The following is a 72,089-nucleotide window of genomic DNA, read 5'->3' on the forward strand; positions in this document are numbered from 1 at the left end:
TCCCATGGAAGCCACTTTAGCCAGTAGGGCTTTGGAGAATGGCAGCTTGCCTGTGTCTGCTTATCTTCCATGATCAGAAATAGATACCTGAAATCAGAACCCAGAACCCTGATATTTGGCGGAAATGGTCTTTATAGTCCACGTGGGCTCCAGCAAGCTGAACCAGAAATATGGATTCTGCCCCCACAGCTGCCTGCCATGGGGCCAGTGGGTGGAAGATGGGTAGCCACTACTTTGCTGAAGGCTGAAATCCACCAATATTAACTTCAGTTTACCAGTCAAGATCTCCCTGGAAGCTGTGAGTGTTCACATAAACTCATGTATCCCAAAATCATCACTTTAGAAACTTTCTGCCAATAATTGTTGTCTAGGTGGAGAACTGCATTCCTTGCCATGTCTTTGATTTTTATCCTACTTTCTGGAAGATTCCTTCAACTTTATCTCCTATTATTAAATGGTTTGAATGTTTTATTACTTTCCAAATGCATTTTCTGATTCTCTGATTGTTCCTTCTTTGTAATCTTTTTGTTTGTTTGTTTAGTGGAGAAATAGTTTTTTCCTCCGAGGATGCTTATTAATAATGTCTTTCAGTGTTATTCTGTTTCCTGCATTATCTCTGTTTCCTTTGAGTTGTTTTTACCTATTTTCTCTCTCTTTCACATTGGATGATTTCCTCTGGTGATCTTGGGCTATTTATTCATATTTAAGAGCAGAGCTCTAAAAAGCTTATTGGAAGGTGTTTTAGCTACTGCAGCACCATCCAATAGGAATATAATGTGAACCACATATGTGATTTCAAATTTTCTGTTAGCCACTTTTAGAAAATAAAAGAAAACAGGTAAAATTAAAAATTATTTTACCCAGTGTACCCATAATATTATTTAATCATGTAATCAATGTAAAAAATTATTGATGAGACATTTGATATTATTTTTTGCACTGTCTTCAAAACTGTAATTTAGAGTTGCAGCATATCTTAATCTACACACTAAATTTTCATTTGTAGTACTTGATTCATACTTAGATTTGTAAAACTTAGCGTTGACAAAGAGATTCACATAGCTCCTCCAAACATACTTTGTTCTTCCAAATATACTTAGTTTTCCAATAACAATCAAGTATCAAAAATTTTCTTTTGATATTTACATCACATTGACAGAGCTGTTCATCTTTTTAATAGAAGAATTGATTAAATCTTGAAGCAAAAGTATATCATTTTCAAAACTATGTCTGTTTAAGTAAATTCAGTAACTCATGTCAGCTTAGTATGATTGCCATTAAATTTAATGAGATATTGAATAAATGGAAACAAAACTAAATCTATCAATATCAACAAACCATTCTTTGTTTTTTTTTTTGTTTTTTGCAGCCAGTTTACACAGTGTTATTGATTACATTTAAAATCTTCTGCATATTGGCCGGGCGCGGTGGCTCACGCCTGTAATCCTAGCACTCTGGGAGGCTGAGGCCGGAGGATTGCTTGACTCAGGAGTTCCAGACCAGCCTGAGCAAGAGCGAGACCCTGTCTCTACAAAAATAACAAAGAAAAGAAATTTTTCAATTGTAAATAAATTATTTCACCTGCCTAGCTAGGTCCCAAGTTTTTTTCCATTTTAGGAGCTTCAAATTTAGCTTGTTCACATGCAGTGTGCAAATAGGGAGAACACATGAATCACAGTACCACTTTTTGTCTTTGATTATTGAATACTTGGCAAGCATTCCTTTTGGTTCAAGGAACTGGATTTTCTAATACAGGAAATCTTTACAAAACTCTTTTGTAAGTCATCCAAGTAACATTGTCAAGAACACAACATCATTAGATCTATTATCTTTTTCATTGGTTCTCTAGATTGACAATGACTATTCTGTAGCATTTGTACATATGTACTGAAGAATTTTAACATCTGTATTCATGACTCTTGGAATCTGCTTCAGAAAACTGAACACAAATATTAATATTTTCAATATGTATCATACAAAGGAATAAAGCAATGAGGAAAAAGTTATTGCTTTAAAATTCCAATACATCTGATCTTTCAGTCTAACATAGCTGGAGTCCCATCCTCTTGATAGACTCTAATTTTTCTATCTGTAGTTGAAAATCTTTGACAAATGGAAAAATTGTCAAAAATGTCTGTCTCATATTTGAGCTTTCAGGCAATGAATTGACATTTCTTTGTAAATTTGGATGTTCTTTGAGACAGAATATACCCAGAGTTTTCCCTGGGTGTCTTTTATCACATGATTCATCTAAAGCTAAAGAAAAATACTTGAAAAAAATACTTTTTTTTTTGAGACAGGGTCTCACTCTGTCACCCAGGCTAAAGTGCAGTGGTGTTATCATAGCTCACTACAATCTCAAACTCCTGGGCTCAAGTGATCCTTTTGCCTCAGCCTCCCAAGTAACTGGGACTACAGGCACACGCCACCATGCCCAGCTAATTTTTCTATTTTCTGTAGAGACAGGGTCTCACTCTTGCTTAGGCTGGTCTTAAACTACTGGCCTCAAGCAATCCTGCCACCTCAGCCTCCCACCATGTTAGGATTATAGGCGTGAGCCATTATACCCAGCCTAATACTTGAAATTTTTCAAATTTTGAATTGATCTTTGATATTATTAGAAATACATATATTCTATGAGCAAAATATATTTTGTTCATGTATATTCTATGAGCAAAATTGTTTAATGGTTTAATTGAAAATTTGAATTTGGGGGAATGTCTTTTAATTTTTTTTTTTTTTTTTGAGACAGAGTCTCTCTCTGTTGCCCAGGCTAGAGTGAGTGCCATGGCGTCAGCCTAGCTCACAGCAACCTCAAACTCCTGAGCTCAAGGGATCCTCCTGTCTCAGCCTCCCGAGTAGCTGGGACTACAGGCATGCACCACCATGCCCGGCTAATTTTTTTTTATATATATTTTTAGCTGTCCATATAATTTCTTTCTTTTTTTTTTTTTTTTTTGTTGAGACAGAGTCTCACTTTGTTGCCCAGGCTAGAGTGAGTGCCGTGGCGTCAGCTTAGCTCACAGCAACCTCAGACTCCTCGGCTTAAGCGATCCTACTGCCTCAGCCTCCCGAGTAGCTGGGACTACAGGCATGCGCCACTATGCCCGGCTAATTTTTTCTATATAGATTTTTAGTTGTCCATATAATGTCTTTCTATTTTTAGTAGAGACGGGGTCTCGCTCAGGCTGGTCTCGAACTCCTGACCTTGAGCAATCCACCCGCCTCGGCCTCCCAGAGTGCTAGGATCATATAATTTCTTTCTATTTTTAGTAGAGATGGGGTCTCGCTCTTGCTCAGGCTGGTCTTGAACTCCTGAGCTCAAACGATCCGCCCACCTCGGCCTCCCAGAGTGCTAGGATTATAGGCATGAGCCACCGCGCCCGGCCGGGAATGTCTTTTAAAGTCTTTTCCTTGTAAATTTCTAAACAATGATAACTAAAATGATCACTTCTTTTTATCATCTCTCCATTTAAGATTCTTTTTGTGTGTGTGCATGTACAAGAATCAAGCTATTTTATAGCTTGCCAAGTTTACAAACTCAGACCCTGTTAGAAGTGTTTAAATTGCTTTTGTTAGAGATTTAATTCTCATTTCATGTGAGATTTGTGGATTCTTTTTTGACTTAAACTGAGTTATTGCTGAAAAGTTACATAAGTCTTAAATATTGTGTTAAGTATTGTCTACTGTATATCTTTAACACTTTTGAATACAGCAAACAGCGTTTTAATTTGTTCTGCTGCAGTAAATTGCAGTTGCCTTTCGTCATTGATTGTGCACTATACTCTCTTCTGGTCTCTTTATTTCTTTACCAGTTGTAGTACTAGCTTCTGTGTCTACGCTGAATTCTGCCTCAGTAATATGTCTTTCTTTAAAATTTAAATATTTTTCCATATTTTTTAATGTAGGAACTAATTATTAAAATAGTGAGTATCTCAGTTTATGCTTCTGATTTACATAGTTACCTAATCACTTAGGTAACACGCTAACTTGTGCTATCTGCATAAAATATCCAAGTAAACACATTGTGATATTACATCCGTGCATAGAAAACAATCATCTGAACTGAATCAGTCTTTTGATTGTGATTAGATTGGTGATGTGTTTATGTGTAACACGTTCCTGTCCAAGTGTTAACAATACAGCAATGTCCTATGTGATGCAGTGGTTAAAGTGAATTGTAGTTCTATCAAAACAATAAAGTTGTATTTAATGGAAAAATATTTCAATCTGCTTCAGTTTTTAAAATTTCAAAATATGGCATTTTCTACATTTCCATTTCTCAGTAGCCTCAAGTGGCTATCATATTGGACAGTACAGAATTAGAGTAAGCAATGCTAGCCACAGAGAACCCAATAAATAAAAGTTGCTTAACTCAATGGAAGTTTATTTCCCAGGCAGCTTTGCAACTTTTTTTTTCTTTTTTTTTTTTTTTCAAAATATTACCAGGGTACAAATGTTTTTGGTTACATGTATCAATTTTGTTATGCTTGAGTCAGAATTATTTGTGCCCATCACCCAGATGGTGTTCATTGGACTACTTAGATAGGTTTTCACCCACTCCTTCCTCCTCAGTCCCTTCTCCCTCATCCTGCCTGATTGATTTCTGCTGAATTGTTCTTCCCTCTGTGCATGTATGCTCATTGGTTACTTCCAATGATTAGCTTCTGTGTCTGCACTGAGTTTAATAGTGAGTATGTGTGGTGTTCATTTTTCCATTCTTTAGATACTTCACTTAGGATAATGGTCTCCAGCTCCATCCAAATTATTGCAAAAGGCCTTAATTCATCCTTCTTAGTGGCTGAATAGTATTCCATAGAATACATACAACACATTTTGTTAATCCACTCATGGATTGATAGGCACTTGGGTTGATTCCACATCTTTGCAATTGTAAATTGGACTGCGATAAACATTCATGTGTAGCTTCACAACATTTTGAAGCCATGCCATTTGTAGCACATGACCAACAACATCCCAGAGGCAGGGAATGGGAGAACTGGAGCATTGTACAATGTTTTTAAGCACTAGCCTGGAAACAGCTATAGAACCATGGGTCCCAAACTTAGTGGCCAAGGTGTCCCAGGGCACTATCCCAGGATACTTTAAAGTTGTGAGGGTAACACAGCTATAACTATTGGACACACCACAAGCTACTATTATGTTGTTTGGAACTGACCATTTACCAAATGGAACTGGTAGGTATTTCTTTTGGCCTAGGGAAACTATGGAAAATGATCATGGTGCTAAGGACACTAGAACCAAGAAAGTTCAGGAATCTCTGAGAATCACTTTATTCTCTTCCATTGCCCAGAAATCAGTCACGTGGCCCTAGCCTAATTGCAGAGGAGGCTGGAAAATACAGTCTTCTCTTCATTGTGGTGAGCACATGGATTGTTTCTACTATAGTCTGTTGTTTTGATCACATCCTTTCATTCTTCCCACATGTAATAATACATACAGGAGTCCCCTCTTATCCACAGGGATATGGTCCAAGACCCCCAGTGGATGCCTGCCGCTTCAGATAGTATTGAACCCTATATGTACTATGTTTTTTCAGTCTGATAACCAAGATAGCTACTAAGTGACCAACAGGTGGGTAGCATAGATGCTGGACAAAGGGATGATCCAAGTTGTGGGTGGGACAGAGCAGGATGACAAGAAATTTCATCATGCTACTTGAGACAACTCACAATTTAAAATTTGGGCATTGTTTATTTCAGGAATTTTCCATTTAATATTTTTGGACCAAGGTTAACCGCAAGTAATTGAAGCCACAGAAAGTGAAACCATAGATATCGGGGGACCACTGTACTTTCTCTCCCCAAGGGAGACAATCCAAAGTTTGATCTGGTCAGTGTTTCCAACTAAAATCCAGGGTCTCTGAGTTAGAAGCTTACTGTGTTGCCTAGTTTTTGCCTTTGGGACCCTAAATGTCAGCGCCTGTTAATCTTTCCTGGAATATTATAATTTCTTCAGACGGATCTGTGGTTTCTCAAGAGGAGGCTCTCCTAATCAGCAGGGGGCACATAAGCCTGGTTACCATTACTCAGGAGTGTCACTGGCCAAGTCCAAGTCCATGCTGCCCGTGTGCAGTAAATCGATCACTGTGACACAGGTTTGGCAAAAGAGAAAAGATTTAATCGAAAGGCCATTGAGCAAGGAGGTAGGAGAACAGCTCTCAAATCTGCTTCTTGGAATATAAGGCTTAAGGATATTTATGGGTTAGGGAAGTGGAGTGGTCTAAAGCATGGGGGAAAGGCAATTGGCAATGGGAGAAAAATGAAGCAACAGGTTTATTCTGCGCAAACGTTCTTGGCCTTTCATAGGACGTGTGTACAGAAAATGGCACTAGCATGATCTGAGGGTGGAGTTTTTGGCCCTCTGATGTCAAGGGCCATCTCTGGGACACTTATGCAGGCCCAGTTGAAGGGTCAGTGGACTCAACTGGTTTGAACTGGACAGGAGCTGGCCCAAGTTCCTGAAAAACAGCTGAAGCAACCATTACTGTGGTGACTTAGGAACATTATCTGTAAAGTAGCCAGTGAAAATTAAGTTTCAGCATTTAGCAGGAGTTGGCCTTCAACTTCACTGGAAAAAGGGGAAAAAAAAACAAGCAACCAAAAGCAAGCAGTGCAGGAAGACCTGATGAAATTAACCCCTTGGTTTCAGGAGTAGGCAGAAGGCCGCTGCATGCAGGGACAGGAGTCGGAGTTCATCCCTTTTATTCAAACTTCCACTTAATCTCGGGTTGTGAGTCTCACATCTCATTTCTAGCTTCCTCCAGGCCCATATACGCAAGTTAACAGCCTTTCAAGTTCTATTTGGTAAAAGATAATACCTCTCATTTCCTATGGGGGTTGTGGAGGGATTGATAATCCCCTGACCAAACAACCACTAATCTACTCTCCGTCTCTACAGAGTTGCCTCTTCTGGACATTTCATGTAAATGGGATCATACAATATGTGACCCTGGGTGTCTGGCTTCTTTCACTTAGCATATTTTCAGGGTCTATTCATGTTGTACCAAGTACCAGTACTTCATTCCTGTTTTGGCTTAATAATATTCCATTGTAGGGATAGACCACATTTTGTATGCTCATTCATCTTTTTTTTTTTTTTTTTTTTTTTTTAAGAGACACAGTCTCTTTCTGTTGCCTAGGCTGGAGTGCAATGGCAATGATCACTGCTCCCTGCAGCCTCAAACTCCTGGGCTCAAGCAATCCTGCCTTGGCCTCCCAATTAGATGGGACTATAGGTGTATACCACCAGACTCAGCTATTTTTTCTTATTTTTTTTGTAGAGACAGGGTCTCTCTATGTTGCCCAGGCTGTCTTGAACTCCTGGGCTCAAGCAATCCTCCTGCCTCAGCCTCCAAAGTCCTGGAATTACAGGCATGAGCTACCACACCCAGCAACAAACTCTTTTTAGATCCAGCAGAGAACTGAGGTCACAAGGCAAACTACTGTCCCCAAAACTGGGGAGACAGACGGGTGGATACAGAGAATCACAGCTTACTGGAGTGGAAGCCCAAGAGCAAAATCTCATGGGCATTGTACCAGGGAATAAAACTTAAAACTATAACGTGGAATTGCTGGCAGCTCAGTGTAGACAAGTTTGAGAGTTAAAAACAGAGGAGTGGCTCACTTTTAGGGGGTGCCCGCACACTTTCCTGAATATTGGTGGAGATTGTAGAAAGATACCTTTATGCTTTTTGCAGGGGGGAAGGGAAAAGTAGGCATTTTGAAATATTCCTAGAGCATTCTGTTCTTTTTAATAAAGTTTGTCCTCAAGAGAAACTATTTTACCAGAGCCTAATCAACCTAGGAGAAGGGAACTACCCAACTGCAGCCTTATTTAGCCTTCCTGTCCTACATAAAGGGGCGAGGGGGAGGACTGAGAAGCCCTTGTGAGACTCACAGCCCAGGGACACAGGGCCACTAAGATTGAGACCTAATCTTAGAGAGCTTCCTCTAAGAAGCTCCTCTAGTGTGCTTGGTTTTGTCTCCCCTGCTGTACAGGAGCCCTGTGACATCATAGGGCTATTCCCCATAACGCCAAGCACACTAGAGGAAATTTTAGCCCTGCTGACTACAGCTACAGCAAACAGTGATCATTGTGTTCCATTAGGTGCCACACAAGTTTGGTTGGTCTCATTACTGATGATGTTAAATTAACCTTGGCCACTTGATTAAGGTGGTGGTATCTTCTAAGCTTCTTCACTTTAAACTTCTTCTATACCGTTGGTAATTAAGAAGTATGCTGTGGTTAGGTACTTTGAAGCTACGTAAATATTCCATTCCTTATCAAGCTTTCAACTTATCCAGTTATTTATTTATCTCAGTATAGACTCATGGTTTCTTTTTTATTCAGTGGGTTACAGTCCATTATTACTATTACCTATTGGGAGCTCAAATTTTCCATGATTTGTCTGATGGGAGCCCCCTCAAGCTGGCTTCTGTATTCTTTTGACCTGACCTCTTCATTCTTTCAGTGTGTCCTGGCTGCTTGGTACAAGATGTTCCAGGCCAGATGTCTATAGTCTCAGCTCCAACAGCCTGTGCCGGCCCGCACGACCACTCAGCAGCTCTGCTCTGGCTCTGACCTCTGGGCTGGGGTACCCCATGCACAAGCATCTCTTCAACACGGTTGGGACCCAGTCACGTGAACCGGGTTGCTCACTCCCACACAGTCTCTTCACCCTGCTTGGGATGTCACACCCATGCCAGGCCACCTCTTCATGTGGACACCCATCTTTCTCTGCTTGGGATCTTCCACTCCTTGCTGGGCTGCTCCTGTGCGTGATGCCCTCCTTACTCTGCTTGGAATTTGACTCCTTGTACCAGCCAGCCTTCCCATTCAAATGCCTTCCTCACCCTGCTGGGACTCTGACACCCTTAATCAGGCCATGCTCTTCTGCCCCCACCCACCTTGGACTTCACTCTTCCTGAGCTTGAGGACAATGACTCAGAAGCTGTATTCATTTTGCTTGGGCTCCAACTTCTCACATCGGGCCACAACACACCACCCAAGTCCTCCTCCCTCCTGTGCATGAGTGTATGCACACGCACACGCACGTGTGCACATACACACACACACACACACACACACACCCCCATGCATGACTTCCTCTGCTGTGGGTCACTGAGGCTCCCCAACTCCAAGCCCCAGCAGTCCCCTTGCTCTGCCCCATCTAATGTCTTTAGGATTGAATAGTTTGGTAAGAAAAGAGGACACAAAAGGGCAGGGGCTATTTGTCTCTTATCCCTATCCTTCAGGCACCCCTCAGTTTTCTTCCTTAAAGACAAACCATATTACTCGTTTATTACATCTTCCCAGAGTTTTTATGCAGACACTCTTCCCCTCTCCCCATTGGTTCATTGTACAATTAATTGAACTCTCTGTGGTGGCAAAATTGATCGATAGAATTAACATCTTTCTGATTGATACTGAATCTTCCTCTCTAAGACCTTGGTACCTTTCCATATATTTTAAGTCTTTTGTGTTCCTCAATAATGCTTTAAAGCTTTCTTCATATAAATCTTGCACATTTTTTGTAGGTTATAAATTTTCCCATGTGTTATCTTTTTTGTAACTGTTGGAATGATAGATTCCTTCTTTGGTCTGTTACATTATTAGACTCACCTACAAAGGACCAGTGTGGGCTGGCCCTGAGACTCCTCTACACCAGAAATGATTCTTTCCTCTGGTATAACTGCAAGCAATAGGGGTGGTAATCTTATGACTTCAAATTCACTGGCATCAGCAGGGGGCTAACTAACACTTAGTAAGTACCTAAAAATACCAGGCATCATGCTGGTGTTTTAAATAAATGTATAACATGTATATGAAACAGATGTTATTATCCTCACTTTAAAGATGAAAAATGAGAAGTCCAAAGTCACAGAAGCAGTAAACTGTCAGACTCCAAAGCCTTTTTTTTCTACCGTAATCCAGAAGGAGCTATAGTGGGCAGTGAGGTGCCTGGTTGTTGTTCACTATGAAATTTTCATTCCCTGTCACCAATTACATACCACTTAAATGCATTTTATTAGGTAAGTCAAACTCATTACAGTTACTCCTTCTTAGATAATTAAGGCAGTATACATTTGTGCTAAATGTTGAAAAACAAATTAAGTAATCATCCAGATGATCTCCTGATTCCATGTGTCTTTTTTTTTTTTCATGCTTTCACTATTGTTTTCCCCAAATTATCTCCTTTCAGCATTCCCATAAATGCAGCTGGCATGTTTTCAAATCCTTCAGTGATGTGTTCATGGTACTGGATTTTGCCCTGTATCAAAACAACAAATTTAATAAGTTAATGTCATATTGTCAAAGGTCACTCTTCTCATCCTAGCAACAAATTTATCAGGTACACCATGGGAGCCTTGATAATAGGTAATGGAGGCCCTGCCCTCTGTGAACTTGAAGTCGATTTGAGGGCAAGATCCACACACGCGGTATATGTAACAGATTACAAAGTACACATAAGAAGAATTTAAGAATAGGTGTCAGATCACAGTAAGAAATGTCACAAGGCAGTAATCAAGCAATTTCTAAGTAAGTGGTATCATAAAGTTTAATAATGTAATGATGTCAGAAGAGAAGGAAGGAGGTGGAGAAAGGAGCTGCCTTCATCACCTCTATCTGGCCCCTGGAGAGGTGGGTCCTATTCAGGAAATATAAATACCATGACAGTCTAATAATTTGTCTCCCCTTCAAGCCAAGGCTCTTTCAGTATGTGTTTAACATTTATTTGGGAGTGTGGGAGGGAAGGGTTCATGTTAGTGAGAAAGGTTTTTCATTTCTCTCTCTAATACAAGGCATAGTTTACTAGGTAGGACTAATTTACATTTTCAAATTTTTAGGAGGTCTTACGTAGACACCTGAGTTACCTAACACCAGTTTCCCCCAATGTATTCCAGTGATGGTTTAGCACCCTGTATTGATTTACGGACGAGATTATTTGCTTGAAGTGACTCAGTTAGAAAGTAGAGAAACTGAGCTGTGAATTCTTGACTTGAAGCCCCAACTCATTCCTGCTCTTGAAGAAGCAAAGAATCTGGGTAGGGTGGAAAGCTAAAATCCAGTTTAGGGGTTAAAAATAGAGAATGAATACTGTTATGGACTGAACTGTGGTCCCCCCAAATTCCTATGTTTAAGTCCTAATCCTCAGTACCTCAGAATGCGACTGCATTTGGAGACAGGGTCTTTAAAGACATAACTAAGGTAAAATGGGGCCACATCGGTGGGCCCTAATTCAACGCCTGATGTGCTTACAAGGAGGTTAGGACACAGACACACAGAGAGACCACGTGAAGATGCAGGACGAGGGAAGCCATCTACAAGTCAGAAAGAGGCCTCGAAAGAGACAACCCTGCTGACACCTTGATCTTGGACTTCTGGCCTCTAGAACTGTGAGAAAAGATCATCTGTTTTTTAAGCCACCTAGGCTATTGCACTTTATTTTGGCAGCCCTAGTAAACTGATACAAATACTAATGTAAAGTGTTAATACTAGGGGAAATTAGGGTGTAGGTTGCAGGATATGTGTAAGTTCTCTGTGCTATCCTCCCAGTTTTCCTATAAATCTAAAATTGTTCTAAAATAAAAAGTGTATTCAAAAAACTAGGGAATGAGATAAAAACCAGAGAATGAGAAAGAAATTAGGCCAACTCACTAGTTACTTAAAACTATCATCAGCTTCACTTTGTTAGAGGGAAGCATTAGGGACACCAGCTCAGTGGTTTCTTGTCAGCTGTAATCATGGATGGGCTACATTAGATTTTACTCACAAGGCAAGAAGGCTACACACCGGGAGCTTAAAAATAATTCAGCTCCTCCCAGCTCCCTGGGGAGAGACCAGCCCAGCACTCCAAGTATTAGACTGGGAAAAGGGCCAAGCTCCAGTGGCTCCTGCAGGAGTAATCTATTTCTTTAAACTGGGAAACGACCATTGGCCAGGAATTAGAAAGCATGATATTTTCCCCATCTGAAACTAAAATAATGCACCTGGATTATTCAGATTTCTATTGGCTACAACTCTACATGGTGTAAGATGGGAAAATGATCACAGCACAGAACCATGGGGTTGGCTTCTTCTGGTATATGAAAGAAGGCTCTTTCTGATCTGGGACCTGAAAGAGTTATGGCACATGTACACGCCCCTCTAACATTCATTCATTCAACAATATTTATCTAGTGCCTGCATTGATTCTGACACTGTTCTGGGGGCTGGAGATCCACCAGAACACAAAATGCATGAACACGGCTGTCCTCATGGCGGTTATATTCTCCTGGGAGGGAGATGGGCAATAAATATAAATGAATAAGTGAATTACAGAATATGTTATTTTAAAATATAATTAATTGCTATGGATAAAAGTAGGGTAAGAAAGATCAGGAATTAAGGGGGATTACAACTTAATATAGTGTCATCTTAAAAGTTGCCTCATCCAGAAGGCACTTTTTAGCAAAGACTCGAAGGAGGTGAGAGAGTGAAGCGAGAAGTTGCAGAGGGGTAGAGTGGCAAAAGGAGGATGGGCCGTGTAAATGGGGTGACACTGAGAAATGAAGTCAGAGAGGTGTCAGGGACCAGGTTGTGCACAAACTTGCTGATTCTGAGCACTTTGGTTTACTGTAAGTGAAATGGGGAGCTTTATAGTGTTTGGAGCATGAAGATGACACGGTTTGATTCATGCTTTAAAAGATCGCTCCGACCACTGCATTGGGAATTGTCTGGGAAGTGCGAAGGTGGGAGCCCGACAGGGTCTACTGCAAACATCCAGGCCAGACAGGATGATGGCCTGGACCAGAGTGGCAGCACAGGAGGTGGGATAAGTGATCAGATTCTGTATATATTTTGAAGGTTGAACCACTGGGATCTCTTGACAGATTAGACATGGATCTAAAAGAAAGAAAGAAATCCAAGATGACTCCAGGGTTTTTGGACTGAGAAACTAGAAGGGTAAGTTGCCATAACTGAGATGGTGAGGTCTGATTATGGAGCAGATTTGGCACGAAAAATCAAAATACATTTAGTTTCCAACATGTTAAGCCAGAGATGTGCTAAGCCTCCAGATGCAGCTGTTGAGCAGCTGGTTATACGAGGCTAGAGTTCAGAGGAGAGATCCAGGCTGGAGATAGAATCGGGAGCTGTCAGCGTATTGATGGTATTTGAAGCTATGAGCCTAGATGAGCTAACTAAGGGATAGAGTGTGGATGGAGAAGGAGAGGTCCAATGACCATGTCCTGGGGCACTCCATTATTAATGTGGCGAAAAGAAAAGAAGTTAGCAGAAGAGTCTGAGGAGGACCAATCAGTGAGGAAAACCAAGGAGAGAGTGAGCACTCTGTCGAACATTTCCCATAGTCAAGTGAGGCTAAGACTCAACCACTGGATTTCACAATGTGAGGGACATCTGTAACCTTGACAAAAGCGATTTGGTGGAATGGCAGCGGTGCAAGAGCCTGCTATGTAGGTTCAAGGAAGAATGGAAAGAGAGGAACTGGAGGCAGTGAATGTAGGCAACACCTCCAGGTAGTTTGTCATAAAGGGGGGAGAAATGACAGGGACTTGTATTTGCGTGGAAATGAGGTCTAGAGAGGGTTGTTTTGTATTGTTTTCCTTTTCAAGATAGGAAAAGTAAGAATGCTTATATTCTAAATACAAGGACCCAGTAGGCAGGGGGAAACCGACGACGCAGCAGAGAGAGGTAAGAATTGGTAGAATGACAGTCTTGAGAGGCAAAAGGGACCGGGACCTAATGTATAATGGGAGGGGCGGCTCTGGAGCCCCTTACCTCCAAGACCCATTTCAGCAAGTCCTTCAGAGCTTTTTGGCGGGCATCTCCTTGCCAGCGGGTGACGAGGAACCCTTCCATGCGGAGTTGCTGATAGATGACATTCTCCGGGGCTGGTCCTGTGAAGAAAAGGTGTCGCATGTTTGGGTGACAGGATCCAGGCAGGTGGCCGTGGTGAAAACACAAGCAGTGCAGGTCCCTGTCACCGTTCTCCTGCTGCTTCCCCTCTCCACCTCCTCCACGGCTGTCCGGGCCGTGGGGCTGCTGTCTAACCCACATGCACTGTGAGGAAGGCAGAATAACGCCCCCAAAGATGTCCACATCCAAATCCCCAGCACCTGTAACTATGTTTCCTTACGTGGCAAAAAGGACTTTGCAAATGTGATTAAGTTAAGACCCTTGTGATGGGGAGATTATTCTGTGTTGTAAAGATAGACCCAATATAATTGCAAGAGTCCTTGTAAGGGATCCTACTTTTTCTCCATATCAAAATCTAATTTTGTGCTGATTTAGCACAAAATACATGAAATTATATATTTTCATTTTAATTAATTTTTAGACACAGGGTCTCACTCTGTCACCTAGGCTGGGGTGCAGTGACACAATTATTGTCCACTGCAGCCTCAAATTCCTGGACTCAAGTGGTCCTCCCATGTCAGCCTCTGGAGTAGCTGGGACTACTATGTGCCACCATATCTGGCTAATTTTTTAATTTTTTTTTGTCTCACTATGTTGCCCAGGCCTGGTCTTGGACTCCTAGCCTCAAGTGATCCTCCTGCCTCAGCCTCCCTAAGTGCTGAGATTATAGGCATTAGCCACGGTGCCTTGCCTTACATATTTTTATCTTAATGAATACTATGTTGTTATATTTCATCGAGAATGTAAGAAAATATTTTTAATTTTTCTTTTAGTTTCCACACACAACATTGCTCTATTAATAATATTTTGACAGTCACTGGCCTACCATATTTGTGAATCTTCTCCATGTGTAGCCTTTCTACAACTGTGACCACGTGCTTGTGCTCATTACCTGGTGGCAGTACGCCAGTCCTATTATATGTAGAGATGGCCCCACATATGGCAATTCTTCCAAATGTCTTCATCTGGGGGATAACGATGTTTGAAAACTCTCCACCTACCTAAATAGACAGGAAAACAAAAATAAAACCTCAAATAATTTAAACACTAGAAGATTCAGGAGAATCATTAAGTCACAATCATTATTTCATAATACTTGTTTTAGTAGCAACAAAACTGATTGAATTAGAACAACAATGCAGAAAACTGCAGTTAGAGAAAGACATTAGAAATAGCCGTTTCCATTTGACTCGAAGAATATACCTTATATAACATAAATTTTACTTTATTATATATTGGGGTCCTCTGATCAGCCCAATAATCCCATTGTCTTATAATTTAAAAGTATGGAAAAATACTCAAAAGGTGTATGAAGAACAAAGTTGGAGGACTCATACTTTCTGATTTCAAAACTTACTACAAAGCTAAGTTAATCAAGTCAGTGGGAGAATAGAAATATAGGCCAACGGAGCTGAACTGAGAGTCCAAAAATGAACTCTTACATTTATGATCAATTGATTTTCTACACAAATACTAAAATAATTCAATAGGGGGAAAACAGTCTTTTCAACAAATGGTGCAGAACAACTGGATATTCACATGGAAAAGAATGGAATTGGACCTCTTCCATAATTTTTCCATATACAAAAATTAACTTAAAATGTATCATAGCCCTGAATAGAAGAACTAAAACTATAAAACTTTTAGAAGAAAACATAGGAGTAAATCTTCATGACGCTGAGTAAGGCAAAGCCTTCTTAGACATGACTCCAAAAGCTCAAGCAACAAAAGAAAAAAGTAAATTGGGCTTCATCAAAATTTAAAACTTGTGTGCTTCAAAGAATACCATCAAGAAAGTGAAGGACACTCTCAGAATAGGAGAAAATATTTGCAAGCCATATACAGTCGATTCTTATGTTGGTGGGTTTCACATTTGCAATTTGGATTACACTTGCTAAAATTTATTTATAACCTCAAAACCATTAATCTCAGAGCTTTTCCTGGTCACTTGCAGACATGCACAGAGCAGTGAAAAAGATGCAGGCATTCCTTGCTGAGGCTGAACAAGGCTTCCTGTTTCAACTCTCATACAGAGATGACAAGAGGATGGAGACAGTAGTGGGCAGTGCAGTGGAGTTCAAGAAGCTCTGGCTCTGGGGAGAGTTGGACGGGGTATGAATCCCAACACTGGGGGTATTAGCTAGTGGGGAAGCCACAGGCGAGTTACTTAACACTTCTGAACCCCCTTTTCTCTTTCATAAAATAAAATAGAATCTACTAGGATGAGCTGTTTTTAGAATTTAAGATTATAATCCATGTAAGATATGTATATATATACATATTTTCCCTAGGAGCAATGGTTCAGCATTGGTGGTGACTCTATAGAACATAACTACTGCAAATAATGAAAATCGACTGAATCTAACAAGGGACTTGTATCCACAATATATAAAGAACTCTTACAACCCCACAAATAACCCAACTGAAAAATGGGCAAAGGATTTGAAAAGGCATTTCTCCAAAGAAGATATATAAATGGCCAAAAGGTACATAAAAGATCCTCAGTATCATTAGCTACAGGGAAATGAGAGTCAAAATCACAATGAAATATCCCTTGAAACCCACTAGGATGGATATAATCAAAAAGACGAATAATAGCAAGTGTTGGTGAGAATGTGGGGAAATTGGAACCCTCATACTTTGCTGATGGGAATGTAAGATATTGCAATCACTTTGCAAAGCAGTTTGGCAGTTCCTTAAAATGTTAAACATGAAGTTATCATATGACCCAGCAATTCTACTCCTAGGTGCATACCCAAGAGAAATGAAAACACGTCCCCATAAAAACTTGCACATGAATGTTCATAGCAACATTATACATAATACCCCAAAAGTAAACAACTCAAATGCCCACCAACTGATAAATGGATAAATAAAATATGTTATATTCATACAATGGAATGTTATCCAGCTATTAAAAAAGGAAGTACTGATAAATGCCACAACATCGATGAACCTTGAAAACATTTTGCTAAGTGAAAGAATCCAGTCACAAAAGACCACTTTTGGGGGGGTAATGGAGGGTGACTGCTAATGAATAGTGTGTCTTTTGGGGGGGATAAAAATATTCTAAAACCAATTATGATAATGGTTGTACGATTTTGTAAATATACTAAAAACCACTGAATTCTATACTTTAAATTTCAGAGTAAATTATATGGCATGTGAATTATAGCTCAAAGTTTTTTTCTTTAAAGGCATAAATACATATATTCTAGATGGAAATGCTAAAAATATATTCCCTTATATAATACTTTATAAATAAATCACATATTAAGTCAAGTTTATACTTACATTATCAAAATAACAATCATAACCATCAGGAGAGGCTTTTTTCAAAGTTTCTTTCAAAGACTCTACTGTCTTATAGTTAAAGACAACGTCGAATCCAAGCTTTTTAAGGTAGGCAACCTTTTCATCAGACCCTGCTGCTCCAACAACTTTGCAGCCCTAAATGAGGAGAAAAGGAAACCATTAATAAGCCACAAACATGGACCAACACCACTTTCGTAGTCTGGTTTGATCAGGTTCCCCAAACCCACCCTCTAAGTGCTGAGCCACATGTTTGAGAAATAGCATAATGGAACAGACCCCAAAGGTGAAATTAGTCCCTGAACCGGCCTACAACTCAACCTCAGCTTGCTTCTGACCACCCAAGAGATCCCTTCTACATTTATTTGGTTTGCAGTTCATTTCAACCTGCTGGTTTTGTTAAACACTTTCTTCATTTGACTTCCTTGGTTCTTTATTTTGGGGCTTCTCTTCCTTCCAGTGAGGTGTATTCTATCTCTTGGTACAGTGGTTCTTTAGACTATTATCCTGGCTCAGCAGAGTGACTCCCATCTCAAGGACAGCTCTCATGGTAACTGCCCCGTCACTGTCCCCTTATCCTTTGATTTGCCCACAAGCACGGGACTGGCTGCTGCCTAACCACAGAGGAACTGGAGAGCATTATGAAAAGCACTTTCAGGATAAGATAAGAGATTATATTGGTACATAGAAAGTAGCTCTTCAGAAAGCTCTCTTATATTCTATAAATGTTTCATGAAGACAAGAATATGAGCCACTGTGCATTTTCAAGTGGGAAAGACCCCAAATGGGTTCATACATTTATCTTCGTACCAACAGTGACAGTCATATACTTTTTCCATTCCTTCATGATTCAAGAAAACACTATTTCGCAAGAGCTCCATCCTTGATCCGTTTCCCTTCTAACCCTATATGCTCTCATAGGATAATGTCATTTACTCTTAGGACCCCACTTCCTCCTTCGTGCAGAGGACTAACTCCCGTTTCTGTTAATTCTAGCCCATGCCCCTCTCTTGAGTTCCAAATCAGTATTTCCAACAACCTATCAGAATGTCTTAGGCTGGGTGCAGTGGCTCAGGCCTATAATCCTAGCACTCTGGGAGGCGGAGGCGGGACGATCGCTCGAGGTCAGGAGTTCGAGACCAGCCTGAGCACAAGTGAGACCCTGTCTCTACTAAAAATAAAAAAAAAAAAATTAGCCGGGCATGGTGGCACATGCCTGTAGTCCCAGCTACTCCAGAGGCTGAGGCAGGAGGATGGCTTGAGCCCAGGAGTTTGAGGCTGCTGTGAGCAATGATCATGCTACTGTACTTCAGCCTGGGTGACAGAGCGAGAACCTATCTCTTAAAAAAAAAAAAAGATTCTAAGTAATTAGAGGGAAAACAACAGAGAAAATAACACAGAAAAGTAGTAATAAACAGAGAACAAAATAAGATAATATAAATATGACCAAACATTCTAGTTATGACAATTAATATGAATGGCTTAAATTTATTAATACCTATTAAAACACTGAGACTTTCAGATGGGATGAAAAATAAAATGCAAATATTTGCTTTTTATATGAAATACACATAAAATGAATAGAAAATTTAAATACAAAAGAAGAGGTTTAAGTTGGCCATGGCAATATGTGTCTGTAGTCCTAGTTACTCAGGAGGCTGAAGTAAGAGGATCAGTTGAGCCTAGGAGTTTGGGGCCAGCCTGGGCAACATAGCAAAACCTCATCTCTAAAAAAATAAATAAATAATAAAAGAATAGGTTTAAGGGCAAATCCTATCAAACTTTTGGGGAAAAAAAAATCCCTTAGAATTTTAATAAAACATTTGAAATTAGAATATTGTAAATATCCCTAATTTATTTTGTAAGTTTAGCATAACCCAACTCTAGCTAAATTTCAGAACAAGAAGAAAACTTTAAACCAAACTCACCTATGAATATACACACAAAAATTCTATTTAAAATGTTATGAAATCAATTACAAAGGTATAAATCGATAATATACCAGATGTAAGTAAACCTTACTCTAGAAATGTTAGAATGGCTTGATGTTGGAAAGTTAATTCATTAACTGAAAAGTTAACCTGATAAATGCTACAACGGTGTTTGATAAAATTCAACATCAATTCCTATTTACTTATTTAAATAAATTATTTCTGCAAGCTCTATGGTAGCCTCCATATGTATATATTCTAAGCTCCCATTAGCACTGGAGACCAGCTTGAGCCCTTGGCTGTTGGTTATACTATATTCTTCCATCTAACTTGTCCCCTTAGGAACTAGGTTCTGAATCATGCATCCCAGCCTCTAGCAAAGGATTAGACAAGCCAGACCAACTTGCAACATTCCCACTATGTAACATTAATAACAAATCCTGACTATGTCTGAGTTGCCTGCTGCCTTGTATATATACCCACCATCAGATTGGATCCCTTGAGCCATCTGCCCAAACAGGAACCAACATTTCTGTGCTCTGACTACTTCCCAGGAGTTAGTTCCCAAGCTATTGCTTCATTGCTTTGGGATGAATGCCCATTTCTTTTTAGTCCAATAGCCTTTGCAATGGGGCCATGTGGGCAATGACTCTTAGTTGGCTGATCTCTAGTCCCTCCTTCTATTGCTGGGGATGATCATGAAGGAGATTAAGCTGTAGCAAGAGAATGTTCAGTCAAAAATATGAAACTAGTTAATGCTTACAAACTCACTACTCTAGATGGAGGCCATTCCTGACTTGATACTTGCAATGTTATCAAATAAGAATGTTTAGCTGATCTTTGCTGTTTTTCCCATTCTTCTCTTTCTTAATCTCCAATTTCTGAACAACATCCACTAGATTATATACTCCCTGAGGCCAAAGAAGCTCTGCTGGGGTCACTGTTGCATTCCCAATGCACACTGTGGGTCTTGAATAAACGGTTGTTACTAGAGGAAGACGCTTACCTTGAGCTTCGCTATCTGCCCCACAACAGAGCCCACGGCTCCTGCTGCTGCATTAACCATCACTGTTTCTCCACCCTTCACACCGCAGATGTCAAGTAGGCCAAAGTAGGCAGTTAGGCTAAGGGAAGAAAATTAAGGATATGTGAATAGATTTGTTTCTTTCCCCTATAACTCATTTATGTATACCTTGAAGGCCTTCTCGGCAGCCCAGTGCCATGGGTCCAGGTAAAAGACAAAAAAAAAAAAAGAAATGAGTATTACCCATTACCAGCCACTATTGGTTTACTTCCTGCCTTTCTGCTCCCAGAGAGGAATCAAGATGATGTGCACTAGGGAGGGGATGGAGAGTTGGCTAGAAAAGGGCTGCATCCTGTCCATGCCTAGGCCAAATCTCAGGACTGAAAGAAGATATATCCCCCTTAAACTTTGGGGCTCCGCAAATAGAGAGCTTTTGCCTCATTCCCACATAATTCCTTGGGAGATGATGAACTTCATGGGGAAAACCCCCATGTTATCATGTTGCCATAGCCACAAAGTGGATACAATGTTCTGATATGTCTAGACATGACAGGGTCAGAGAGAGCATCTGGAACTTTCCATGGTTCCCAAGTGCTGCCTATGTACTTTGTATGGAAGAACTTCTGGAATTTTCCCATATCACCCCAAGTGAGATGTCAAAATGAGCCTGCAGGAAAAGAACTACTGGGCCTACTAAGATATAGCAGAGATAGTACTAATGAGGATTGGGTGAAGACACCCCCACATCTCAGTAGACAGCCAGCTTGGAAAGTGATGGGGTTGAAGACTCAATGGAAAAAGTTACCCTTGAGCAGGAGACCAGCATAAGGCCAGTACAGATCAAGACCAAGAAGTTGCTGTCCCCTCTCTACTGACACTAAACTTGTATTAGCCCTTGGGGCTTTGCATCAACCCTAGGGAAAAGAAAAAGGAAATCCCGAGTTTTAAACCTGAAATGATGTGAGAAATCACTGAATTTAACTGAGGGTTTTTTTTTTTTTTTTTAACTACATCTGCCAAAATGAGGGCTTAAGATAGAAATAGGGTTCAGTAGCAGAAAATTTTAAGCGATATTTTTGTATTCCTGAGTCTGAACCAATAAAATCCATACCTATTATGGTGGTTGTTAAACCATTTGCAAAATTGCAGACAAATTCATGTAAAGTTATTTCTGTAAAAAACAGAAACTATGTGTTGGCATAACTTTAGCTTATTTAGCCTCTGACTATATTTGGGGCCCATGAGAAGTGGGCATTGAAGGGAAGGCAGGAACAGGCATAGGCAGCACTTTTCCTAAGGATTCAAATATCTAACATTCCCTCAACACAGTGTTTTTCAAAAGATGGACGCAGCACTACCTGCATCAGAATCACCTGAATATTTGTTAAAAATTTAGATTCTGGCTGGGCACGGGAGCTCACACCTGTTATTCCAGCACTTTGTAAGGCCGAGGCAGGAGGATCGAGTGAAGCCAGGAGTTCAACACGAGCCTGGGCAATATACCGACACCCCATCTCTACAGAAAATTTAAAAATTAGCCAGGCATGGTGGCGCACGCCTGTAGTTCCAGCTACTTGAGGGGCTGAGGCAGGAAGATCACTTGAGCCCAGCAGTCTGAGGCTGCAGTAGGCTATGATCATGCCACTGTGCTCTAGCCTGGGCAACAGAGTGAGACCCAGTCTCAAAAATATAAAAATTAAAAAAATTTAGATTCTCAGGCCCACTGATTCAGAAATATTGGGATATGGCTATGGTAATGCTAATTTTAATAAGACTGTAGGTGATTCTTATGAATGCTGGCACCTGGGAACCACTACCTTAATGAATGCTGATACCAGAGTTTTCTGGGCAAGCTAGCCTAACCCCAAAAGAGAAGCAGAGGGTACATTTTCTGATTATGTTATTCCACCCATGACAACCAGCATCCCCTCCCCCAATCCACCTTCTAGGTATTTCCAGAGTCAGCTTTCAATTAGACATATCAATCCAAGATACACAAGGCCTTTCTCGAACATCACCTCCTTTTAAAATAAAATGGAGATAAGACAAAGAAGCCAACAGTAAAGAAATTCTAGAGAGAAAATCAAAGGTGCACTTTGGACTAAGAGGGATTTAATAGAATCAACAGCTTGGAGAGCGAAACACAGGAGCTCTTCCAACTTAATTGAAGGAAATGATGCAAGACTTTGAGGGAATGTCAAATCGGTGGAGTCTGGACAAATGAAAGACACCCTAGATTTCAAAGTTCTTTTATAGTCTATAGCAGAAGTCTGAGCATTCTCGAAAGTTGACCCATCCCATTGGTCAGTCACTCATAATGGCAGGAAGTCTCAAAGAATAGGTGATTTGTTGCTTAGAAACAGGCATGCATAACTGCTCCCCCTGAGTCACTGAGAACCACTGGTATTAGGTGGTTTGGAGTAAAAGTATATTCCTTAGGGGCTTGGAACAGATGAATAAGAAATATACACTAATGAATAAATTATCTTCTCTTTCAAGAGTCAAGATCACCTCATATTTTACAAGTTACTTTCTCCCTAAGTCACAGGAGACTTGCTCCAAGGTTTCCACATGTCTACCTCCTCCTCTATTCTCCCACACCTTGCTCACAGTCCATGGGGAAGGATGGGTGGGATAACAAAGCGAGTGGAAGAGCTCTCACCAGTAGCCGGTACAGGGCTTGCAGGAAAGACCAGGAAGTGCTGCAATTCGGGTTAGTGTGCACTCATTGAATGGAAGAAGGTATTAAGCGTCCTCTAATTTTGCAACGATATCCTTGGCAATGGCAATTCTGAGGAGTGCAAATTCTGAATGGAATATGAACTTGGGATGTATGGGAGTTGTTTTTGTAAGAGGCTGATCATCTGGGGGTATATATATTTCCATGTCATTCTTTAGAAGTCCTTCAAAGTGTAAAAAGGAAAAGGGAGGGAGGATTGGAAGAAAGAAGGGAGAGAAGAAAACCACAACTTAGAGAAAAGAAATAAATTAATTCCAGGCTAGGAAAGTTTTAAGGACCCCAAAGGCAATGACCTTGCTTCTCCAGGGCATAAAAAGAAACTTGGGATCTAAAATTCAGTTGGGATCTGGAGAGTGGAACACACAGGATTAACTGATCGGGAGTCAGAATGATAAGCCCACAAGAAGCTTGAGCATTCTATATCTGTACCAAGTTGAGTGACTGTACAACCATACCTGTGGTTCATCTCAATTATTTAAATTTCAGATGCCCTTACACTTTAGGAAACTCAGATGAATACAGGGAAAGGTGAGGAAGAAGAGAGTGCAGAAAGGCCCAGGCAGATTGAACTCTCTTTCCCTTTTTAAACTCTGGAGTGAAGGTGCTGAGTGGAGCCAGGAGCCTCCCAGGACAGGAGGAGCTGGTTCCCGTGAGTCACCATGTGCCAGCTGCTTGGGAGGGATCATGCCCATGTTGCTTCTCTGTACCTGAGGGTCTCTGACCTGATTTTCCTCCTCTTTCCTTCAGTCCCAAAGCTAACTGTTGCCCACCTTTCTTCCCTTCTTTTTACTTATTTACTTATTTGTTTTTAATTGACAAAAATTATATGTGTATATATATTTATTGTGTATAACATGTTGTGAAATATGTCTACATTGTGCAATGGCTAATCGAGCTAATTAATATATGCATTATCTCACATAGTTATCATTTTTGTGGTGAGAACATTTAAAATCTACCCTCTTGGCAATTTTCAAGTATACAATATGTTGTTATTAAGCATAGTTACCATGTTGTACAATAGATCTCTTGAACTTATTCCTCTTGCCTAACGAAGTTTTGTATCCTTTGACCAACATCTCCCCAACCCCTGAGCCCCGCCAGCCACAGAACCGTCGTTCTACTCTCTATTTCTACAAGTTTAACTTTTTTAGATTCCACATAAGTAAAATCATGTGGTATTTGTTTCACTTAACATAATGTCCTCCAAGTTCATCCATGTTGTTGCAAATGACAGGATTTCCTTATTTTTAAAGGCTGAATGGTATTCCATTGTGTATAAATACCACATTTTGTTTATCCAGTCATCCACTGGTGGACACTTAGGTTGATCTTCTTCCCTTCTTATTCCTACCATCTCCCCTAATCAGCCCCTGAGCCTACAATGCCTCAAATATCTTTTTGTTGACCAAATTCTGGACAAACCATTTTGGAAAACCAGAGTGCCAAGGTATTCAAACAAATGAAATATACCCATGAAACTCACCCTGTCATGCCAACTGTCCCCACAGCCAAAGACAGTGGTATTGTATCCGGCCACTCCGTTGGCAGCTTTTCCAGATCTTTCCCATCAGAAATGGAGTGTGTTCTCCAGCCTGAAAAAGCCACTACGATAGTTCCTTTTGGGAAGGCTGAGTTTTTACTTTCCACAACTCTGAAAGATAAAGCACATTAGGGCATGTGACACCTTTTCCCTTTCAAGGGAGTGGGGACACTGTGTGACTAGTGTTGACAAAAGGGCACTGAGGCTGGTATTCCATGATGGATACCCTACCACACCTCTCCATCTTAATTCTTAGCCCTTGGCACAGGGGCCATCAGAGACGGACTCTCCCACCTGGCCCAGCATCTGTCCCTGTCCTCACCCATTTCTCTTCATTTTAAGCAAGAGGCCTCTATCCTCTGGCTCAAAGCGCCCTGGACACCAGTCTCCTCTCATCTTTAGGGCCTCCCTCTATCCATGCCCTAGCCCTCCTGCTCCTGAGTCTTTAACATTGCCCTCTCTACCATCCCTTCCACTCCGCATATAAGCAAGCTCAACTCTGCCATCTCAGAGTCCCATCCTCTCCCTCCCACTTCCCTCTTTTCTCTTCCTTTTAAAGCCAAACTTCACTTGATACCTGCTGCAACCTGCCTTCCACCCCCTCTAAGGTCACAACAACCTCCGATTGCAAAATCCCGTGGATATTCTTTCATTGCTATCTGACTGCGCCTTTCTACTCTACTCAACACAAAATTCCCCCCCATTGGTTTCCAGGTACTGATCCCCCCGGGCTTTGCGCCTCCCTCTCTAAGCTGCCCCCTTTCAGTCTTGATTACGATTCCCTTTCTGTTCATCCCCTCCCACTCTTACATTCTTCACTGTCTTCCCCATCATAAATATATATAACACGTGTTGACTCTAGAAGATTTAAACCATATAAAATATCAGCTTTAATCCCACAATACAAAGACAACTGCTAACATTTTGGTGCATTTTATGGCAATCAATGATACATTTAAAAATGTACGTTATAGGTATTTACATAATTGAAGTAAGTGGATATATTTTGTAACCTAATTTTTCTCCCTACATTATACTAGTCTATATAATTTATACTTTTTTCCATGTTAGTAAGAATCCTTCAAAAACTGTAATGAATTTAATTATTCCTCCATTATTAGATTATTTCCAGTGTTTTTCCTAATGCAAATGATATTTTTGATATTCATAAATATGAATTTATTTCCTTCGATCATATTTCTACAAAAGGAATTACTAGGTCAGAGATTATTAAAACATATGTAACTCTTGCTGCATATTGCTAACTTCTTTTCTAGAAGGCTGTGCCAACTTCTGCTTCCACTGCCAATGTTCGAGTGTATCATTGCATCATCTCCAACACGGGGTATTATATTTTTAAAAATATAACTTACCAATTAAGCAAACACAAATATGTGTATGTTTCTTTGACTATTAGTAAGAAATATATAAGACCTATATGAAGAAAACTGTTAATGGGAGATAAGACAAAATGGATAAATGGAAAGCCATACTTTGTGCTTGGAGAGAAAGGTTGTAAAGATACAAGTTTATTCTTTTTTTCTTTTTCTGAGACAGTCTCACTCTGTCGCCCAGGTAGAGTGCAGTGGTGTCAGCCTAGCTCATAGCAACCTCAAACTCCTGGGCTTAGGCAATCCTTGTGCCTCAGCCTCCGGAGTAGCTGGGACTACAGGCATGTGCCACCATGCCCGTCTAATCTTTTCTACATATTTTTAGTTGTCCGGCTAATTTCTTTCTATTTTTAGTAGAGACGGGGTCTCGCTCTTGCTCACGCTGGTCTCCAACTCCTGGGCTCAAATGATCCTCCCACCTTTGCCTCCCAGAGTACTAGGATTACAGGCATGAGGCACCGCACCCAGCCATATATCTCTGGGAATTTAATGTAAAGCAATACTCACCCAGTGGGCAAAGAATGCACAGACACCCACATATAGATACATACAGTCCCTTGAAGAATTATTTGTAGTACAAAAAACTGGAAATAGTTATCAGTAGTAGTAGTTAAATGGCAGAATACAATGAAGTAATTTGCAGCTATTAAAAGGTAGGTGGTATATTTATGTACTATCAACAAAAGATATCCATAACATATTAAGTGAGAAAAAGCAATTTGTAAAGGGCATATAAGCCTATTTGAAAACATATTAAGAAGTATGTGTATTGAACAATTTTTGAAATAGTACATTAACAACAATCGTTTTTAAGGTTCAGGTGTTGGGGGAACTTTCAGTTTCCAAGATAAAAATTTTTTTTCCTTCAATTTTTATGATAATCATGCACCAGATGTATAATTTTTTTTTTTTTTTTTTAGTAATTAAAAGTAAGGATGGCAAAGTGAGGCTGAAATGATGACAAGTTCACACCCTTCCCTCCCCCCGAATTAGTCAGGAACAGGGCAGGATTTCCCAAGTTGCTTCCGAGATCAAACACTGAGTGAAAACCACACAAGCTGAAGAAATTGTAGGAGCAATGGACAGAGAGAGGGCCTGGCACGAGGTGAACAGGAAACATTTTCCAAGCATTGGGACAAATGGAAATAATTACCTGGCCACTTGCTGCCCCATCATTGTGTCACCTTCATTCAATTTTTTGGATGCTAGCCTGAAAAAAAAAAAAAGCCATTCTTAATACACAAGAGCATCTGGGAAAAACTTGCTTGAGCTTCCAGCCAAGTGGAAAACTGCCGGGTAAGCATGTGCAGCAATGAAAGCCAGATAGACGAGGGCAGGGCCACTGGGTGAGATGGCGGAGGAAAGCTGTAAGAGGGAGTTCTGCTCTGTGACCCCAGAGAATCAGTCTGATGGGATTTTTTACGAATCAACATGAGAGTCTTACCCTCACATTCAATGAACTATGAGTTGCTCCCAATGACTTTTAAAATATAACCTAGGCACCACTGGGTACTTGTTACCCAAAACATTAGCTAACATAAAAAGGGATGCTAATTAACATTTTTTTTTTTTTTTTTTTGAGACAGAGTCTCACTCTGTTGCCCAGGCTAGAGTGAGTGCCGTGGCGTCAGCCTAGCTCACAGCAACCTCAAACTCCTGAGCTCAAGAGATCCTCCTGTCTCAGCCTCCCGAGTAGCTGGGACTACAGGCATGCGCCACCATGCCCGGCTAATTTTTTCTATATATATTTTTAGCTGTCCATATAATTTCTTTCTATTTTTAGTAGAGGTGGGGTCTCGCTCTTGCTCAGACTGGTCTCGAACTCCTGAGCTCAAACGATCCGCCCACCTCGGCCTCCCAGAGTGCTAGGATTACAGGCGTGAGCCACCGCGCCCGGCCTAATTAACATTTTTAAACTAAATTTTTCACTTGAGATTTAAATCTTTATCAATCAGCTATGAAAAAAATATTTAAAAGGATGATGGCTATATTATTTACATCAGCAAAAAATTACTGAGGACTTAGTGGCCCAAGAAGGCTTTTTATTCCCTCTCCTCCCTGAGTTGTTTGCTGAGTATGCAAGTTTTAGTCAACTACAGATTACCTACATTAAAAGAATTTAGGTCAATGGAAGGCAAGAAAAGCTGATTTTAGCCTTAGCATCTGCCTCTATCCAAATTATTTTCTAGTAGGGAAATGGAAAAATTGGGGTTGGGCTTCTTTATTCTTTTCATATTTTTTCTGGAAGCAATTCTGGTGAGCAACAAAAGGCAACAGAACAGATAGGAGATGGTTGTAAAATAAAGGGACCAAGGTGATCCCTCCCCAAGCTTCTTAGACCTTTGGCTGTAAAAGGTCTAAGAGTATCCATGAATCCCATGACTGATACTATGCAGGGAGAGACAGAGGGAAAGTGATAGTGTTTTGAATCAGCTGGACATTTTAAAAGGGGAATTACTTCCAAATAGCACCCAATACACAACATAAGCATTTTTAGGAGAAAAATAATACCTCATGTAAGGATCCACAGTGAGGAACAAAGCTTCAAGCAGGACCTCTACAAAATAAAGCATTCCATAGGCAATTAGAAATTCAAGGGCTGATGCTTTTGTTGTTTTTGGCATTCTAAATAGTCATAGATATTGTTTCTGCTTCAGAGTTGTTTTTTTCATCTGTGCTTTCCATTGAAGTGACAAGAAGGATTCTCACATTTGGCCCAGCCCAGTTAATAATAATAATGATGACGTTATTTATCCAGCACTCATTCCATGCTACACATGTCATTTGATGTTCTCAACAAATATTGTTGGCCAGGCATGGTGGTTCACGCCTGTAATCCTAGCACTCTGGGAGGCTGAGGCGGGTGGATCGCTCGAGGTCAGGAGTTCGAGACCAGCTTGAGCAAGAGTGAGACCTTATCTCTACTAAAAATAGAAAGAAATGATCTGGCCAACTAAAAATATATATAGAAAAAATTAGCGGGGCATGGTGGCGCATGCCTGTAGTCCCAGCTACTCGGGAGGCTGAGGCAGGAGGATCGCTTAAGCCCAGGAGTTTGAGGTTGCTGTGAGCTAGGCTGATGCCACAGCACTCACTCTAGCCCGGGCAACAGAGCAAGACTCTGTCTCAAAAATATATATATATATATGTATATATATATATATATTGTTTTAATTTTATTTAAGTTTAGGTTAAGTAATTTGCCTAAGGCCATATTTGTAACCATTATGTTACTCTGCTCACATAGAATTTCCTTACCAGCCCCAGGCAGTATTAAAAAAATATACATTTTTTCTAGAGTTACCCTCATGTGCACATTCTCTGGAACTTTGAATCCGAGTTGTGGCTATTACAACTTACATGGGACTGATAACTTTGCCAAGCTACTTGATTGCATCCGCTTGTCTCAAAAGCTTACCTACCCTTATAAACACCCTTGCAGTCTGTGCCGCGCACACAGCTACTCAACACTGCTTACCCCACTGTCACCATTGGGCTCACCCTGGGGAATCTGGGCTTGGCTATGTGACTTGCTTTGATCATGGGATATTAGCAAACATGATACAAGTAAAGGCTTGAAAAGGAGCTTGCCAGCTTCTGCAGTTGTAGATCTTTGGGACTGCTCTGAGAACAGAGCTCAAACTAGCCTGCTAGAAAGGCTGCATAGAGGAGAAGTGAGGCATGCACCCCAGCAGAAAGCACGCTAACCACCCATGTGAGTGAGACCCATCCTAAATTAACCATTTAGCCTAGATGAGACCTAAGAAGAACCACCCAAGCTTAACGCAGCCCAAATTGCCAATCCAAAGAATTGTGAACTAATAAATGATTGTTGTTTGTAGTCACTAAACCTTGGGGTAGTTTGTTTTGCAGCAAAGGCTAACTGACACAGTCCCTTCAACTCTGAAATCGTTTGAGTGTGACTTACCTCCATCTTTTAAGGGTGGGAGCTCAGCTGTCTTTAACTCAAAGTCACTCTTAGTAGGGTTGCCTACAAAGTGCTTCTTCAGGGTCCATCTTTTAGCAAGAACCATCCTGAAGCTCCTAGAACACAGCGAACATGTAGTCAACTGCAGTGAAGTGACTGGATTCCTACAGTTCCCTAGCCATTGCACTGAGCCCAGACAGCACAACCGTAATAATAATTCTCATTATCATATAACATCAACCACATTCATTTAGTATTTACTGTTTCTGGTACCATCCTAAGTGCTTCATTCTTATTACCTCATTTTATCCTCATAACTTCCCTATAAGATAGGCATTATTATCATTGCCATTTTACAGATGAGGAAACTGAGGTCTGAAGACACCTCCAAGGCAAGGAAAAAAATGGAAATTGACACAGAAATTCTTCCCAACCACCACCCGGCTAGAGTTTCCTCTAGAGCACTGAACAGCTACCAGGCATGCAAACATTCCCAGTTTCTCCCCTCACATGAAGCTAATCCTAAGAAAAAGCATCAAACGCAAAGAACCTAATAGAAGTCCACACGCACCTCTTTCAGACGGATAGAGCCACACGTTCTAAGGCAAACAGTGTCAGGAACACCTGAAAACCACCAGGTGGCGCCACTACTCCGCCCCATTTTCTGGTGCGCCCTTCCTTTGGCCCAAGGATTTGAGTTTACAATTGCCGCCTCACAAAACCCAGCGATATTTGAGGCTGCCCGAGCTCTCGGTCAGGACGCGAGGCTAGGACTGAACTCGCCCACATCACGTGGGAGCCGCTCCTTCCCCACGAGTGAATCCGCTACAGACAAGCCCGCAATGGCTGGAGATTTCACCTTGTCCCACGACCAGTACCGGGAAGAGGGGACACTCCTAGCCCGGAGGGGACACTTCCGCATTGCAAGTGGAGCTGTTGGGGCGATGCGATCCGCAGCCGGCTTCCTTTTTTTTTTTAATTAATATTATTTTTAATGGACAAATCATAATTGTATGCTATGGGTACTCTGTGATGTTTTGATGTATGCATACGATGTGGAATGATTAAATCAAGCTAATGAATATATCTGTCATTTAGTTTACCTATTATTTTTATGGAAAGACACTTGAAATTTACTGTTAATTATTTTGAAATATACATTATTGACTATAGTCACCCTGCTATGCAATAGATCTCAAAATTTATTGCTCCCGTCTGTCTGAAAGTGTGTGCTCTTTGACCAGCAACTCCGCATTCCCTTTCCAAACCCCTCCCAGCTTCCAGTAACCACCGTTCTGCTCTCTACTTCTATGAGTTCAACTTTTTTAGATTTCACGTATTCATGTCTCTCTTCCCAAAACGGCAACACTGGGAATTCTGAACTTGCCACAGGTTCAGAATCACCCCTGGAATGGGTCTGGCCCGAGGGGCAGGAGCGGTCCTGGGACAGTGTCACCGACCTCAGGAAGGGGGCCTGTCGCGGTCCCGGTCGGTGCACGCTCGCCCCACGCCGTGCCCGCCCGTATGTGGAATCCCACCCCAGTCTTCCTTCTTCCACCCTTGCCCCAGTTTTGCAGTCCCGCCAGGTCCTCGGCCAGCCCCTTCCCCAGCGCAGGCAGCTACGCAGTGTCCCGGAAATGCAACCAGGCTTTGCACGCGTCTCCCATCGGGAGAAAAAGAAAGAAAGGAAAGTAGGGTGTCTACTTACAGGAGTCCGCAAGTTCCACCACTGGGAAGGTGCGGCAGAGCGCCCAGGGCCTGGATTTATTGCGGGTCCCAGGAGAGGGTGGGGCCACTCCAGGGCGGGGCTATCCCTGGAAGAGTGGGGGCCCCGGCCCGGAGAGGGTCACAGGAGGGAAAATCGGAGTTGGAAGAATGCGTGTGTGTGTGTGTGTGTGTGTGTGTGTGTTACTTTTCCCATAGTAAAAGCCCCCATCGGAGCCCTGCCGGGGTGACACTGTATCTGCGCCCGGTGTCCTGTAATGGCGGGAACATGCCCTAGGGGAGAACTAGCCGCAGCCCCGGCCGCGCAGGCTGGGAGGGGCCAAAGGCAGGGGCCCTGGCAGCCCAGCCCCGCTGTGCTGGCTCCTGTCGCCGGGCTCCGCCTCAGCGCCACCGTCCCCGCCTTCACCGCGGCGCCGGCGCGCTGTCCCCCGCCTGCCTGTGCCGGGTCTGCCTGGTGAGCACCTACTCACCTTTCACGAGCCAGGTCTAGGGTCGCCTCCTCTGTGAATCCTTCCCAGACTCTCCCAGGTGGGAGTGAGCGCTCCCGTCCCCGAGACACCCGACCATCACAACCCAAAGGCAGGGGTTTGTGCGCAAAGCCAAGTCTCTCGCTTCAGATTGCTTAGGGTCGAAGCCCGCGCCTGCCGCTTACCTTGTGTAGTTGTGAGAGAGCTACTTCAGTTCTTCCTGCCTCAGTTCACCCCATCTGCAAGATGGGCATAAGGACAGTGCTTAACCCCCTGAAATTATGAAAATTTAATGTCTTTTTAAAGAATAAAATGAGTCAATAAATATCAAGTGCTTACACTAGTACAAGTGCATGGTAAATATTCAATAAATGCTAGCTCTGAGTAACAATCTGTTGACCTCTCCACTGGGCTAAATAAGCCCCAGGCACCCGACACTGGGAATAATTCAATCGTACACCCCCAACCTCTAGCCCAATCTTTGTCAGTCATGTCATATAAATAGTGAAACAATGCAAAGATGTTTAAAGAACTTTAAAACTTCCCTTTAATCTCCTCCATTCCCCCCTCTTTGAAGTAACCAATGTTACCAGTGCAGTATTCACCCTTTCACTCCCTTCTGCGTGATCATTTATATGTTCAGATAAAGGGTTTTTATTTATTTATTTTGGCTGTTTTTACAAAAAAATAGAATTATTCTAAAGATGGCATTCCGCACCTTTTTCCCTGACATCTCTACAAATAAACAGATCCAGATATAACTCACTACTTAAATCATTATTGTGTAACATTCTCTAATTTGGGTGTACAATAATTTATTCCCCAATGTTGAGGTTGTTTCTAGTTTTGTTTTGCTTTGTCACTATCTGCAAGGCTGTAATAAATGTCCTTGTATGATTCTAATGCTTTAATTTCCATAGGCTAGATTTCCAAAAGTGAGATCATGGGGTCAAAGAATATGTGTTTTTAATGTATTAGTTTGAATCAAATGAAACTATTGATATTCAATCATTCTGACTTGAAATAGCAATTTCATAAGGTTAAACCTAATATACTGCCAGATTGCTTTTCAAAAATATTGTTGCAATTTACATTCCTATCAGCAATGTATGACAGTTCTTGTAACTTAAACTTCACATCAGAACGGATGTTATTGTTGTTTTTACTTTTTGACAATCTGATGAGTGCAAATGAGCTTATACACCCCCACCCCCAGGAGCTGAGACCTGACTTTATTCACATTTGTAAACTTGTACGTATCTGTATAATTTAAGATATTTTTTTTTCTTGCAAATAATAGAAAACTCATACTGGCTTAAAAAAAAATAAAGGAGATTTATTGGCTCATGTGCCTGGAAAGTACAGAAGCCTTGGCTTCAAGGTCGGTCTGAATTAAGATTTCAAGATTTCATCCTTATATATTGCTTTCCATGGCATCAGCGTAATCCTAAGGCTTGCTTCCCTCATGGTGACAGAATGGCTGCAGCAGCTCTGCTACTCTAAAGGAAAGAAAAAGGAGAAAAATATCCATCTCCCAGAATTCCTAGCAAAAGTCCTCCACTTCTCACTGACTGGACCTTCTCTAAACCAATCTCTGGCTGATTAAAGGTCGACAAGCTTATGCCTGGATTACCCAGCACCAATCACGTGTCATCAAGGCTAGGATTCCCTGCGGGTAGTTAGCTACGCTCCCCGCAAAGAGGTTTTTTTCTTCCTATCAGGTCTCCCAGGCAGGGGTCATCGCAAAGGATGAAAAATATAGTAGGAAACAGAAATAAAAGATAAAGTAATGGCAATAATAATACACAGAGCCAAAGATATAGTTTATAAAGTAAAAGTTTATGAAAATAGATAAAGGAGGGTATCCGGATGGAAATATTTTACCCGCATAAAATATCTCCCCTACTGAAACTCCACACAGGTATTATATAGGGTACATACAGGCTCCCCGTTGCCAAGGGCAACGGGATTTGCATACTAACAGGCAGTTTGCTTTAGGGTCAAAGTCTCCTAAAAGGCCACTACAGATCCTTTAACTAACTCTAACTAGGGGAACAATGAGTTATAAAATCATCTTGGGGCAAACTTCTAAGTTTTATGATAAGGCTATTACTTTAGCAACAAACAGAGACATCTTGGCTCTGGTGATTGTGTTCTTGGAGACAGAGATGATCCCAGATGTCAACATGGGCTGTGCTTTGTGTTAATTACTTTGGGCATTAGCATATCTATCTGATCAGCTCTCATCTCAGCGGGTCCATCTGTCAGCTCCGGCAACCTTTGGTTCTAAGGGAGGCCCGCCTTGTCTTTCAAAACAGGTGAGAACCAAAGGCCCAGTTTACAGCTGTCTCTTTGAAGTGCAGCTTCTACTGACCAGTAAGACACCCTCCTGAGAGGAGGCAGCTTTTGAACTAACACATTTATTTTTTCTTTAAGGCAAAGCCTTGTTTGACTTCTGAAATCAAATCTTGTCTCCAGAAATACAGGGGGCATTTCTATAACTCAGTATTCTTAGGCTCAACAATTCCCTTTTTCTCCTTGCCAGGCATTCAATCAACAAGGCACTGAGTGAAAAATTTAGAACTCCAAGAGACAGACTTTTTAGTTTTCTACATATGATATAGCGTTAAATAATAATCAATTGTTAGCTGTACAGTAATAATCAGATGTTAGCTGTATAGTATTGTCAGCTTCACAGTAAAGGTTGTTTGTTTTGTGATTTCAAAAGATCTTCAATAAAAGAATCAAAAGAAATCTAGCTGTCTCTAAGAGTGTATATTAGTTTGCTAGGACTGCCATAACAAAATACCTCAGACTAGGTGCCTTAAGCAACAGAAATTTATTTTTTCATCATTTTGAAGGCTGCAAGTCCAAGATCAAGGTGTCAGCAGGTTTGATTTCTCCTGAGGCCTCTCTCTTTGGTTTGATGATGACTGCCTTCTCACTGTGTCCCCACATGGCCCTTTCTCTGTGTGTGCACATTCCTAGTGTCTCTCTATTCATGTAAGGATACCAGTTGTATTGGATCAGAGCTCCACTCAGCAGCCTCGGTTTAACTTAAAGCACTTCTTTGAAAGTTCTACCTTCAAACTCTGTCACTAATATGACCTCATTTAGCCTTAATTACCTTTTTAAAGGCCCTATCTCCAAACATGATTACATTCTGAGGCAATGGGAATTGGGACTTTAACACATGAATTTTGGAAAGACACAATTCAGCCCACAGCAGAGTGTATGGGTAACATGCGGTGGATGCCCACTGCGGGGTACTGCCCAGCAATCAGAAGCACTGCGTTTCAGGTACATAAAGCAACTTGGATGGATTCTAAAACCACAGTGCTGCATAAAAATACTTTTCTTCACTGTTAATATTTGATTTTGGACCTCAAGGACAAAGAGTTGAGTTCTTCATACTCATCAGAGTTAATGGAACATTATCCCCACTAGTCTGCCAAATTTTCTTTCTTTCTCTCCCTCTCTCTGTCATTAATTTATTTGTCTTTAAAAAAATCCATTCTCTACTTTTCTCCTCCTACTACTATAGGCAGCTATTGTGGTGTGTTCAATGTGTGTGTAGTTTCTTTTCTTTTTTTTAATGTGTTCCTATATAATGTGCCCTGTGGGCATATGCTTTTGATTTGTAGAAATGGTGTTGAATTACATGCCTATTCTGTTTCTTTCAGATATTGAAAGAGCTAATCAGATTGCAGGTTTAATAAAAAATCTTCACGAAGTAAGGATTATAGAAATAAAGTGCCAGGAATACAGAATGCCTCAAATACCTACTCATTTGACATTAAATTAAAGGTATGGATATTTGGCCACACCAGGTCAAACAAGGTCTCTTTCCCAATCATTGTGACTCATTAAGTCTTAGTGACTACAGTCAGCCAAGTCATGATGATTTGCTAAATCACAGCTGTTACATAATCACATGCAAAGAGATAGAACATGGAATAAAAGATCAAGGAAAAAGATTTTTCTTTACTTTTTTCCAAGACAAAACCTCATTAAATTCAGTCCTCTAATCTTAGGTTTCAATGAGCTCTGATCTAGCTATATGAGAGAACAATTCACTAAAGCAATAAAATCACACAAGTAATAAAATGATGCTTCTTGTCAAATAATTCAGAAAATACGGATGCCTACAGTGTAAAGAGCAAAAGTCATTGTTACGTGTTTGGTGGGAATTCCTTCTGGATGTTTTCCTGTGGCGATGGACTCAACAGACAGATATACTTGTTTCCACCTTTTTCCTCTACACCTTCCATTTTGCTGGTCTGGTGAGATAGTGCTTACAAAATAATTATAAAACTGAATATTAATGTTATCTCTTAATGGCAAGAAACTCTTAATACATGTGAGACACTACATTTGGAGAGAGATTGACTATGCCTCTTCCCATATGATACAGCTGGTACTGCACCAATTGAGTGCCCTGCACTGGAGTAGCCCTTGGCCTCTAGTATTTCTAGTCTTTATGATGGTTCAAGGAAGTGCACAGTGTTATCATCTTCCTCAGAGCCTCAGGAAACTGAACCTCAGATAAGTAAAATGACTTAGACGAGGTCACAGTGCTAGTCAGTAGCAGGGTAGAGATCTGAATCAGAGCTAGTCCACTTCAAAGCCCTGTGCTATTCCTGTTCCATTTTACCTGCCAATACAGGTGAGTGGATTCCTCTTGTAGGTAAGAACAAACTCAGGGAAGGTCATGCTTATGGGATTTCTATAAAATACTATCAGTGTCATTACTTTTGACATGCAAATATGCTGCATGTCTTGGAATGTCACTCTGTCATCCTGGCTTCCCTTCTGGTCTCTCTTCCTACCCTCCTGCATCCCCCCACTTGGCTGGTATCTGAGGCTTTCCTTCTGCCTCTTGGTGGCTGGGACTGGAACCGAGCAGGCAAAGTAAAGAGGAGCCTGAAACATATTTTTGTACCAGTAAGAAAGAAAGTGTGCAGAATATGATGGGGACAGATAAGGGTGGGGGACAATGTCTAAAGGACCTTAAAGGAGCTTCCATTTGGCCAGATCTAAGACAATCTGAACTTCAAAACAAATAATAAAATTAACATATTAGCACCTATACAATTAACAATAATAATTAATATGTTAATGATTAGCATGTTTTACCACCCATAAAATGTTACCATGAGTTCATAAATGCAAAGATAAGAAAAAGATCTTTACAGTAGAATGCCAACTAATAAATGTAGATAGAATCAGAATGTCATCATTTTGAAACTATTTAATAATAATTGATTCAGTCAAGAATCATGGAAGTTAAAATAAGGAGGTGAAAGTTTAATGAGGAAAGGGGTATCTATATAGTCTAAAAGTATCTCTGCAAATTATTAAGGGGAGGAAAATGTCATTTTACAGTGGGAAAACCTGGCAGACAAATGGTCAAAGTCAACATCACCAATAAAGAGGCAGATGTTATCTTGTGCCCTCTGATATACTTTAAGAAGGATCCAACATCAATTTTGTAATCTCCTACCAGAAATGTATAACCTGGATTTAATCATGAGGAAACAGCAGACAATTCAAATTGAGGCACCTTCTACAAAATAACTAGTTAATAATCTCTGAAAGTGTTGGGGTCATCAAAGTCAAAGGAAGATTGAGAAACTGTTAAAGAGACATGACAACTAGAGGCACTTGAATTAGGTTGGGGTGGAGGAGGACAGCTACAAAGGACATGACATTTGAAAATGGACTGTAGATTAGCTCAGGAGTTGGCGAACTGGCCGAGTCCAGCCTACTGCCTGTTTTTGTACAGCCTGCAAAATAAAAATGGTTTTTACATTTAAAAAAAAATTGTGGTAAAAAAATATAACGTAAAATTGACCATGTTGACCATTTTTAAGTGTGCAGTTCAGTAGTTTTAACTATATTCACACAGTTGTGCAACAAATCTCTAGAACTTTTTGATCTTGCATGACTAAAATTCTATACCCGGCCCGGCATGGTGGCACATGCCTGTAGTCCCAGCTACTCTGGAGGCTGAGGCAGGAGGATCGCTCGAGCCCAGGAGTGTGAGGTTGCTGTGAGCTAGGCTGACGCCATGGCACTCTAGCTGGGCGACAGAGTGAGACTCTGTCTCAAAAAATAAATAAATAAATACAACTCTATGCCTGCGCCTGTGGGTAAGTCTCTTCCTTCCTCAGGATCCGTTTTACCACAGGATGGTACCTATGTGTCCATGCATCGGACAGAGTTGTGACATCATGTATCATATATGAAAGCAATTTCCAATTTCAGAGTACCATACAAATAAGGGTTTATTTTTATTAATATAGAAACCAAAGTGCTCTGTGATAGGAAAAAACACTAACTTCCAAGGAGAAGCCAGGAGCAGCTGACTCCATTCAACTCTCTGTGTTTGCCCCCACGGCTGTTCTCCACCCTGCTTGCTCTCCGTAAACCGGTCCCCTGCCCTCAAGCTTCTGCTTGGTTTCGGTGGCGGTCTGATGTTGATTCTCCCTGTATGTTACTGCAGGTTGGTGGTGTCCCTCTAGGAAAAGCCACAGCTCCTTCTGGCAGCCCCTCAGCACACCTCCCTCACCCGACCCTGTTAGGCCATAGGGGGACCTCCCAGGCCCCAGGGGTTCCCCTTTTCCCTGCGCACTGCCCTTTGCATGGGTGTGCCATCTGTCCCCTGCTGGGGCACTGCTCAGCTCCACTAACTTACGCATTTATTGTAAACAACAACAAAAAAAAAATATGAGAGTACATTGAGTTTGAAAGAGACAATCAGTTAAAAAATACTGTAGGCATATGAAGGCATGAGATCTGAGTGAAAAATAAAAAAAAAAAATACTCTAGGCAAATGATTTAAATTGCTGAAAATTGGAAAAGGACCCCCTCCCCCCGATACACACACACAAAATGTATGTGGAAGGAAATGATACCTTGTCCTGTCGCTACTGTGGGTAAGTGTGCACATTGTGTCTCTCAATCATGTAAGGAAGTTTTTTGGACTCTGAAATGCAAACAAAAGACTCAGGGTTATCATCCTGTATACTTCTAGTCCCCAAAATGAATGAATCTTTCATTTTTCTTTTTTTCTTTTTTGAGACAGAGTCTTGCCCTGGGTAGAGTACAGTGGTGGCATCCTGGCTCACTGCAACCTCAAACTCCTGGGCTCAGGCAATCCTCCTGCCTCAGCCTCCCGAGTAGCTGGGACGATAGGTGTGCCCAACTGTTTTCTATTTTTAGTAGAGACGGGGGTCTCACTCTTGCTCAGGCTGGTCTCGAACTCCTGAGCTCAAGCAATCCTCCCACCTCAGCCTCCCAGAGAGGGAGTGTGAGCCACCATGCCTGGCCTAATTTTTCTTGTATTAATAAGTTACTCCCTAACAAAAGCCAGTGTATTCCTGACATTTTCAGTGCTTTTGTGGATTTGCAAAATTCATGACTATAAAAATCATGTGGGAAAGTATGTTTTCCCACAAGAACACAGTAAGTATAAACTTGGAAATTGGCTATTTTGTGATTTTTTTCATTTAAACACATACTACATGTTTTAGTTTAATGAGCCAGTCCTTTTAAAGCCTGCATTCTCTTTAAAACATCTTCATTACAAATTTTCCTTTTCTTTTGATTCTGAGTCTTTTTCACCAAGTAAAAACTCAAAGTTCTGCATCTTAAATAAAAGGAAACAGAATTCTTGACTTTATTAGATAAGCATAAATATAGACAGGAATAAAAATATTTGCTATTGGAGAGAATTAAAAAAGTAATGCTCACATTCCAAATTAATGATTTTTGAACTTTGGTGTCTATCAGAATCATTGCAGGGTTTGTTAGAAATAAATATCATGCCCCTTCCAGGACTGGTGGGTCCGGATCTCCACTGATCTAAATCATTACAGGCTCCTGCAACTCTATATCATTATAAAATTCAGTTTTCTCATTTGCAGAATGGGGATAACCTCGTAGAATTTTAAGGATTAAACTAGACAACACATGTGGAGCACTAAAGCATTTAGAACTGTTTTCTTTTTCCCCCGTTTTCTTTCTTTCTTTCTTTCTTTTTCTTTTCTTTTTTTTTTTTTTTTTGAGACAGTCTCACTCCATCAGCTAGGCTGGAGTACAGTGGTGCAATCATAGCTTACTACAGCTTCCGACTCCTGGGCTCCAGCAATCCTCCTGGCTCAGCCTCCTGCGATTCTGGAACTATAGGCATGGTCCATCACACCTGGCTAATTTTTCTTATTTTTTGTAGAGTTGAGGTCTCACTATTGCCCAGGCTGGTCTCGAACTTCTGGCCTCAAGCAATCCTCCCATCTTGGCCTCCCAAAGTGCTGGGATTACAGGTGTGAGCCACTGTGCCCCACCTAGAACTGTTCTTAACACGTAGTAAGCACGATGTGAGTGTAGCTAATGTTACTGTTAGGAGACAACTCTCCATGTTTCTGCCCATCTAGTGAGCAGGAGCACTGCCTACCTTAGCTATGGATTATCATTTCCAGGATGTTTGTCAAGAAAATAGCCTCAGAAGATATACGGTTTCTCTCCAGAGCAGGTTTGTTTACTACCTAGTGTGGCAATGTCTGCCGTTGGGGCAACGGTCAGGCAGGTTTGCTTGTAGGCAGGTTGCTTGTTTGACTGCCCTAATGACATTTTGGTGTTATGAGAGACCATAGTGAAAAAGATTCAGGTTCACTAAGCTCAGGGTTCCTCACCTGTGAAGCAAATCCACTGCATGCACAGTATTCACCTAGGCCCCTCTGTGTTGCCTCTGTGGGCTTGGAGACACAAGGGGAAACCAACATGAACATGCACACCATGCTGTTTGCTGTGCCATAAATAATAAAGTCCTTAGTCTCTGACTCAGGAGTCTCACTCTGCCAGCATGAAACTGTTGCAGGCTAACTTCTTAGCTTGCAAGGGAAGATAAAAATCTCAGTCCCTTCATAGTTTTTGACAATTACAAAGTACAGAAGCATGCAGTCATATTTTAAAAAGCACAATTTGGCAGTCAAAAGTAGTTTAAAAGTAGCTTCATTTTTACTCCCACTTCTAAATGAATATTTAAAAGGATTCAATTCAAAATTACCTTCTTGTACAATCAGGCACCATGCAGCCTTTCCTCAGTGCAACCGTGGTCCCCAGCTCATCTCTTGGTTGGAGGATACTCTTGGAATCTAAATCCTACCCAATCATCACCTAAAACCACCAGTCAATGGCCAAGTGATAGAGCCATAGAGGGTTTGAAGAAAATTTGCATTTTTATACCTCCTCCAACATCTCAGTTGAGCCCGCCCCTCACCATCCCAGCATGCTGTGCACAATTCTCAGCATCTTCTTCCAGAATGCTCCATTTCATAGCAACTATAATTTCAGCCCTACAACTTCCTCAATCCACTCAGTACCACCAAAAATACTATTATAAGAACTATGCTGGGCCTGGCGTGGTGGCTCATGCCTGTAATCCCAGCACTTTGAGAGGCTGTGGCGGGAGGTGAAGTGCAATGCTGGTGTTTGCTAATTCTTTCACTGCACCTGCCAGGCTTTGTGAAAATCTTCCTGCCAGGAAAGGAACCAGGAATGAGGAGTGGGCTGAGTTGGCAGACCATGAGGCTCAATTTAAACAATTTGGGGGTCTTTTATTTCTGTGCTCTTTTTTCCTTGGTTCTGATTCTCTGGATTTTTATTACCATTATCAGAGTGGGTATGGATTTCAGTCCAATTTAGTCAGAGAAGATTCCAAGGTGCTTCATTATAATTACTCCCCGGAAAATGCCTGGGGCTTCCTTGCTCTTCTCTTCCTCCATCAGTCACCCCTTGGCATAACCCTAACCCTGAATAAAACCAACCGCTTCCTTTCCCACACCTTCCCATGAGCAGCTGAACATTGTTGGAGAAAATCACTTAATTAGACTGACTGGTTTTATCTTAATGATCGCAAGCCAACCACACATAGGCACGCAAACTCAATGCTGCCCAGCAACCCCAGAAATTCTCCAGTAAATTTGCCTTCTAACACAAATTGATAACAATTTTATACTTTTGTTTCTCAAACCACACCCCTAAACAAATAATCTTATCTTATGCTTTATTGAGAGAACAGAAGCTGTTGGGCCAGAGGCTCTGTCTTCTCATGGTCAAAACTACAAACTTCTCTGGGTCTATACCCATCTTCTCTTGTCTTCCTGAGATAATGAAGGAAGCATCTCTCTTCCTACCAAAGGTTAACGTGCTTGGCTTGCGTTTCTCTTAACCTTCTTAGGCTACTTGGGCTATTTTTATCTCCTGCACAATCAACCTGTATCAATTAGAAAGCTTTCCATTGCAAGTAAAAAGACAAAGACCATCAGTAGACTGAACACTCTCAAATGTATATCTCCTTCCCAGGCTGTCTTCCAAGCTCCATGTATTCATGTGCTCAAGAGTCTTGTGGACATTTTCTCTTGGCATCTCAAACTTAACACAGTCTTTTCTTTTCTTTTAGAGACAGTGTCTTGGTCTGTTGTCCAGGCTGGAGTGCCCTTCCTCTCTCAGCCCCTCCCTTACCTAGCACTTAGATTATATTCTAAAGTGTTTCTCATGGTCCCCAGCTGACTCCAAATCTTTGTGCCCCTCCTCCCACCTACACTGAACCACTACACTCATGCTGTGATGGCTTTCGTTCATGTCTGCAAACAAACAAGCTCTTTCAAACCTCAGTGCCTTTGAATATACTGTTTGCCCTGCCTAGAATATTCTTTCTCTTTCTCTTTGCCTGGCTGGCTCATTCTCATCTCTTAGGTTTTAGACTAAATGTCAATCCTCAGAGTCCTTTCCAGACTTCCCTGATTTTTCTTTGTACTCTTTTCATAGTTTGTGATTATGTGATTATTTGTTTACTGTATATGTCCCCGTAATCTATGAGAGCAGCAGCAGCGTTGGTGTTGTTCACCATTGTACACCCGGTGCCCAGCCCAGGGCCTGACACACAGAAAGCCCCTAATTCAGATTCACTGAGTGCATGAATCTGTCAATATTACACTGGCTCTCCCAGTTCATCAGTAGATGTGCTAAAGTTTCATGGACTCATGATTTTTCTTGACAAGGACTTAAGAGGAATTGGTTTTGATTACGCACGTAGCCAAGGGGTCCTACACAAGAATCTCTATTACTTACATAATAATATGGAATATATATATATTTTTTTGCTATAAAAGGCTGGAACCGTAATTCCTCTAAGAGTCATCTTTTTTTTTTTTTTTTTTTTTTGAGACAGAGTCTCACTCTGTTGCCCGGGCTAGAGTGAGTGCCGTGGCATCAGTCTAGCTCACAGCAACCTCAAACTCCTGGGCTTAAGCGATCCTACTGCCTCAGCCTCCCGAGTAGCTGGGACTACAGGCATGCGCCACCATGCCCGGCTAATTTTTTGTATATATATATTTTAGTTGTCCATATAATTTCTTTCTATTTTTAGTAGAGACGAGGTCTCACTCTTGCTCAGGCTGGTCTCGAACTCCTGACCTCGAGCGATCCACCCGCCTCGGCCTCCCAGAGTGCTAGGATTACAGGCGTGAGCCACCGCGCCCGGCCTAAGAGTCATCTTTGTCAATAAAAAGCTTGCAAAGGCTTACTTAAGGAGCCCCTTCAGGAAATGAGTGTCAGCAGATACTAAAACTTCATAAAACGAAATGAACTGCCCTGCCTAAGAGAAGAAAAAGAATTTGAAACTTCCCGTTTCAGAAAGAAACGTAAGAAAAGAGTGGAAAGAATGGCTTTGTGTTACATAATGGAATCCCTTCTGGGGATGCCTTAATCATTGGCAAACAAATTAAAAAAAATGTATGAATGTTGGATTGAATCAACTTTTTATGGAAATTGATGAAGGGGCTAAATATCCTCTCATAGTTGTCTTGGGACAAAATAGAACCCGCATATGAAAATAGCCAGCAAGACACAGGAGGAGGCAAGTCCACGCAGCTCATAGACAGTGTGGGAAGACTTTGGACTATTACGGAACATGGAACTGGGATTGATTCAGGTTTAATCAGATCTCTGAAGGGCGGAAGAGCCACCCACAGCTGGCTTTGGATTATGTTTGCCTGGTTGCGGGCATTGATTAGATACCAGCTACCAGACAAGCTGAATTGTGAAACAGGAGCGATTCCTTAATTGGGTCTCATCCCCTTTGTTTGTAAGTTATGTGGGAGGAGCAAGATAAGCAGGACTTGCTGGTATGAATTACTTCCTTGGATTTCTTGGATTTCTATCTAGAAGGTCGAAGGGAGCTTAGGAGGAACTTTTTAGTAACTCTTAGTGGTGTCCTAATTATTTCATTCAAAATAATTTAAAATTATCTATATGAGAGGCAGAGAAATTTGTAGGAAAATAATGCTTTTTGTGGAAGAGACTCAAGGCTCACAAAGAACAGTGGGTAGTTCACGGTCAAAGGGAAGACGCAGGCACGCAGTGTTGTTTACTTGTATTTGACCTCAGCCCAGACTCTCAGGCTCGTGCCCAGGTTCCAGCACAATAGGCCACTAAAAAAGAAAAAATAAAAATATGAAAACTTAAACAAGTGGTTTCATTAAACTCCCTGTGACATACTTGCTGCTCAGCAGCTTTGACAGGGATGGGAGATGGCACCAGTGACTGGGACCATGTTGGAGACATTGGAATTAATCAATCTAATTACTTGCTGTGCAGAGGATGCCCAGGATTACCCCCCTGTTGGGATAGTCACTGGAAGGACTCACAGGACTCTGTATAGTTGTATTCATGGCTAAGATTTATTACAGCAATGTAGTAAGGAGGGGAAAAGACTCAGGCAGAGTCCGGAGAAATCCCCGGGCAGACATCCTCATGCTCTCTCCCTCCCATGAGGGATCACGCAGCACGCTCTTCCTTCAGCAGTAGAAATGTGTCTCCCAGCAATGAGCATCCGATGTTTCTGCCCAGGGAAGCCCTTTAAAGTCTTGACACCCAAAGTTTTTACTGGGGGCTAGTCACATAGGCACCTTCTACCTAGCACGTACCAAAATCTAGACTCCCTTGATCACTTGAGGTCAGGAGTTCGAGACCAGCCTGAGCAAGAGCGAGACCTCGTCTCTACTAAAAATAGAAAGAAATTATATGGACAACTAAAAAATCTATATAGAAAAAAAATTAGCCGGGCATAGTGGCGCATGCCTGTAGTCCCAGCTACTCGGGAGGCTGAGGCAGTAGGATCGCTTAAGCCGAGGAGTCTGAGGTTGCTGTGAGCTAAGCTGACGCCATGGCACTCACTCTAGCCTGGGCAACAAAGTGAGACTCTGTCTCAACAACAAAAAAAAAAAAATCTAGACTCCCAGAAGGAAAGCAGGTGTTCAGCATAAACCACACTGTTTGTATAAACAGTCCAGATGTAATGAGCCACACTTATCAGTTAGTGAGAGGTGAGGACACGCTCCAAGTCCAAGCTCCCAGGCACCAGCTAAAGGCCAACCTTGCAGTCAGGCCTTTCTAAGGACAGCAGTCTCAGGCCTGCAATGTAAACTCTTTTCTGTACACCAGTAAAACCCACAGCAATAGTGAAGTCATTGAGAGAAATTTCATACTGGAAATTTTCCAATAGAATTAATTGCTACTGTTGTATGACGAACACGCAGAAGTTAGGATTGGATATGTTAAAACTTGGCAGCTCTTCTAATTATTCAAGAAATATATTCAAGGCAGGGCACAGGAAAAAGAATATAGCCAATTGCAAATGAGAAGATAATTGGGTCTGTGGCCCTTTGTCTCTGCAAGCACAGCTGCAGATGAACCTTTCCCACTGTGTGGCTCATCTCAGAGGAACAGCTGAGACCCAGGCAGGCTACATGCTGGGTGGCTTTGATGCAGATAGACAGGGAGGTGGGGCCATCAATCTGGCACAACATATCCAGGAATGTCCACTATGACATCTAAACTGCCAGCAGACTGGTGCTTGGGAGTGGAATTCCGAGAAGAAAGAGGTTTGGGACTAGGAATTCCTTCTCGCAGTAGAGGGATGTACTAGACTGTCATGGTCACAGAACTAGACCCTTGGGCCAACAGAAGGGTTGAGGATGGATATTCCAGGCAGAAAACTAACAGTAACTACTTTGCATTTACCAGGCTTTTCCCCAAGGGAAATTGCTTGAAGAGAACATTACAACAAGAGAACACATGGAAGATAGTTCATACCCCTGCATTCTCCCACCCAGAATTTTAAAAGAAAAAAAGAGTTCCTAGAGAAAGAAAGAAGCTGAGGACCTACGACAAGTTGGAAAAACCAATATACCCTGGGCTGCAAATAACCAGGTACTAAAACCAGGACTTTTGCAGAGCCATCTGCAAGGGGAGGAAGAACCTGAACTACAGGTGATGATTAGCTCAAAAATTCCCTTCATCCCCATCCTGATAGAAAGCCTGGCAAGGGGAACGGGCATTAGAGCTATTTTTAGCTTTCCCCTTATGTATCTACAACCCATCATATAGGTTTATTTTCTCTTTTTAGGTGCTTGGTTTTAAAAAGTGCTTCTTCATTCATGGATTCTGGGAAAAGCTAGAGAAAACTGAAAGCGTTATAAATTGTGTCGTTTAGCCTTCAGACATCTGCAATATACGGTGCAGGAGTGGGTAGCACCCTCTGGTGGACAATTTTGGAACCCACACGGTCTCCGATGGGTGCGTTGGAACCAGTCAGGGAGATACAGAGCCAGAAAGAGTCCTCTGCAAAATCTCTGCTCAACGATATTTTTCTGTGGCTCTCTGGTGTCAACAAGTAAGCAGTGGCTTCTGTGTCCCTGATGACCCAGCGGGTCCAGGGTATAAACCCATTATGAGTGGGTTGTGTGAGCTGTGTGATTTTTCTGCATGTCCCAAATTAAAATGCCAGAGGAGTTGGAAGAATTGTGAAATGAGTTTCTTCACAGACGTGACTGCGTGGGCTGAACAATAAAGGGCAGTGGATGTGAAAAAACTGGAGCTAATACGGGTAGAATTCGCCCCTCCACCAGTCTCTCTGCCATTCTTCAAGCGGATGGATTTCAGGAGAGATAAGGAAGAAACAGATATTAACTCTCAAAAAAGAAAAAAAAGGTAGGCATATACTGAGAAGGCAGAAGAGAGATTATAATCCTACAAGCCTGACAAAATTAAAGATGAGATTGGCAATGAAATTGGCGGTGTTCCAATGCCATAAACTGCCTGACTCATACACTGCAGACCACTGAACTAACAGTGAGAGATTTGTAAATATGATCAAAAGGAAGTTCAAGGGCGGTGCTGGCTTTGAACTGTAATGTTATTTTTAAAATATATGTGTATTGAAGCATTTCTCTCTCCACTTTGAAGGGAAGGAGTTTATTAATAATTGTGAGACTTTCCCGCAATTTGAAAATGTGGCTATTAATAGAGACTTCTATTTTGGAATAAATATGTGTGTTTGGTCTGAGACAAGTTAACATCAAATGAAATAATGAATGTTAAGTTTATGGAGGTCTCAAGTCTATGTTGATGCTAGAGAATGTTAACTGTATTCCATATGCCTTTCCGACACTGTTTATCAAAACTTAGAAATGCTGTACAGACCAAATCCCAATTACGGGAATCCTAAATAGAGTTTTAGTCAAGTTGCTAATCACAAGCTCTTGTTAGCTTACAAGTTTACTGATTCATTGAAGTCGTTTGGCTAACAATTATCTGTGAAGAAATTATTGTTTGCTTTTTTTTCTCCTTTTGCATACCTTACGAAAAAATTCAAGGTACAGATAGATAAGATACGGAATGTTGAGTTTACATCTCAAAATCCACCTGTGGTCATTTAATCTTGAACTTTGGACTAAGAGAAATACAAAGGCCAGAGTTCAGGTAATGAGGATGTTTTGGCTTAAGATGTTATTACTCTAATAATTTATATTGGTCAAAACAACCTACCCACATAAGGAGTGTGATGTTCACTGTCTAGGGGATGGACACGTTTGAAGCTCTGACTCGGGGAGGTGGGGGGGGCAAGGGCAATATATGTAACCTAAACTTTTGTACCCCCACAATATGCCGAAATAATAAAAATTAAAAAAAGTCAGCTACAAAAAAAAAAAACAAACAAAACAAAAACAACAACCTACCCAGAGGATTGTTCTGATTTATTGAACACGTCTACCTAAGCAGTTGGGCCAAAGGTAGTAAAGAACCCTCAAACTCCAGCCCTTGCCTGGGTTCTAGTAGGAAATAAACCACTGGATGATAAGCCCCCTGATTCTTCTATTATAGCATTGGAAAAGAAAGCCAGAAAGAAGGTAGTTTTGTTTTGTGGGCAGGACATTACAAATGGTACAGCCCTGCAGCTCTAGTTAGTAGTATATCCAGACTATACTCTAACATCTCAGGTTTTTCTTAGGACTGAAAAGATGGAGATTCATGGAGTAGTTAGTCCAGGAAAACCATAAACATCAAGTCTGTCATAAGCCACATTTGCTCAGACATTCTATAAATATTTACTAAGCACCTACTATACGCTGGACACTGTATATATAGTATTGGATAAAATAGATTGCATTTTATAGTTGGTTATTGCCCCTAGAGATAAATGGTATTAATTTTTCGGCATTGAATTGTGTTAATCTTGCTAAACTCTAATTCTAATAGCTTGATTGTTGATTCTGTTAGTTTTTCTAGATGCTCACATCATTTGTGAATATTAGCAGTTTTATCTCTTCTTTGACAATGCCTATACTTTTTGTTCCTCTCCTCATGATGCAGACAATAACCTCCAGTATCATATTAAGCAATAGCAAGGATATTACAGTGGCTCTTGTCTTTTTCCTGATCTTGAAGGAGGTACTCTATTAAGTCTAACTTTGCTGTAGATTTTTTATATAAAAACTTTACCAAGGTAAGAATGTATTCTAGTATTCCTATTTTGTAATTTTAAAAATCATAAATAGGTGTTTAACTTTATAAAATTTTTTTTCTGTATCACTTGTGAGAATCATGTGATTTTAAAAAATCTATTACTTATTAATATATTGCTAAATTTTCTGATGGTAAACTACCTTTACATTCCTGTAAAGATTCTTACTGGGCCAGGTGCAGTGGCTTACACCTGTAATCCCAGCACTCTGGGAGGCTGAGTCCGGAAGATAGCATGAGGCCAAAAGTTCAAGACCAGCCTGAGCAACACAGTAAGACCCCATCTCTAAAAATAATTCACAAATTAGCTGGGTATAGTGGTGCATGCCTGTAGTTTCAGCTACCCAGGAGGCTGAGGCAGGAGGATCACTTGAACCTAGAAGTTTGAGGTTTCAGTGAGTTATGATCACGACACTGCACTCTAGCCAGGGCAACAGAGTGAGACCCTGTCTTTAAAAAAAAAAAAAAAAGAAGATTCTTACTGGATCAAGATATAGGATTTTTAAAAAATACAGTTGGATTCAATTAGCTGTTATTATTTTTTTATATTGCCCTTATCTGGTTTTGGAATCAATATGATACTAACCTCATTAAAATTGATGGGTAGATTTTGAAAGTCTTCTATTTTTTGTAGGAACTTGGTTTTTTCAGGAGAAACAATTCTGGATGACTTTTAAGTTTCCTTAATATTAATACAAGCACCAATTTTGATATTTTATATTTTTCTAGGAACTTTTGCATTTTATCCAAGTTTTCAATTTCCTGTTCATATGATGATTTACCTAAGATTTTATTCCAGATTCTGGTTCATAGGGTCTCCTACAGTGAGAGAAATAAAGTGTAATCTAGTGCAGGCAGCGCTTTTCAAGCACATTGTCCACCTTTCTGAGTAGGGTAACTCTGTCCAGGATGTGTTCTCCCGTGATTAGTCTTAACATTTGACCTTGGCCTGGACTGGACCTTTTGGGATCCTTCCTGGCTCCCCTGTAGTTTGCTTTATCTTCCTTCAGGTGAGGAATGCTCCTTTATGCTGTTGGCCATGGTGAGCTACTACGAGGGGTAAAAGAGAACTTTAATGAGAATTAGGGCAAAAGAAGTAGTACGTGCAGGCTTCATACAGGGTGTCCCAAAAGTCTCCATACAAAGGAAAAGTTTTGTAAAATTTTTTAATGACTATTTTGTAAATAAAGGTACATTTAGTTACAATTTCCCATTTTCCCTATGTATGGTGACTTTTGGGACACCCTGTAGATACAGGATGTCCTTTTGTGGTGATGAAAAGTTCTGGAACCAGGTAGAGGTGATGGTTGCACAGCATTGTGAATGTACGTAATGCTACGGAATCGTACACTTTAAAATGGTTAAAATAGTAAATTTTATGTTGTGTTCATACACAATAAAAAATTTACAAAAAAATAATGTGGAGAGCAGCTGCTGCACCTAGAACTGCAGGAAATATAAGGAACTTAGAAACTCAGAGGAGACTTTTGTCCCATCAGAAATTAATTTTTTAAATTATGCTAAAATACACATAACATAAAACTTACTATGTTAACTATTTAAAAATGTACAACTTAGTGGCATTCGGTACATGTGCAGTGTTGTGCAACCATCACCACTGTCTAGTTCCAGAAATTTCCTCACCCGGAAAGGAAATCCTGTAGCCATTAAGGATGCATGTATGTACTACATGTATTAAGCCTGCATGTACTACATCTTTTGCTCTGTGGTTGCTCCAGGAGCTTGCTGCCTGCTTCTCTGGGGGAGAAATGGCCTCTGCTAAGAGGTAACAGCTGCTGCCAATCTGGTTACAAAGACACCGACTCCAGCTGTGTTAGTGTCCTAGTGTTGTACTAATTACCACAAACTGGGTGGCTTAAAACAGCAGAAATTTATTCTCTCACAATTCTGGATGCTGGAAGTCTGAAGTCAGGGTGTCAGTAGCGTGGGTTCCTTCTAGGCCCTCTGAGGGAGAATCTGTCCCATGCCTATCTCCTAGCTACTGGTGATTGCCAGCAATCCTTGGCATTTCCTGGTTTGTGGTAACATACATCCAATTTCTGCCTTTGTCCTAGATGGTTGTCTTCTCTGTATGTTTGTGCCTTTGTTTTCTTTTCTTATAAAGACACCAGTCATTGGGTCAGGGTCCATTCTAATCCAGAAGAACCTAATTTTAACTAGTAATTACATCTGAAAAGACCCTATTTCCAAATAAGGTCACATTCACAGGTATCAGGGTTAGGACTTGAACGTGTCTTTTGGGGGGAACATAATTCAACCTGCAGCAGGAGCCATCACCAACCAATGTGGCAGCAAAGAAACTGGTGCTGAATTGGGAACCCTGCTTGCTTTGAGAAAAAAATGTCTCCTTTTCCTTTTCCAGCCTTGTTGTACCCCTCAAGCACCCTCTACTGGCAGAGTTTAACACCCAGCCAGACAGCAATGGGAAAACGTGTCTGCAGAGGATATAATCCGCGCCCCCCCACCCCCCTCCCCCGCCTAAACAATGGTGGGTTGGTGGCAGCTTAGAGGACAACTGGCACAGCTGGCGACCAGAGTCCTGTCTGCTTTGAAGTGAGCCTTCCCTAGCCTCATTTGATCTTTTTATTGTGGTAAGAACATTTAACATAGGCTCTACCCTCTTAACTTATTTTTTTGAGACAGGGTCTCACTCTGTTGCCAAGCTAGAGTGCTGTGGCGTCATCATAGCTCACTGCAACCTCAAACTCCTGGGCTCAAGTGATCCTCCTGCCTCAGCCTCCATAGTAGCTGGGACTACAGGTGTGCACCACCGCATCTGGCCAATTAAAAAAAATTTTTTTTTTTTTTTTTTTTTGGTAGAGACATGGTCTCACTCTGTTGTCCATACTGGTCTTGAACACCTGGCCTCAAGTGGTCCTCCTGCCTTGGCCTCCCAATGTGCAGCGATTACAGGTGTGAGCCACCATGCCCAGCTTCTTAACAGGTTTTCAAGTGTTCAATACAGTATTGTTATCTATAGGCTTGTATAAGAGGAGCTTGCATGGAGAAGTCAACTGGGTAACCTGTATTGTGGCAAGAGTCAATGAAAATCATCAAATGTTTCAAACAGGGAAATGACATGATCCAATGTGGGGACAGTTGATATCTAAACAGAACGTTTCAAACAAATGCACCATCCTACACCTAAGTCTACCATGGGGGTAGTGGTACTAGAAGCATCTAGTGTGGAGAGGCCTGGGATGCTGCTAAACATCTTATAAGGCATAGGACAGCCCCTCCAAGGCAACAATCTGATCCAAGTGTCAGTCAATAGTGTGGAGGCTGAGAAACCCTGAAACAGATGACCATGAGTTTTCAGGGTCCCTAGTAGCCAGCGCCTAGAATTTCTAAGTTCATCTTCCGTTTGGAAGGCAGCATGGGGGAGGCGTCCGGGACTGGACCCTTGGCTTTAAAACCCTAAGCACGTATCTTCTTGTTTTTTTTTTTTTTTTATCTGAAATTAAAATTTAACCGAGCATCCGTATTTTTTGCAATGATGTCGAAAAGGTTGCGTGTGACGGCCACTGTGGACGCCAAAACGCTCCGAACACACGGGCTAAGTGAGCCCGGGACGCACAGACATCCTCCGGGACCGTCAGACGGAGAACTAATCTTCCGGTTGCTGGGACTAGGGAGGCCTTACATGACAGACCGGAAGCGGCCCGGGGCTGAGGCGTCCTTCTCCCCTGGCAACGTGTTGGAAAGGAAGTGGTTGCCGCAGCCGCCCCTGTGCGCCTGCGCGGACGCGCCTGCTGCTGAGGTGGAGCGGGGTCTGGCGGCCGAGACCGGCGCCTGGCGGAGCGCTGGAGAGCGGCTGGGGTGGCCGAGCCGCCTGCGAGGCCGGGATGGCGGCGCCGCTTGCTCCACGCCGGGGAGCCGAAGCTGCCGGCCGGCGCTGGACGGTGCTGCTGTCGCCCCTGCTGCTGCTGGTGCTGCTGCGGGCGCGGCCGGCAGGGGCCCTACTGGAGGGGCTGTACTGCGGCACGCGGGACTGCTACGAGGTGCTGGGCGTGAGCCGCTCGGCCGGCAAGGCGGAGATCGCGCGGGCCTACCGCCAGCTGGCCCGGCGCTACCACCCCGACCGCTATCGGCCCGAGCCCGGCGACGAGGGCCCGGGGCGGACGCCGCAGAGCGCCGAGGAGGCTTTTCTGCTGGTGGCGACCGCCTACGAGACTCTCAAGGTGAGGCCTGTGGGCGCAGATGGTCTTCGAGGACCGGCCGCGGGAAATGCGTGGCGCCGCGCCCTCGGCCCCCGGAACGCGGAGCGAGTCGCCACCACGACCTTTAGGGTGCTCACGTTTGCCACGTGGCCCTGGGAAAGAGCCGAGTCAGCCCACTGACCAGCATGGGAACAGCCCTGGGCCTTGGAGGATCAGCCAGCCCCTTCCTCGTTTTTGAGACAGTGTTATGCAAAGCTTTGGGCATCTTAAACTTGTGTGAAAATATTTTAATAACGTGCAGTTGGTACTTGCAAAGCAGGGTGATGATTATTACTAGAATCTGGCATAGGACACGGGAAATGTCTTCAGTATTGAGTGACACTGTGATCATGTCAATTTGACAGAAACTTGGTTTCTGGGGATAGTATTAACGATGACATTTATAATAGCTTGGGTTTAAGGAACTTGGAAAACACTAAGAACAATGAAAAACCAGTGAGAAGACTGGATGTTTGATTCTTGGCTCTGACGCGTCTGTATGACCTTGGTAGGGACTTAATATGCCAGAATAGCTGTTTCTTCATATGCAAAATTAAGGCCATGATACCCTCACAGGGTTATTATGGGGATTAAGTGATAAGTGTGCGAACCCCCCTATATAGCACTCATAAATAAGTGATTAAGGACTCTCAGAATTTCTAGTAGGAAATATTTTGTGACTATGTGTTCACATCTCACTTGACAGAGGTTTTATTGCATCCTGTGGGTATGAGGATGGGGAAATATAGCTGATGCTTTTTTATTCTACTGCAAAGATTAAACCATATAAGAAATAACAAACTGTAAATCATAGTTGATAGCCTCAAGGCCCCATCATACTATTGCATCAGCAATTGTAAAGTCTTTCTAGTCTTTTGATTTTGAGGCAAAGTTTTCCATGTTGCTATATTGTCTGCTTTTAATGACTGTACTTGGGGTGGTTATACTATACTTTAACCATGGACTGTTTCTCCACATTAGCTTTCCAGAGCTGAAAATACTGAGTCAAGGAGTTAATGACTTCATTCATACTTTCCAGAGCAGTTTGGACAATTTGGAATCAACAAAATGAGTGTCTCTAGTTCATTAAATTCTCACTAGCATTAGTGAGATCATAATTCTTATTGACAGTTAACTGATGTATGGGTGGGGAACTGGGAAAGTGTGTGCTGAGGCCAGAGGGCTTTGTTGCCCATTACTTAGGGTAAAGAATGAGGAGAGACTGCAGAAAAATGGGAAATAACTGTCTCCATCCAGGGCACCCCAGCATGTGAAGAAGCCCCAACCTGTGTTTATTGCAGTCAGCCAGAGGCCCTGCTGGTGGTGCTTCAAACCCTGCTGGTGCATAAGGGGGCCCAAGATAGAGAACTTCCAGAAGAGAAGGTAGCAGAGACACTGCCAGTTGTTGCTTTGTGGGATTGGGGATGAGTAGGTTTGGCATGAGAATGACGATCATGTTGGTAAGAACTTTGAAAACAAGTGCCAAGTTTAGGGGGTAGAAAAAGTACCGTAGAGAAATTCTTGCTGAGAGGGATCCCGGGTCTCTAAACATTCTCGCTATTTTTTTTGAAGAGACAAATTTGGTGGACCTGTATGGTTGCCTCTAAAAGTTTCTACCCCTGAAGTTTAGCCCTGATTTGTCAGCTAATAAAAAACTGGATGAAATAATTTGTCCACTCAAGAACAAGGAACTTTTAGGCAGTCAAAGACTAGTATGTCTGGAGAAAGTGACACTTATACCCTTGAGTCTAACAGGTTTGTGATAGTGCAAATACCTTGGAATAGGGAACTAGAAATGGGGTTGTACTGATGGAGGAGGGAGTGAGGGGAGTGTTCTGTAGCACCCCCAGACTCCCTCCCCCACACTGTATTACTGTGGAAATTATCTGAGAGAGAAAAAGAAGATGTGGGGATAGTTTGGACCCTTGAAAATCAGACCTAGCAGAACTCTGTGAAAACTCCCATTTTAAATTTATAGAGATGGACCTGGATTGACCTTCCAAACGGAGCACTTCCAGGAGCTGTTTACCTCATTGCAGATGCCGTCTCCTGGGATAAGGAAAAGGACTTTGACTTGCTGTGTGTGGGAGAAGTTATTGAAAACCAACGGGGTGGTCTGATTTTATGTCTGTCATAATGGAGAATTGTGAGGAAGTTTATCATTTCTGGCTGAAGCAAAGATAGAATGAACTGGGGTCATCCAATTTGGAGGGCCTCAGCCTTCCAAATTATTCCATTGAGGCAATGGGGATGTAACCAGTGTTTTGCTTGGATTGTATCTTTAGGCTTAGAGAGGGCTTGTGAAGAGTAAGAGGTCCAGGTGGCTTTTGCTAAGAACAGGTCAGATGAAAGAGTGGGAGAAGTTGAGTTCCAGTGGCTCTGGGATAAGAAGGGGATGCAGAAGCCTATCTCTGAATGTTGATAATAAATGTATCACCAAAATGGAAACTGTACTTGTGTAAAACATTAGTGGATTTATGACTCTGAGGTTATTTTGGTTAAAGAAATGCCCTTTTGAGAGATTTTTTTTTTTTAGATGGTTGTTAAAAAATAAGCACACTAACATGATTTAGATACAAATGCTAAGACAAGAAGATGTGACACGTGGACATTACTATTTTAGCAACAGAAGAGTCTATTTGTGCATGGAGAGGTTGAGGAAAACCAGTAAAAGAAGGATGGGTAATAATGGAAGGAAAAGGGCTGGTCGGATGCTTAGTTCACATTCCCAAAGAACTGACGATTTCAGATCTCAGCAGGACTGCAGATTTCACACACTGTTTTATAAATTAAGACAATGCAGTAGTATTCAGTGTATTTGACGATTGGGGATTCAGGGAATTCATGGACTTTGGAAGTTAGGTAAGTGGACTTTCACTCTCTGTGTCAACATTGGATCTCATGAGGTAGAACAATCTAGTCCTGTTTATGTGTTTTTAATGTGGCTATAGCACTTATCACACTGCACTGTAAAACCTGAGTAGCTCTTCCCCTCTCTGCTAAACCAGGCTCCTTATTTTTTGTGTGTATATCCGTAGCACCTAGCACAGTGTCTGGCACATCAGATAACTAATGTTAACAAAAACTCCTGTCTGCAGACAGATTCAGATAGAATGGAAATGGAAAGTGGATCTTGCCATTTTGACATTGTTATGTGCAGCCTACTTTGCTATTTAACCTAAATTAATTGTAATTTTAGAGTGGTATAGATAAGTAAATTGGATGGTTACAAATGAAAAATTCCTACATGAGAGAAAAATTGCACTTCTACTTTTAATGTTCTAAGGGCTTTTAAGTGAGAACAATAATCGTTTTTGAATGTAGATAAAATTGGATGAAGTCGATGAAATGTGAGAAATGGCATAGAAATAAGCAGATGAGGGAACAACTAGAAAGGATGCACTTAGAAACACTATGATTGGTAGAAAATGGGAAAGTGTGGAATTTGACAGTATTTTGCAAGATCACAAGATAAGAACATAGAAAAAAGGTCTTAGGAATATTGCTGGCATAAAGGTCATGTGATAAGTGAAAGGAACATGTAGAGAGCCTTTCACTCCAGACTTGTCTTGGAAGGGAGGCATTACAAGGAACACTTTAGTTTCTTTTTATCAGTCTGATTGATGTGGCAGGGCTTTAGCACTTAGGAAGATTTTGGCAAAAAAGTGGGATGGATTCGATTCTGAACCACCTGTCCTGTTATGTTACTGTTTATTGTTCATTCTTTAGTATATTCTCTTATTCAATCCTTCCTTTAACCGATACTGACGTAGGTGCTGGACAGAGACCATAACAGTGGAAAAGGAACAGTTCCTGACTTTAATATAACAAGAGAGACAAATAGTTATTGTTTGGTTATTATTTATTTAAGTTATATAATAAAAGTATGTGCAGATTATATTGCAGCACTGAGAGGAAGCAATTATGTCTTCTTGTAGTGGAGAAGAATGTACTCTTTGAGCTGATCTAGAGCAAAGTCACCAAGGTTGACAGTGAAGGGACATTTCTGGTAGAGGGAAAACTTGATCAGCAGAAACATGGAGTCATGAGTGTGCAAGGCTTGTCCCAGGAATGAGATGTAGTTTGATGAGGTATTATAGTACTGAGAATTTTCTCCACCAGTGATCACACTTTTATCATATTTCTCCCGGGGACTCTTGTTTCAGGGAAAAAAATTAACTGCACTTATTAATATTACTATTCTTTTTTAACATCATCCAGATTTCAATTAATAATTCATAATTGAGTATTCATTAAACTATTGTAAAATTATATAAATTTCTATTACAGTTGTGATGCTGATAAACAACCAAATTAAGTGAATTTATATGGATGACAGATAGCTTTCATTTCATATGCCAGCTCTGATTGGTCATGACTACCTAGAACCCTTGTAAGTGTTTTGAGACCTTTTCTGAGTTTAGTAGGAAAGAGTGACAGACATGTTTGATAGTGATTTCTCCTGTGGGCCCAGAAGAAGGGTATGGTAGCATATGTGTCACACTTACTATTTCTGCTGTGAACCCATTAATGTTTATTTTTCACTGATTCCTTAATTTCAGCTGTTATTCCCTACTTAGGGCTGAGGTTGATTACATACCAGATGTATTTGATTCTGGTGCTATGACTACCTGGCACATGAAATCAACAACAAATCAGAGCTCTTGATCAACCCAAAAACTACTAAGTTGATATAATTCCAGTCAGAGACTGAACAGTTGACATTTTAATTTAGCTTGTGCAGATTTATCATGGGTAAATGGAACATTTTAAGACATTCAGAAGAGCACAAAGACTCTTACTGCATTTTTGATAGACTTTAGGGTATTTTCTTCTAGGTTGGAAGCCTGTGAGGTACATGGGAGGGAGACCAAGGAGATTGGAACATAATTTGGAATCAGACGATGAACAAGTCTTTAAGCTGTGTTCAGGAATTTGAATAGTTACCAGAAGTATAAAGTGGAAAAATGACACAATCTTATGTTTGTTTCAGAAAGAAAATTCTGGGGGAAGCAATATTGAGATAGGGTTGGGGAGGGCAAGAAGATATTTTTGACTGAATTCATTTTATTTCCACTGTCATTTTCTGGAATCTCATCATTCCTCTTTTGTAACCTGAGAATCTCTTTGTTCATTTCCCATTCTTTTCACTTGATTTTGCTTCTTTTAAGCTACACTCACATTTTTCTTCTTTCTTCACTGTTCACTGTCTTTACTTTCTCATCTCCCTTTCATTCAAGCTGTTTATAGACTGACATGTGTACCAGCACATGTATTGCAACTGTTTTTTTTTTTTCTTTTTTTGAGATAGAGTCTCACTCTATTGCCCGGGGTAGAGTACAGTGGCAGCATCATAGCTCACTGTAACCTCAAACTCCTGGGCTTAAACCATCCTCCTGCCTCACCCTCCCACGTAGCTGAGACTACAGGTGTGCATCACCATGCCCAGCTAATTTTTTAATTTTTTGTAGAGACAGGGTCTCGCTATGTTGCTCAGGCTGGTCTTGAACTCCTGGCCTCAAGTGATCCTCCTGCCTCTGCCTCCCAAAGTGCTGGGATTCCAGGCATGAGCCACTGCGCCCAGCCTGGAACTGTTTCTTTAAGGTGAGCAGTGACACTCTAATCCCCAGATCTGATAGCTGCTCTTCATTTCTCCTTTCTATGGGAACTCTTGTGGCATGTGATATTGTTAACTATTTAGTTCTTTAAGGCTGCAGACGCCAACACCTGGGCCGTGGACCATACTGGTCTGTGGCCTGTTAGGATTGGGTCCCACAGCAGGAGATGAGCAGTGGGCAAGGAACAAAGCTTCATCTATATTTACAGCTGCTCCCCATCACATGCCATGCCCGCCCGCTCCCCCTCCCAACCCCTGCTCCCAGGTCCATGGTAAAATTTCCTTCCATGACTCCATGAAACTGGTTCCTGGTGCCAAAAAAGTTGGGGACTGTTGCTAAGGTGTTCCTCCCGGACTTCGCTGATGGCAGTCCTGTCCTGTTTCTCTTATCCTTTTCAGTCTTTGTAGTCTTCGTTTTCTCTGCCAACACCTTAAACATTGCTTTTCCAGGGAGTTCTGTCCTTTGTGTACTCTTCTTTTTTATTTTCTAAGTTCTTCCTGACAAACCTCAACTATTAATATATCCTTGACTCAGCCACTGCTTTTAAGCTGACAGCTCTAAAACCTGCATGTTCTCCAGGCTGATATTTTCAACTGCCTCTTGTCTGTAGCACAGGTAGCCACAATCAAACATGTCTGAAATCAATCTTGTTATCTTTGTTAAAGCATAAACTCTAAAAGAGGATGTAATCATGATTCTCATACAAATACAAAATGAACATGTGTCAGAGATTTTATTTAACTCATTAATTAATGAGGGAACCAGTATTATTAAAAGTAGTTCAAAAGAGAAAAAATGCCACACATTTGTAGTCAGATAGGGAATACTGAAATATGCTTATAAAACTGGCCAGTATCCGCAAGGCAATAATCAGTTGCATTCCACTGAACACAATTTGTTTTTCTGTGAGCAGGAATTATTTGCACTATTTCTAGTTTTCTACATGTTACTTCTGTCTCTACAGAGTTAAAGTAGGTTAGTCAAAGACAAACAAACGTGGTCTCCTATAGGAATAGATAATCCTTAGAGGCTCCAGGAATTGAAAGGATATTGTTTTCCTTTCCTGTTTCAAAATCTTCCATAGTTTTTTTAATTGCATCTTCTCTAAACTTGTTATCCTCTTCCTGTATTCTTTATCTTGGTGAGTAACATGGTCCACACAGTAACTCTAATTAGAAACTTTGATATCATGCCCACTATCTCCTTTGATTCTTTTGTACCACTTTAATTACCAAGTTCAATTTATTTGATTTCTTAGCTGCTAAAATCTATTTCTTCCTCATCCCATTTTTTACAATATTACTAGAGTAGTCTTTCAAAAATATACACTTCTACACAATGCCGTTGTTCTCGTACTTGAAAACAGTTTGTTTTTCAATAGCACAGATGATAACATCCTAATTGTGGTGTAGCATCCAGGATCCTCTAACAGTTCTTATCTAGATTTACCTTCTTAGCTACATTTACTACTCCTTTCTTCTAAATCTCCCCAGTGCTTAAACTTCACTGAATCTATCATATTCTTTGCTGCTTCTGTACCTTAACACCTGCTATTTTCTTTGCCTGGAACAAGCAAGTCTCACCATACCTTGCTTGCTTTTTAAGATCCAGCTCCCATTTCATCTCTTCTGTGAATCCCATTGCCAGATCCCAGGCAGTGTTAGTCCCCTGTTCCTCAGCACATTTAATTGTGCTTTTCTTGCTTCTCTTCTTCTAGATGGGAGGGTTCTTGAGGCCAAGACCTTGTCTTATATGTCCTTTTATCCTCCTTTGTGTTCAACACAAGGCTTAATGTTCTGTATCATTATCTGCTGGACTGAAAATGACTAAGGTTTTTAAAAGCTAAGGTGACGAAGTAAATGATTATAGTACTAACTGAAACACAGAAAAGAGCAGATTTGGTTTTTGAACATGTTGAATTTGAAATATTTATGTTAACATTTAGAAAATGTTGAGGACATGGTTGAAAATAGCAGGAACCAGGGAAAACAGAGGTAATATTCCAAATCAAGGAAATTGTTGAGACTACATGCAGAATGAGAAGAGAAGACATATGACAAGATAGTTGCACTAGTGACTGGTGGGCAGGGAACAAGAAAAGAAATGAAACTGTTAGCAGTTAATTTTCTTCCTCTTTAGTAGGATATAATGGCCCAGAAAAAAATTTAGGGAAGCAGGGGTTATTTTATTTTGAAGGATCATTTGTGTGTGTGTGTGTGTGTGTGTGTTTCTTTTAAAAATAGGATTAATATATGTTTTTAAGAATGAATACAATATTATTACATTTTCATATATTATTGATTCCTGGCCTTTACCATTTGAAAATGGTTTCTATACTCTGTATAATAGAAATTTTTTAATGTAGGCTGGCTGCAATATCAAATTATTGCAATTTATGACTTCCTTCAAAGGCAAGAGCATAATGTATTTTGCCTCTGGGGAGGAGGGATGATCATTTTCATAAGAGAAGGAAGGATTCAGTGCTTTCTTTGCTTGTGGGTTTCCTCTTGTTCACTTTTGATCTAGATATTGGTGGCTATGTTCCAGTCCTCCTGCATAAGCCCAAGAGGATTGGGAATGGAGTGGACACCAGCAGAAGCACCATTTATTCCTGTAGAGATTAGAAACAAGGAGTTTATTGCCCTGCTTGTCAAGGCTCAGGACAGAGAGGAGGAAGAAACAAGTATAAAGGTTTTGGTTTTGGAAAGAAGTTGGAATCTCCAGACTCTGGGACCTTAAGATCCACAAAATTGCTGAAAGAAAAAGTACTACCTTATTGAAAGGTAAGATAATTAAACTGTTTTAAGGTTTAAGCTATTTTAGCCAAAGTAGCATATTTTCATAAGCTATGAGTTCAAGGAGTCGTTTCTGCTAAGCTGAAGTTTTTGTGACATAATCACCCATCTAGCCTTGCTGGTGAGATGGACGCCTGTGTGGCTGGAGAGATGTATATAGTGAAGGAAAACCTTTATAAAATTCTACTCATTTTTGAAATGATAGTTACTGAATGCCAGGCACTGTGCTAGGCCTTGGATATACAGAGATTAATGAGTCACCCTACCTATCTTCTAGAAATTTTCATACAAGGAAAAGAAAAAAAAACTGATGATTACAATGTGATAAGTGCTATAAAAAATAGGTACTAAGTGTAATAAGAGTGGTCTAACTCTGAGGCAGTAACATTTATGTCCTAAAGGATTAATAGAAGCTCATGAATTTGGAAGAAAGGGATGGACTTCAAGTTAGAGAGAATTGTATGTTCAACGATGTAGGTATGAAAAAGCATGTTGTATTGGAAGAACACACCAAATTCTAGAACTTGCTATCTGACTGTTTGCTATGGGTAAAAGAGGGGAGCATGCTAAGAGATGTTACTAGGTAGGTGAGTTTGGGCCTGTTGTGGAGGCCTTGTTGCATGCAAAGGAAGTTTTAACCTTGGCCGTGGGGAAACATTCGAGATAAAAAACCAAAACTTGTGGGGCTACTGTAGTTCCACGAAGAGTAGGAGAAGAAAATAAATATATTGTCTTAAAATAAGAATGTACCTTCGCTCTCTAATTGAGTTCCAGAAAGAGAGATGGTTCTTATTCTGTCTTTTCTTTGCTAATATTTCTGGTATCCTCTTGTTCTTACTAGGTTGATTCTAATCTTTGTAGGTTACTAAAGAGTAGGATTTTGACTTAAGCTATTGAGAACTCCTAACTTTTACCAATTTGTGCTGACCTTGAATACTTTCTGAAGTGTATACATGCCTCAGCCTAAAGATCATTTTATTCATTCTGGAGAGAAAGCTATAAGCCCTAGAGTGAAGATTAAATAAATTGAATAAATGCTACAAGGAAGTGGCCATCTTTCTAGTCTCTAATTTTGACCAAAACAGGGTCATAAACTTATGGTGACCTCAAGGAAAAGAAAACCATCGAAAGAGAAGTCAGACATGACTCTGAGACCTTTCGCAGGAATTAGGTGGTATGAGGACTCACTAGGTGGCCCTGAATAGACCCCACAGGCTCTGCTTGCAGTAGAGAGGCCAGACACACAGTATAGATTTTGGAGTAGCTTGTGTTGGAACATTAATTGACCATCCTGTTAAAAGAGTTCAGGGCTTGGTGAAGTCACAAATCTAGAAACCAGTGAGAAGATATTGACCCTGGTGGAAGATCTGGGTGAAATGTTTTGAAGAGGGATGATATCTGCATTCTGTGTAATGTGAGCAGCTTCACTCAGATAAGACAACAAAAGAGAGAAGGTAGCCATTGGAAACATGTCCACACACAAGATTTCAGTGATACTCAGAGACCTTGCTGTGCATGCGAACTAGCGGAAGCACAGACCGCCAGGGCAAAGGGCTCAGCGTGGACAGCGATGCTGGAGGATTGCAGGAATCTGCTGTCAGTGTGGCGTTAAGTTTCCAAACTATTTAATATATGTAATCTAGTTGGAGCAAGAACAATCGTATTGGAAGAAATACATTTCAAAAGGCATCTGTCGAGATTGGGGGCTGAGTTAAAAGTCAGGAATTTCAGGCTCAAAACAGGGCATTTCTGTAAAATTAGCCCAAAGGCAAAAAGTAGAGGGAGAATGGAAAAGTTCTCAAGGGGTATCTGGAAGCACTCAAAATGAGACACCTCGAGAGACATGGACTGTTGTCTTCAGGACTGTGTGTATCATCTCTACAAAGTTTTATGCTTTCTAGTTTAGAAGCTCTGGAATATCATGATGACCTCAAGAAGGAATAATGGATTGACAGTTGAGACATATGGCAGTTGCTGCAAGAAAATCCTTTCTCATGGAAGAGAACATACAAGGAGTGAATTTGAGAATAACATCACCTGAGCTCACTCCTCCATATATAATTGGCACCTCTCATATTGACGCGCCATGTAGTGCCATGAAATAATCTTTAAATATATTCACATCTAATTAAACCAGATACTGTCAATAGTTTATATAGTTTCATATATCAGTAAGAAGTAAAATATATTTTGAGTGTAATGAATGTAGGAGAACTGTTACTGAGAATGCTCTCGCTCAGATTCAGAATCCTTTTTTTTTTTTTTTTGAGATAGGGTCTCGCTTTGTTGCCCATGGTGGAGTGCAGTGGCACAATCATAGCTCACTGCAACCTTAAACTCCTGGGCTCAAATGATCCTCCTGCCTCAGTGTCCCAATTAGCTAGGACTACAGGTACATGCCACCATGCCTGGCTAATTTAAAAAAGAATTTTTCGGTAGAGATGAGGTCTCACTATGTTGCCCAGGCTGGTCTTGAACTCCTGGCCTCAAGTGAGCCACCTCACTCAGCCAGATTCAAAATTCTTAATAGAAAATACATAATGATTTTATTAGATACAAGGAAGATTTTGTCATTGGCAAACAACTTGTTTTAAATCTAAGAAACTACATACTGGGGGACTCAGAAAGATGCCCTGAACAGACATTAGAGCATCTGTCTGCAGTAGTAAGGAACTAATTTTAGATTTTGAAATGCCTTTAGCTAAGAATCTGCAACTTTATGAATGTTTCATCCTAGAAAGAAATCCTCTGAGTTAAAAAAGATTTTTATTTTTGTAATGGTTTTTGTTGCACTCACGTATAGCGAGTAAAGAATTTTTTTGGTCTTACTTTTTATCTTTAGCATTTTTTTTTTTTTTTGAAATCAGACAAGTTGAAAAATAAGATTTTTTGTGTATGGGATAAAAAGCAAATTGTAACCTAGTTTAACAGCTCTGAACCTATGTAGCTCAGTAAAACATTGGCATTTATTCCTGTCAGAGATTGATTAGAATTAGAGAAGATTTTTTTAAAAAATGTTTTATGTGTGAACATTCAGAGCAGCATTTCAGAATGCGATAATTCTTTCAGTGAGTTTGTATGAGTAAGAAAGATCTATATGTTACCTCATTTATGTACTAGGCTGTGACAATGTGTTATAATAGTAAAGCACTATATATTTGTAGCATGTTTTTATATAATGTTTGCCATTTGATATTCAGAACAACCATGTGAAAATAGTAGGGCAGATATTGTTATCTCTTTTTGTAAATGAAGAAAAGTCAGACTCAAGAGAGGCTAAAATTTAGCTATTAAAGTTAATTTAGCAAATTAAAATTTGCCCAATGCCACAAAGCTAGACTTTGAGCATTGTACTGCATTGATGTCTCAACGTTTCTGAGGTGAGCATAGTTCGGTTTTGTAGGCACAGATTGGCTTCACCTACTTTCTGCTGTCTTAATCATTGCTTTCAGCAGAAAACTTTCTATACAAGGCTGGAACATGATTTTGAATATATACAAGAGATAAACATTTTTTTTAATCAACAGTTGAGAATAATTGTCAACATGCTCTTAAGTTATAGGAACATGGTGACATCATTATTAGCACCACAGCATGAGCTAAAAAGTAAAAAGACTAAATGCTTAATGTTATTAAAGTGTTTTTATTTTTCCTAGAAGACTAACAGTACTCAAGAATTTTGAGAAATACTTTTATTATGCTTTTATAGCTAGTATTGAAGCTCTGGAAACATTTATATGTCTTTAAAGAGTAATGGGAAATTTTTGATTTTGACAGTTTCAATTCTTTTGCTCACATTAATCTTACCTAATTATAAAATTCTAGATTTGACTTAACAGATTATAAACTAAGGCCACTTAATGAAATGTCCTATGAAATTGGGTATCTTGTCATTTTACAGGATGAAGAAACACGAAAAGATTATGACTACATGCTGGATCATCCAGAAGAGTACTACAGCCATTACTACCACTACTATAGCAGGCGGCTAGCCCCTAAAGTAGATGTTAGAGTAGTGATTTTGGTCAGCGTGTGTGCTATTTCGGTGTTTCAGGTGTGTATTGATGGATATGTGTATCTGTGTGTACATGCATGAGTGCACATTGCCTCGTGCTAGTCCTTAAAACTGAACTGCAAGTATCTTTTTGTAAAATTTTACTTCTGGTTGAGATTAATTTTTTACATTAGAAAAATATTCATTTATTCAACCAATTGGCAGTATTGGAATCTTTGTCAGTGGAAAATCTAAGACATTGATGATGAATGTTGTTATAGAATACAAAAGAGGCTGGGCGTGGTGGCTCAGGCTTCTTAATCCCAGCACTCTGAGAGGCCAAGCTGGGAGAATTGCTTGAGGTCAGGAGTTCGAGACCAGCCTGAACAAGAGCAAGACCCTATCCCTACTAAAAATAGAAAAAAATAGCCAGGTACGCCTATAGTCCCACCTACTTGGGAGGCTGAAGTTAGGAGTATCACTTGAGCCCAGGAGTTTGAGGTTGCAGTAAGCTATGATGATGCCACTGCATTCTAGCCCCGGGGAACAGAGCAAGACCCTGCCTCAAAAAAAAAACCAAAAAACAAAAACAAAACAAACAACAACAACAACAAAAAAGGAAAGGACTCAAAACAACGCTTCAAAAATCCAGATCCTTTCTCATTGCTCCCTCTAGTGTATTTTCCATGTAACAGCCAGAGTAAATGTCAAGTAGATCATATCATTTACGTTTGTAGAACTTTTCAATGATTTCTCATTAAACTTGGGGAAATCTGAACTCCTTAATCTGACCTAACAAGTCCTGGCTTCCATCACCAAATGTCATTAGTGCTTGCCATCATAATAACAACCAAAATGTCCCACACATTCCTATATGTCCCAATGGCATTTTTGCTTACGTTGGAAACCTCTGAAATAGGCTGGGCACAGTGGCGCAGCCTATAATCCCAACACTTTGGGAGGCTGAGGTGGAAGGATCGCCTCAGGTCAGGAGTTTGAGACCAGCTTGGGCAACATAGTGAGACCCCATCCCTACAAAAATTGTTTTAAATTACCCAGGTGTGGTGGCGTATACTTGTAGTCCTGGTTACTTTGGAGGCAGAGATGGGAGAATCACTTGAGCCCAGGAGTTCAGGGCTGTAGTGAGCAATGATCACGCTATAGCACTTTAGCGTGGGCAACAGCACAAGCTGCTGTCTTTAAAACAATAAAAAAAAAAGAAAACCTCTGAAATAGATTAAAAGAGGTACAGTAACTTTTTATGTTGTTTTAAAATATCACAAAAATTTAACTTCAGCCTGAAATAAATTTTCCCTCTTATTAAAATAACCATGCCTATCATGTGTTCATTTAGTGGAAAAGAACAAGTCAAATGACTAGAATGAAGCAATTTGCTAGTTTGAAAATTACTTCTTCAGTTTAATTGGTAAAAGAATTCCTATTGAAGATGGAAGTGGTATATTTTAAATGTATCAGCTTTTGTAGAATTATTAGTCTTTCAAAGGGGAGAGCAGGAATAATTTTACTTTTTTACTTTAAATAATACTATAGTAACCTTTTTTTGGCTATTTTTAATAAATTGCTGTTATCATATTTCAGGATGTTATTGGTATAACTGCTATATTCATTCAGTAAACAGGAACTGAAATGTATGGAGGTACCATAATATGAGGAGCAGGTTTTTTTCTTACAATAAAAGCTTTTGTGGTTGAATACATTTATGAAGTATGTTAATGTTTTCCTGTTCAAATAGTTAGAGTTCAAACATATTTGAATCTTTCATCAGAATAGGAGTGCTATTATGATATATGTGGATGGTTTAGGAAAATATGAATGAATATAATTGCCTGATATACCCTGTGAATATTTTTTTTTTTTTTTTGAGACAGAGTCTTGCTTTGTTGCCCGGGCTAGAGTGAGTGCCGTGGCATTAGCCTAGCTCACAGCAACCTCAAACTCCTGGGCTCAAGCCATCCTTCTGCCTCAGCCTCCCGAGTAGCTAGGAGTACAGGCATGTGCCACCATGCCCAGCTAATTTTTTCTATATGTATTTTAGTTGGCCAGATAATTTGTTTCTATTTTTAGCACCATGCCCAGCTAATTTTTTCTATATATATTTTAGTTGGCCAGATAATTTCTTTCTTTTTTTAGTAGAGACGGGGTCTCACTCTTGCTCAGGCTGGTCTCGAACTCCTGACCTCGAGCGATCCACCCGCCTCAGCCTCCCAGAGTGCTAGGATTACAGGCGTGAGCCACCGCGCCCGGCCCGCCTTGTGAATTTTTTTTTTTTTTTTTTTTTTTTTTGAGACAGAGTCTCACTCTGTTGCCCAGGCTAGAGTGAGTGCCGTGGCGTCAGCCTAGCTCACAGCAACCTCAAACTCCTGAGCTCAAGCGATCCTCCTGTCTCAGCCTTCCGAGTAGCTGGGACTACAGGCATGCACCACCATGCCCGGCTAATTTTTTCTATATATATTTTTAGCTGTCCATATAATTTCTTTCTATTTTTAGTAGAGATGGGGTCTCGCTCTTGCTCAGGCTGGTCTCGAACTCCTGAGCTCAAACGATCCGCCCACCTCGGCCTCCCAGAGTGCTAGGATTACAGGCGTGAGCCACCGCGCCCGGCCACCGCCCTGTGAATTTTTTAAACAAATTCCTTACTAGCTAGTTTTTGCCATTTAACTCTTTCTCTAGTAAGTAGGTTGCAGTTTAACAACAACAACAAAAATAAACCAGAAAAAAAAAAATAGGTTTCTTAATAGTGATCTATGATCTAGGGAAGAGCTAAATGGCAAAGATATGAAACTTTAGGTGTATTGTGGTCCCCTCAGTCAGTCCTCTGATCTTGGTTATCTCCTGTGTGAATCAATGGCTTTGTGGCTTAGCTCAGAGTTTACCTTAGTTATCCAGCCTTGAAATCCTATGTACATGTGGGCATTGTTCAATTGCATCTTTTACTTACAAAGTAGGATCTTTGAAACCCCTGTTTTTAATCATAATGGGTTTCTTGGGTGGTGGTATTCACCAACACACTCTATCATCTATTAATTTTGGTAATAAAAATGACTCATTTTTCTTTGTCAAATATTCTAGTTTTTCAGTTGGTGGAATAGCTACAATAAGGCAATCAGCTACCTAGCCACAGTGCCCAAGTACCGAATTCAAGCTACAGAGATCGCCAGGCAGCAGGGACTGCTCAAAAAAGCCAAAGAAAAAGGCAGAAACAAAAAGTCCAAAGAGGAAATTCGTGACGAGGAGGAGAATATCATAAAGAACATTATAAAAAGTAAAATAGATATAAAGGGAGGCTATCAGAAGCCCCAAATATGTGATCTTCTTCTGTTTCAAATTATCTTAGCTCCTTTTCACCTGTGCTCATATATAGTCTGGTATTGCCGATGGATCTATAATTTCAACATCAAAGGCAAAGAATATGGAGAAGAAGAGAGACTATATATCATACGTAAATCTATGAAGATGTCAAAGTCTCAATTTGATAGTCTAGAAGATCACCAGAAAGAAACTTTTCTTAAACGGGAGCTCTGGATAAAGGAGAACTATGAGGTGAGTAGTCACTCTGCTGTGATTTTAATGTCATTCTCCTGACCAAGTTAAAATTAGGTATATGATAGGAGATCTCAGAGTTGTATTTAAATTTCTGAAATCCAGGAGTTAAATAATGAATAAAGATCTTTTATTGAGAGTATGACTGTATTTGGGAGTGGGGCAGTGAGTTTTTAACCTGTAATTTCTCTTTTTAAAAGATGAACTTCAAATACTTTAATTGACTAATTCTGAAAAAGCTTTAAGAGTCATCTAATTTGTTGTGTTAAACTGAAATGGAATGAGATATGTATGTTTGCAAGGATGTTTCAACAACTTTCTGTTAATTGCACTAATTAAAATGTGGTCTTCCCCAAGTTTTCTTCTAGTCTTGTAAACCTAACCACACAGATTTAAAAAAACAAAACAAAACAAAACAGAGAACAAGAAATGGAAATTTTGTTGAAATAACTTCATTTCAAAATAATTGAGCACAGGATCTTCTACACAATAACTAATACATATATGGAAAGTTACTTTTATTTTACTTTTAAATTAAATTGACTTACTGTAACGTCTCTAAACTTTTGGAGATTTTAATAAATGCTTTATTCGGTAATTGTCAGCTACAAAAATTACTTTGAGGTGATCAGCTACCTAGCCATAGTGCTAAAGGGACTAGCAGTCTCATCATAATGATATTGTTTTACATTCTGGGTAAAATTGATTGGTTAATATAGTAACTATAAGAATTGAGCACAGTGAAATTCTTAAGACATCTGAAATACATTAGTTTTTTTTTTTTTAGTTTCATAGTCATTCATATTATAGGTAATGTTCTAAATAGATTTTACTGAAAGCAAAGTTTTGGTCTGAATTATATTAATATTTAAGTAATTTAACTTACAAATTGCCAGATGTTTTGCAAGTAGATACTTGTATATTCAGCCTGTTTATAAATAACATAAAAATGGCAGGTAATATACTAGTTAGTTCCTAAACTATTTGAAAAGTTTTCTTTTTTAACTATGTTAAGCAGCCCAATCTGAAATCTGTATCTTTCTTAGAGTGCTATTCTGGGGTGAATCATAATATGTTACTGTGAGGTTATCTTAGTTATTACTTCCTAATATTTAGAAGTAAAATCGTTTCTTTCTACAATTTAATGTGGCTATGAAACTGGCTCTGACAACTTGTCCATTTTGCTTCAGTTGACATCCACTAAAAGTTACAGAAATGCAGCTGTTTTTTGTTCTCTGTGTTTTCATAGGTTTTAACTCTATGCTTTATTTAGACTTCTTTGGAAACTTTAATAAAAAATATTTTGAAAAACCAATAATTATCTTTGAAGATAAACATAGATACCAGTTTAGTTTGGAGACAAACATATATGTAAGGTCATTTTGTTCCTTGGTTAAGATCAACAAATCTGTAAGTCATCAGTTTAAATTTTACAAATAAAGTATTGATTCTTTAATTTTGGACATGAGTTGTAGAGAGGAAATCTTAAGCCCATTAAACTCAGCTTATATATGATTTCAGTGTGGAAAAGAATGTATTCCTAGGTTCCAGAAATGAGTGACAAAAAATTACTAGTTCTTCTTGTAAAAGTGGTTCTTATTTAACAACGAATGTTAAAATGATTAATTGCTTAGTATTTTTAGATGAATGGTTTTCAGAAGACAAACCAGTACATTCATTGGAAACTTTCACCTAAGTTATATTTGAAAAATGTAAATATGCCATAAAGCTTATGGCAAATGTTTCTCTTTGGATTGTAAAGTCATTTAGTGTTATTTATACTTACAGGTCTACAAACAAGAGCAAGAGGAAGAATTAAAGAAGAAATTGGCAAATGACCCTAGATGGAAGAGGTACAGGAGATGGATGAAGAATGAAGGGCCCGGACGGTTAACATTTGTGGACGACTAAAGATGGGTGGAACGCTACTATGCCAAACCTGAATCATGATATTATTTTCATAACTGAATTATTTCAGAAATGTATCAAGTGACTGCTCCTCAGCAGTAACTAAAATTCCTCCAGTGTTTGATTAAAGAGAATAATGTAGAAAGTTAAATTTTCCCTTAAAACTTTATACATAAGACATTTATGATTATTCAATTTTTATAATCTGTGGCTTTTGTTAAAAGATTTCACATGAAGATTTATTAGTTGCCATTTAAAAATTTTATATGTTTAGTTAAAAGATTTGACATGAAAATTTATTAGACACCATTTAAAATTTTTGTGTGTTCAATGTTTATTCTTCAAGAGTGTTTCCTTATTCTTTGTTCTAGTGCTACATTTTTCTGCTTTTCCGATCTCTATATTTTCACAAAACTTAAACAAATTTAATAGCATTTAATGACAATATCGTGAGTGTCTTTCTAGATGCAAACTGCTTCAACAGAGTGAATTCAGTTATCACGTCGTCTTCATTACACTCATTATGGGATTGAAATATGTTCAGAATAACCTCTCTAGGAGAGTCTTCTGCTAAAATGCCTTTATTATCTACCCCCGCCCCCATCATAATATTCTTAATAAGATCAGAAACTCTCCAGGAGAGTGAGTCTACCCCCATGTCCTTGTAGGATGATCTTGCTTACAGTCTCGTTGTAGGACTATAACTGTATTCTCAGACAAACATTTCTCCAGGAAGGACCTTGTGAAAAGGTCTTTTGTACCACAGTATTGCTCTTTTTTTTTTTTCCTCTTCAATTTAAAAAAAAAAAAGTGACAGGGCAGAGATAGTGTACTGAAAAGCTGTTCATGTATTATGAAGTCTTTGGTGAAAAATCCATTGTACATGAGAGCATTTACATGCACTTAAACCAGAAAGAAGAGGTACATGGCTGTGTGCTGTTCTATCAACTAATGAAATATAAATGTTTTTATATGTGTGGTAGTGAAGGTAAGTGACACATAATTTGGCTGAATCAAACATACTACACCAAAGTATCAGTACATATTCATGGCAGTGAATCAATACTCCTGTCAAAGGATTTATCCCATTGTTTGGTATTAATAAAGTGGTTGCAATATATCATA

The 72,089-nt window shown here is 40.5% G+C and overlaps 2 protein-coding genes across 2 annotated transcripts; one reads left to right on the plus strand and one right to left on the minus strand.

Moving 5' to 3' along the window:
• Positions 1–10,026: 10,026 nt before the first annotated feature.
• On the minus strand, positions 10,027–31,601 carry PTGR1 (prostaglandin reductase 1). The gene is made up of 10 exons (XM_069476678.1): positions 31,519–31,601; positions 29,811–29,926; positions 28,394–28,439; positions 27,036–27,092; positions 24,435–24,602; positions 20,191–20,308; positions 17,236–17,391; positions 14,834–14,942; positions 13,804–13,922; positions 10,027–10,294 (listed from the first exon to the last, which is right to left on the minus strand). The coding sequence occupies exons 2-10, from the start codon at positions 29,914–29,916 to the stop codon at positions 10,184–10,186; spliced, it is 990 nt and encodes a 329-aa protein (XP_069332779.1). The 5' UTR covers positions 29,917–29,926; positions 31,519–31,601; the 3' UTR covers positions 10,027–10,183.
• A 21,035-nt stretch (positions 31,602–52,636) lies between these two features.
• On the plus strand, positions 52,637–71,536 carry DNAJC25 (DnaJ heat shock protein family (Hsp40) member C25). Its single transcript, XM_069474551.1, has 4 exons — positions 52,637–53,070; positions 65,403–65,555; positions 68,586–69,056; positions 70,845–71,536. The coding sequence occupies exons 1-4, from the start codon at positions 52,735–52,737 to the stop codon at positions 70,965–70,967; spliced, it is 1,083 nt and encodes a 360-aa protein (XP_069330652.1). The 5' UTR covers positions 52,637–52,734; the 3' UTR covers positions 70,968–71,536.
• Positions 71,537–72,089: the final 553 nt, after the last annotated feature.

This window comes from Eulemur rufifrons, chromosome 7 (assembly GCF_041146395.1).
Source record: "Eulemur rufifrons isolate Redbay chromosome 7, OSU_ERuf_1, whole genome shotgun sequence".
NCBI lineage: Eukaryota > Metazoa > Chordata > Mammalia > Primates > Lemuridae > Eulemur > Eulemur rufifrons.

What these genes read in the sequence shown, in the direction of transcription:
- PTGR1 (XM_069476678.1), bottom strand. Translation starts at nt 29,916, where the DNA reads ATGGTTCTTGCTAAAAGATGGACCCTGAAGAAGCACTTTGTAGGCAAC. An exon ending in CCCACCCTTAAAAGATGGAG is followed by an intron (nt 28,440 to 29,810) that starts GTAAGTCACACT and finishes TTTATTTTGTAG; the next exon opens with AGGTCCTGCTTGAAGCTTTG. An exon ending in GGGACAGTTGGCATGACAGG is followed by an intron (nt 20,309 to 24,434) that starts GTGAGTTTCATG and finishes TTCTTCCCTTAG; the next exon opens with CCTAACTGCCTACTTTGGCC.
- DNAJC25 (XM_069474551.1), top strand. Translation starts at nt 52,735, where the DNA reads ATGGCGGCGCCGCTTGCTCCACGCCGGGGAGCCGAAGCTGCCGGCCGG. An exon ending in CCGCCTACGAGACTCTCAAG is followed by an intron (nt 53,071 to 65,402) that starts GTGAGGCCTGTG and finishes GTCATTTTACAG; the next exon opens with GATGAAGAAACACGAAAAGA. An exon ending in GGATAAAGGAGAACTATGAG is followed by an intron (nt 69,057 to 70,844) that starts GTGAGTAGTCAC and finishes TTATACTTACAG; the next exon opens with GTCTACAAACAAGAGCAAGA.